The 72,089-nt window shown below is 36.1% G+C and overlaps 2 protein-coding genes and 1 pseudogene across 3 annotated transcripts in view; all 3 read right to left on the reverse strand.

The window, feature by feature from the left end:
* Nucleotides 1-4,761, reverse strand: part of LOC112914226 (cysteine-rich secretory protein 2-like) — a 19,081-nt gene extending 14,320 nt beyond the window's left edge. Inside the window, exons 1-3 of one of the 2 annotated variants that reach the window (XM_025991220.2) lie at nucleotides 4,695-4,761; nucleotides 2,079-2,115; nucleotides 143-213 (exon numbers count right to left, since the gene is read on the reverse strand). In XM_025991220.2, coding sequence (XP_025847005.2) covers nucleotides 143-211 — 69 coding nt within the window. In that variant the 5' untranslated portion in view covers nucleotides 212-213; nucleotides 2,079-2,115; nucleotides 4,695-4,761. Of the gene's footprint in view, nucleotides 1-142; nucleotides 214-2,078; nucleotides 2,116-4,665 lie in introns of both variants that reach the window. The other variant, XM_025991219.2, reaches the window with a different exon arrangement.
* Nucleotides 4,762-19,712: 14,951 nt separating this feature from the next.
* Nucleotides 19,713-45,066, reverse strand: LOC112914227 (cysteine-rich secretory protein 2-like). The gene is made up of 8 exons (XM_025991221.2): nucleotides 45,031-45,066; nucleotides 37,081-37,151; nucleotides 34,275-34,391; nucleotides 32,100-32,187; nucleotides 27,010-27,155; nucleotides 26,496-26,593; nucleotides 24,453-24,541; nucleotides 19,713-20,358 (listed from the first exon to the last, which is right to left on the reverse strand). Exons 1-8 carry the CDS (start codon nucleotides 45,056-45,058, stop codon nucleotides 20,231-20,233), a joined length of 765 nt encoding a protein of 254 aa, XP_025847006.2. The 5' UTR covers nucleotides 45,059-45,066; the 3' UTR covers nucleotides 19,713-20,230.
* On the reverse strand, nucleotides 32,778-34,144 carry LOC112914126 (transcription factor IIIA-like; annotated as a pseudogene).
* Nucleotides 45,067-72,089: the final 27,023 nt, after the last annotated feature.

Below are 72,089 nucleotides of genomic sequence, written 5' to 3' on the forward strand. Positions count from 1 at the left end.
CCACATATGACTGGTGGCTCTAAGCTAGCAATGAGTACTTTATGATATACCAAACACTCTTGCCCCTTCTAGTCTCAAAGGACCTAGCCATCCCATAAACTTTTGTGGATAGCTTTAGAAAGATTTTCCAATTTAACTTTACCTTTCCTTCTGTGGGTAAAGATGGAAGCAGAACAGCAGCCAGAAACACCACGACTGGGAATAAAGCCATTTCTGGGAAATAAGTCAAAGAGAACAATGGTCTGCATTAAAACATGTAGTACACAGCTCCCTGACTATGAGGAAAAACCAATGTAGTGACCTTGGTTAGTTTAAAGGAACTGTAATTCCGAAATTCATAAAAAATGTAGCAAGAGAAGATTGTTATTTGGTGCCAGTAAAACCATAATGGAACAAACTTTGTCACTGATAGGGACAATAAAAAATAAACTGAAACACTTGACTAATGCTCTTGAAGTGTACCTGTATAGGTTAGGGACATGTCATCATATTTCTACCTAGTTCTATTGCTCTTAAATCCATTAAAAATATGGAAAAAACAAACTTCTTCAGGGTTAATTAATGTACCTCATTAATTATTCATTCTGATTTGGGGGGAGAATGTATTTTCAGTGTACACTATTTCTTGGTTTGCTCTGATCTATAAAAAGCAAAATTGCTTGTTCTTTTATTTACACATGATTCTAATCAAGATTCTAAGGTTATGATTACACAAAAATAAATGTATAAGGGAGCTTGGGTTGCTCAGTCGGTTAAATATCCAACTCTTGATTTCAGCTCAGGTCATGATCTCAGGATTGTGGGATCGAACCCCATGTTGGTGACCTGCACTCAGTGTTGTGCCTACTCTTTCTCTCTTACCCTCTACCCTTCTCCTACAGGCTCATGTGCAGGTGTGTTCTGTCTCTCAAATAAATAAATCTAAAAAAATAAATATACAAACATTTTATTAGTGGTTATTTTACTGGCAGAAGGATTAGAAGTTATTTTGATTTTATTACTTCTATCTCAAATTTCCCAGTATAAAAAAAATAAAATTACAAGTAATATGTTGAAAATCTAATCTGTTCAAATTTTCTGAATCCATGATTTGATACAAAATTTGTTTAATATCCTCATTAACTTTATAAGAGACACCCAGCATTGGGTTGTCTGTGTTGTCCTTTCTCAGTGTGTCAAAAAAATTCTTTTCTTGATCCTTTAGATTAAGCAATGAGTCCACTCAATTAAAAAAAAAAACCACTCATCTTCTGGCCATTAGTCATAGAAATTACTCTATAAACTAAAGGAATGATGCATTGGTTTGTATTCTTTGAGACTGGTACTCCCAAATTCCTGAAGAGAAAGAATATTCTAAATAATTTTTCTGTGGTACTTCTTAGGCCTTATTGATTTGTAAACAGTAGACAATTGATACCTGTTCCATATATTCCCTTATTCCTCAATAAAATGCTCAAAAAAGGGAGAAGATTGAACATTTGTTGACCATGTAATGCAAAATTTGCTTTCTAATTTCATCATCATTTCTTGGTGGGTATGACTATATTTTACAGATGAAGAAATTGAGGATTAGAACAATTAATTTACCTATGCCAATGGTAAGTTCTTAAGTAACTTCAGAAATTAGCCTTCAAGTATAACATCAAAATCAATGCACATTGAAAGGAACATAGTTTCACCTGAGAAAAGTAATCTTTTTGTAGTACATTGGAGGCACTCTTTCCTTATTTTAACAATCCCAGAATTAATACATAGCCATTCATGTTCACAGTAAAAATCATCAATGTGGAAGTATGTATAATATATACAATTTGTCATCCTTTTACATGTCTTCTAGTGAAGGTAGTTCTAAAATAATTGTTTCAAAGTTGTAAACCTGAGAATTATTTATATTACTTATTTTAAGATGAACTATATAAAGTGAGTAAAGAGTAAAAACTGATTCTCTTAATAAAGATTTACCCATAAAGTTTTGAAAATCATGGATAAATGTATTAAATATATAATTTGAGAATTGGCAAAACATAAATGACTAGAAAATAAAATATTCACATTAGAATAAATGAGTTATCACTTACTGTTTGTTATCAGAGCAGGATGAAGTGTTTGCTTTATCTAAAGAAAGAAGGAAGGTGGAAAGGAGGTTAGAGCACAATATATGTTACATCTTTTCTGTTTTAGAAAATTCAGGTTGTGCAAGTAAATCTAAGTCAATAAATTTCTGAAACAGAATTTTTCATATTAGTATCTTCAAATTTCATTGCTAGTTGGCTATCATGGTTTTTGACATTATTTAGTTTTCATATAGCTTGTTTTTAAAGTTTTTAAAAAGACAAACCTTACTGAGATATACATATTTGTATATATGTATGTATTTATGTATACATACATATATATGTATGTATTTATGTATCATAAATATATGATATTTACATACCATACAATTCATTCATTTAAAGTGTGCAATTCAATAGTTTTTGCATTCCATTAATTGTTACCTATTGCTTTTGTTCTGAAAGTAGATTATGTTTATTCAATCACTGTCTAAAACATAAGCAAATTTTAGAATACACTATGTAAAGAGTTTGAAACTGATTTCAAGGTGGCGATAGATTTCATCACTCAGCTTCAGTCTTATTCTTCAAATTTATTTTTATATTTAACTTAGTCTCAATTCTACCATTTACTTTTTTCACAATACTGGCAGGATTTTATTTCTTATCCTTTAGAAAAGCATTTCCAAAGACTGATACACATATCACTTTATTTTTTTTAACTTTAACTGTAAATTTAATTTAATTAACACATACTGTATTATTAGTTTCAGAGGTAAAGTCTACTGATTCATCAGTTGTATACAACACCCAGTGCTCATTATATCAAGTGCCCTCCTTAATGTCCATCATCCAATTATCCTTTCCCCCATCTACCTCCTGTCCAGCAGCCCTCAGGTTTTTTTTCCCTAGAGTTCCTCATCTCTTATGGTATGCCTCCCTCTCTGTTTTCATCTTATTTTATTTTTCCTTCCTTTCCTCTATGTTTATCCATCTTGTTTCTTAAATTCCACATATGAGTGAAATCAAATGGTATTTGTCTTTCTCTGGCTGACCTATTTCACTTAGCATAATACCCTCTAGTTCCATTCACATCGTTGCAAATGGTGAGATTTCATTCTTTTGGATGGCTGAGTAATATTCATATATACATAAGTCTAGCATCTCTTCTTTATCCATTAGTCTGTTGATGGACATCTGGGCTCTTTCCACAGTTTGGCTATTGTGGACATTGCTGCTATATACATTGCAGTGCATGTGCCCCTTCGAATCACTATGTTTAGATAAATACCTTTAGATAAATACCTAGTAGTGCAATTGTTGGGTCATAGAGTAGCTCTATTTTTAACTTTTTGAGGAACCTCCATACTGCTCTCCAGAGTGGCTGCACCATTTTGTATTCCTACCAACACTGTAAGAGGGTATCCCTTTCTCCACATCCTCACCAACATCTGTTGTTTCCTGAGTTGTTAATTCTAACCATTCTGACTGATGAGAGGTGGTATTGTAATTAACATGAGTTAATACAGCATGCCTTCCCTCCCTAACCAGTCTTCCTCTCTTCCCAGACACACTAAAATCTGGATATTGCTTTTTTGGCTTAGTATTTTTATAATAACCAGTTAAGACTTGTTAATCATTGTGAAGGTAACCAGGATCCTACCTCACAGCTCAATTCCTGTGGGTCAGCATTCCTTTACTTCTCAGTTACCAACTTTCTATGACTTATTGGTTAAGAGCATAATCTTTGGAAGCCATCAGTTTTAGGAAATCCTGTTTCCATTTTCTCTTTTGTAAAATGTGGATTAGCATATCAATAGCTTTGCTTTGAAAAGTGAATGGCATGATATACATAAAACCCCTAATACAATGCCTGGCATATAATACTCAATAAATGGAGATTATTAATATTTTTATTATGATCCTTTACAATGTGTAGTGGTTTGCTGTTTTCATAAGATCTTTTTATGAATGCATGTTGTTTGATTAAATTGGTAATTTTAGAAGTGTCTATAAGATCTGTTTTTACTTCCAGGTTTCATAGGAAAAAAAATCAGCATAATCTAAGTGGAGATTCAAATATTCAAGGCCCAGTTCTACTGGAAATCCTCTGGATAACTTTAAGAAAATGATCTAACATTTGGGCTGTCATAGTCTCACCAGTTTATTGAATGCATGTTGTTTGATTAAATTGGTAATTTTAGAAGTGTCTATAAGATCTGTTTTTACTTCCAGGTTTCATAGGAAAAAAAATCAGCATAATCTAAGTGGAGATTCAAATATTCAAGGCCCAGTTCTACTGGAAATCCTCTGGATAACTTTAAGAAAATGATCTAACATTTGGGCTGTCATAGTCTCACCAGTTTATTGACAGACATACCTATTAGCCTGATAATTTTGTAGAGCTCAATGAGATTGCAATCATTCATTGGGATTCCACAATTCAATAGACCAAGATGTCATATATTCCTCCCTACCAGTCTCCTTTTTCCCTATCCCCATTCACTCAACCTATACTCACGTTTGTTGCATCAGTGAAAACAATTACAAAACCCACATTCATACGTAGTTGAAAAGTTGGCTTCCATTTTCCCTCCCCCTTGCTACTTACTAATGGAAAAGTACCGTGCCCTTTCTTACAGGTGTTTTAAGACTGAGATGACATAGTTCTAAGGTGTCTGTAGGAAAATCATGGTGTTCAGTTTCATAATCCTAGAACAAAGAAAAAGACAATATTTAAAATAAAGATGGGAAGAATAAATAGGAAGTATCAATAATCTCTGTCCCAAACTTCAAACTTTATTGTGTTCTAGTATTACTCTAATATCTTCCTGTAATTTTTTGATCTCACCATTAAGACCATAATATCTTTCTGAGATCAGATTATGTTTTGATGTCTTGGTGTTTCCTTTAAATAACAAAGAAGTGGGCTTCTTAAAGAAGTTCATTTGACTTTCTTAGAATATCACTGCATATTTTCCAGACTTCCAAATCCTTATACACTTAAATTTTTTTAAAAACTACTTATTTATTTAAAAAGGAGGGTGGGAGACAGACAAAGATTGGGTAGAGGGAGGAGCAGAGGGAGAGAGACAAGCAGACTCCCAGCACTAAGCACAAAGCCCACATTGGCTCCATCCCACAACTCTGAGATCGTGACTGGAGTGAAATCGAGAAACCTCACTTAAGGGTCTGAGCCACCCAGGCACCTCCCCTTAGATTTGCACTCTTTTTTTAAAAAAAAAAAAGATTTTATTTATTTATTCATGAGAGGCACAGAGAGAGACAGAGGCAGAGATACAGGCAGAGGGAAAAGGAGGATCCATGCAGGTAGCCTGACGTGGGACTCGATCCCAGGTCTCCAGGATCAGGCCCTGGGCTGAAGGCGGCACTAGACCGCTGAGCTACCAGGGCTGCCCAGATCTGCACTCTTTAGAAGATAATTTTATAAGTGGTCACCCACATAGTATTTACTACATGGACTTGGGGTCACACTTTTATGTCTTCATGTCTTTTCCTGGAAGCCAGTAGATGACAAATAGTCCAGAAGAGACAACAGCCCTAAGTCTAATTGCTTGCAATACACAGTTTCTAATGACTGTGCATTTAAAACACAAATAAGAAACTAAGGTTCTTAATTTGACCTCATGAAGCCCTGTTTTACAAATGACTTCAGGCTTCTGCTATGAATCAGAGCATTTCTCGTAAATGGAATGACTCTTTTAAGACAGGTAGAGTTTCCGTAGTATAAACATCGAAAGGCACCTTGAAAGTCTTTGGTGGATCGAAGATAAGCAACAAAAGTGAAAGTTGTCTATCTGCACTGCAGCAGCCGATGCGCCCACCGGAGTGCCAGAAGAGGCATGGAGGCCCAGAAGACCTCTCATCTCACAGAACTTTCTCTGTCATGTTTACCCCACCTCCCCAGCCCTGGCCATTTCCTTTCCCAGACTGCTCCAATTCTTACCCTGGCTCCAGAGCCCAGATCTTCCTACAGTGGGGACGCAGCCAGACTGGCTGCTTGCCTGCTGCTTGGACAGAGAGAGTGAAATACCCATCCAAGCAGGTGTGTGTGAGCCACGAGTGACGTCACGGTGCTTTGTGCCTTCAGCGCAGTCATCAGCTGACCGAACTCCCACAACTGCCCCATCTCCCGGTAATGTCGCGCTGACGAAATCCTACATGCTTTCCCTCGAGGAAAGGAAATGCCTGCTCACACGCTTGAATAGTAGGAAGAAGATGGAGAGAGTACTAGGATATGTATATTCTTTTTTTTTTTTTTTTAATTTTTTAACTTATTTATGATAGTCACAGAGAGAGAGAGAGGGAGAGGGAGGCAGAGACACAGGCAGAGGGAGAAGCAGGCTCCATGCACCGGGAGCCCGACGTGGGATTCGATCCGGGGTCTCCTGGATCGCGCCCTGGGCCAAAGGCAGGCGCCAAACCGCTGCGCCACCCAGGGATCCCGAGTACTAGGATATGAAAAGCACAGCAGGTGGTTGAAAAATGAGGCCTTCCTTTTCAGACAGAATTCCTGAATTAACACAGGTCAGATTTTAAAGAGCAGATTGGTCAAGCCCACAGATATTTAAGTCCGCAATGCAAGACCCGTGCAGTGCCAAAAGTGCATTCAGGGTTACATAAAGTTGGCATTTTGCGCGTTTGCTTATAAACACTTGCGTTCTTGCCCCTCTTCCCTTCCAAAAACAGTTTTGTGGGTAAGAAAGTCAATAATAGTAGCAGGAGCAGGCCTAGAATTCTTGACCCCAGGCTGGGGGCTTCAAGTTTAGCGAGTATATTCCGCTAAATATAGCCACTTGAAGCTAAACATCTTCTTGGTTTAAGATGTATTGCCTGTCTTCACAGAGGGCAGATGAGTAATAGATGCAGTTTCTCCTATGCGTAGTTGTTTTCAAGATTTATTTATTTATTTATTTATTTATTTATTTATTTATTTATTTTCAAGATTTAAAGGAATGAATTAACTCATCATGTAAAAGACAGGTTTGGCCAAAAGATGACAGACCAAGGATTAATATCCATCACACATTAGCTCTCTCTACTCCCGACAAAGAGACTTGAAATTTCTCATTCCAACCTTCGAGATTCACCTGCGCACTACTGTAACTGTAAGAAACTACTATGTCTTGTAGTGCTGAGTGTCATTTTCCTCTGGCAATGTTAAAATTCCAAGTGACCAAAGCACAGACATTATTTTAGTTCTCTTTTACTGCTATTTCAGTTCAAGTACCACTAAGTAAAAAAAAAAAAAAAAATGAAATTTTGAAATCCTCCTAGCCTGCTATATTCTTATGGTTGCATTCAATCAAAGTTAATTTCTGTCCGTTTGCCTTTCTCAATGTTTACAAAATCCATCACTGGATCTTTCTCACTGGTATATTCATGTTTTCACAGTATCTTGCTTAGATTATTAATTTAACATTTCAAATACTTATATCCACAAAATTGCTTCTCATTTATTTATAAATAGAATTGCTTAGTACATTTCTTTTATTAGTGCAACATAATTCATTGCTATCCTATAACAGTCTGTAACTTACTATGAATATCCTAGTCTGTATTCAGGGAGACACCATACCTATGATTATTATTTGTTTCCTTAGATGATGTCAGAATGAGAGAAACTTGAGTGTTGTAGTGATAGACATTATGAATACATATATATTTGAGAAATGGACTTTATCTCTTTTAATTATTCCTCCATTTCAAAAGCCTAGCATAATCCAAATTACCTAGGTAATAGTTTGTAAGTATTTGTTGAGAGAATAAATATTGATTTGACCTACATTCTTAGGGAATGTAGAGGAAAACACACATCAACTCTTTCCTCTAAAACTTATAGTACTGTAGGAAAAATACATACATTTGAGCATTATTACCAGATAGTGCAGTTTAGTGCTAAGTAATATAACCAGAAAAAGCTACAATAATTGTGAATTTTGAGTTGATATTATCTAGGTAAAAATTAGATGGTAGAGTGACATTTGAAATCCTTTTGAAAAATGTATATGACTTGATCAGAAAAAAAAGTTTTGAACACTTGTTTAGAAGGGCAGAAACAGACCAATAAATGTATTACAAGGTGTATGTAAGTCAGAATGATAGGCTGTTGAAAATGTTGGGATAACTTTGCATAGAAGTCTAAGGAGATGGTGCACTTGGGTGGCTCAGTGGTTGAGCGCCTGCCTTTGGCTCAGGTCATGATTCTGGGGTCCTGGGATCGAGTCCCACACCAGGCTCCCCACAGGGAGCCTGCTTCTCCCTCTACCTATGTCTCTGCCTCTCTGTGTCTCTCATGTTAAATAAATAAAACCTTAAAAAAAGGAAGTCTAAGGAGATATGTTTTTTGAATAACATGGGAAAGGAATTTCATTGATGTTTAGATAATTAGAAAATTTTGTGATTAAATATTATTTTATAAAAGCTATCAAATGGAATATTACTTAGCCTTAACAAGAAGTACAAAGGGGAAGAAAGAGGCAAACAAGAAATGGACTCTTAACTATGGAGAACAAACTGATGGTTACCAGAGGGGAGGTGGGTGGAGGGATGGGGATGAAGGAGGACACTTACTGTAATGAGCACAGGGTGTTGTATGTAAGTGTTGAATTATTATATCGTACACCCGAAGCTAATATTACACCATATGTTAACTAATTGCAACTTAAATAAAAACTTAAAAAGAAAGCTACCCAATAACACTGTGCAGGGTGATTTGCAGGGTGGAGAAATTGGTGACAAAAAATAAGAATGTGATGACAATTTCCCATATTAGTTTTAGAACAGTAGAAATAGAACAAAAGATCGGGGTGTGGAGATATTAGAAAGCAGTGTTGTTGATGAATTTGGTACGGAGGGCAAATCTAGAAGAGAAGACAGCTTGTCGGTTTTGAATTACTTGAAAGCACATCTCCACTATTGAAAGGTAGTACAGGTCGTTCTAAATATTAATGTACCCTGGAGGGTATTATGCTGAGTGAAATAAGTCAGTCGGAGAAGGACAAACAGTGTATGTTCTCATTCATTTGGGGAATATGAATAATAGTGAAAGGGAATATAAAGGAAGGGAGAAGAAATGTTGGGAAATATCAGGAAGGGAGACAGAACATAAAGACTCCTAACTCGGGGAAACGAACTAGGGGTGGTGGAGGGGGAGGAGGGCGGGTGTTGGAGGGGAATGGGTGACGGGCACTGAGGTGGACACTTGACGGGATGAGCACTGGGGGTTTTTCTGTATGTTGGTAAATTGAACACCAATAAAAATTAATTAAAAAAAAATAAATAAATATTAATGTAAAATCAAAAGTTAGCAGTGTGCTGAGCTCCAAGGAGCAGCACTGAAAATTCCTGAGAGCTGGGGGCTAGTGCCTTGCAAGGATTCTGCAGAGAAATCCACTGTAATTCTTACCCCGTTTCTTTATATGTAGGATGTTCCCTTCCCCCTCCACTCATAAACAAATGGCCTTACTAAACTTGCTCTTAGTTATTATGGCTTTTAAAAATAGATTCCTTTGGCTCTTCTAGAAAAAAATTATTTTGTAAAGACAGTTTCTACCTTTCTTTTCTTTAAAAAAAACTCATTTAATTTTTTTTTTCATCTTGATCAGTGTACTCTTTAATCCCCATCACCTATTTCACCCATTCTCCACACCCACTTTTCCTCAGGTAACCATCAGTTTATTCTATATATTTAAGAGTGCGTTTCTTGGTTTCTCTCTTTTTTTCCCTTTGCTCATGTTTTATTTCTTAAATTCCACATATGAGTGAAATCATATAGTATTTGTCTTTGATTGACCTATTTCGCCTAGCCTTATACTCTTTAACTCTATGTTGTTGCATTTTGTTGGTTTTTTAAAATAAGATTTTATTTATTTATTTGATAGAAAAAGAAAGAGAGCACAAAGCAGGAGGATCAGCAGAGGGAGAGGGAGAAGCGGGTTGCCCGCTGAGCAGGGAGCCTGATGAGGGGCTCAATTCCAGAACTGTGGGATTGTGACGGAGCCAAAGGCAGACACTTAGCCAATTGAGCCACCCAGGCACCCCAATGCTGTTACATTTAGATTTCATTCTTTTTATGGATGAATTATATATATATATAATTATGTATATGTATATATATATATATATTATATATATATATAAAACTTCTTTTTTATCTATTCATCTATCAGTGATCATTTGGGCTGCTTCCATAGTTTGGCTATTATAAATAATGTTGCTATAAACATAGGAATACATACATCCCTTCAAATTAGTGTTTTTGTAGTTTGTGGGTAAATACCCAATAGTGCAATTACTGAATCCTAGAGTAGCTCCATTTTTAACTTTTTGAGGAATATCCATACTGTTTTCCACAGTGGCTGCACCAGTTTGCATTCCCACCAACGGTGCACAAGGATTCCTTTTGCTCCATATTCTTGCCAACAAGTTGTTTCTTGTGTTTTGATTAAAGCCATTCTGACAGGGGTGACATGATATCTCTTTGTAGTTTTGATTTGAATTTGCCTGATGATGAAGGGTGTTGGGCATCTTTCAACGTGTGCATTCACCACCCATATGTCTTCTTGGAAGAAATGTCTGGTAATGTCTTCTGTCCATTTTTAATTGGATTATTTGTTTTTTTGGGGGGGTATTGAGTTGTATTGGTTCTTTATATATTTGGGATACTAACTCTTTATCAGATATGTCATTTACATATATCTTTGTCCATTTAGGACAAAGTTTTGTTGGTTGTTTCCTTTGTTGTATGGAAACTTTTTATTTTGCTGTTGTCCCAATAGTTTATTTTTGCCTTTGTTTCCCTTGCCTCAAGGAGACAGATCTAGAAAAATGTTTCTACAGCCGATGTCAGAGACATTACCTCCTATGCTGTTTTCTAGAATTTTTACAGTTTCAGGTCTCACATTTAGGTCTTTAATCCATTTGGAGTTTTCTTTTGTGTATGGTAAAAGAAAGTGATCCACTTTCATTCCTTTGCATGTGGCCGCAATGTATTTTCCCAACACCATTTGTTAAAGAGACTTTTTGCTATTGTATATTCATTCTTCCTTTGTTGAAGATTAATTGACCATATAATTATGGGTTTATTTCTGGGTTTTCTGTTCTATCCTACTGATCTATATGTCTTTTTTTAAAAGATTTTATTTATTTATTCAGAGAGAGAGAGAGAGAGACACAGGCAGAGACACAGGCAGAGAGAGAAGCAGGCTCCATGCAGGGAACCTGACATGGGACTCGATCCCAGGTCTCCAGGATCACACTCTGGCTGCCGGCGGCGCTAAAGGGCTGTGCCACACGGGCTGCCCTGTATGTCTGTTTTTAAGCCAGTACCATACTGCTTTCATTACTACAGCTTTCTAGTGTAACTTGTAATGAATTGTGATATTTCCAGTTTTGTTTTTCTTTTACAAGCCTTCTTTGGCTATTTGAGATCTTTTGTGGTTCCATACAAATTTTAGGATTCTTTGTTCTAGCTCTGTGAAAAATGCTATTTTAATAAGGATTGCATGAAATCTGTGGATTGCTTAGGGTGGTATAGCCATTTGTTCTTCCAACCCATGAGCATGGAATGTCTTTCTATTTCTTGGTGTTGTCTTGAATTTTTTCACATGTGTTTTATGTTTTCCAGAGTACAGGCCTCTTTGGTTCAGTTTATTCTTAGATATTTTCCTGTTTTGGGTGTAATTATAAATGGAATTGCTTTCTTATTTTCACTTCTTGCTACTTCATTATTAGTGCATAGGAATGCAATATATTTTTTTTAAAGATTTTATTTATCTGTTAATGATTGAGAGAGAGAGAGAGAGAGAGAGAGAGACAGAGACAGAGACAGAGACACAGGCAGAGGGAGAAGCAGGCTCCATGCAGGGACCCCAGCGTGGGACTTCATCTGGGGTCCCCAGGATCAGACCCTGGGCTGAAGGCGGCACTAAACCACGGAGCCACCCAGGCTGCCAGAAACATATTTCTATACACTGATTTTGTATCCTACAACTTTACTGAATTCATGCATCAGTTATAGGATTTTTTTGGTGGAGTCTAGGGTTTTCTACATAGAGTATCATGTCATATGCAAATAGTAAGAGTTTTACTTCTTCCGTACCAATTTGGATGCCTTTTATTCCTTTCTCTTGTCTAACTGCTACGGCTAGGACTTCCAGTACTATGTTGAATAAAAGTGGTGAGAATGGACATCCTTGACTTGTTTCTGATCTAAGGGGGAAAACTCTGTTTTTCGCCACTGAGTATGACGTTGGCTATGGATTTTTCACATAGGGCTTTTTTTATGTTGAGGTATATTCCGTCTAGACCTACTTTGCAGAGACTTTTTTTTTTTTTATCATGAATGGATGTTGTAATTTGTCAAATGATTTTACTGCATCTATTGAAATGATTGTATGGTTCTATCCTTCTCTTATTCATGTGATGATTCATGTTGATTGTTTTGTCTATATTGAACTACCCTTGCATCTTTGGTTTAAATCCTACTTGATCATGGTGTATGATTTTTTACATGTGTTTCTGGATATTGTCTGCTAATATTTTGTTGAGGATTTTTGCATGCATATTCATAAGAGATTTGGCCTGTAGTTTTTTTTTTTTTTTTTTTTTTTTTTTTTGTGGTGGCTATCTAGTTTTGGTATCAGGATGATACTAGTTTCATAGAATAAGTTTGGAGGTTTTATTTCCTCTTTTTATTTTTATTTTTTTCAGAATAGTTTACAAAGAATTGGCATTAGCTTTTCTCTAAATTTTTGGTAGAATTCTCCTGTGAAGCTATCTGGTCCTGAAGTTTTGGGGGAGTTTCTTGATCACTGATTCAATTTCATTGTTGGTTATTGGTCTGTTCAAAATTTCTATTTCTTTCTACTTTAATTTTGGTGAGTTATGTTTCTAGAAACTTAATCATTCCTTATAGGTTGTACAACTTGTTGGCATGTAGGTTTTCATAATATTCTGTTAATTGTTTGTATATCTGTGGTGTTGGTTGTTATTTCTCCTCTTTCATTAGTGGTTTTATTTATTTGAGTCCTCTCTGTGTTTTTGATAATTCAGGCTAGAGATTTATCTATTTTGTACATCTTTTCAAAGAACCACCTCCTGGTTTCATTGATCTGTTCTATTGTTTTTCTCGTTTCTATATTTTTTATTTCTGCTCTTATCTTTATTATTTTATTCCTTCTTTTGGTTTTGGGTTTTTTTGTTCTTCTTGACCTAGCTCCTTTAGGCATAAGTTTAGGTTGTTTCTCTAAAATTTCTCTTGTTTCTTGAGATGTGATGTATTCTGTAAAATGTTCCATCTACACTTAAAAAGAATGTGTATTCTGGTGTTTTAGGATGGAATGTTCTGAATATATTTGTTAAATTCTTCTGGTCCAGTTTGTCATTCAAAGTGACTGTTTCCTGGTTGATTGTTTGGATGATCTGTCTCTTAATGTAAGTGAGGTGTTATAGTCCTCTACTATTATTGTACTACTATCAACTGGTTCTTTATGTTTGTTATTAACGTTTGGGTGCTTCCATATTTGGTGCATAAATATTTACAATTGTTATATCCTCTTGCTGGATTGTCCCCTTTGTTATTGTATAGTGTCTTTGTCTTTTGTTACACTCTTTGTTTAAAAGTCTATTTTGCCAGGGCACCGGGATGGCTCTGTTAGTGAAGCATCTGCCTTCAGCTCAAGTCATGATTCTAGGGTTCTGGGATCCAACCCCACATTGGGCTCCCTACTCAATGGTCAGCCTGCTTCTCCCTCTCCCTTTGGTGCTCTGGCTGTTTGTGCTCTCTCACTCTCTTTCTATGTAAAGTAAATAAAATAATTTTTAGAAAAGTTTACTTTGTTTAATATAAGTATTGCTATTCTGGCTTTCTTTTGACATCCATTTGCATGATAAATGTTTCTCTATCCCCCTATTTTCAATCTGCATGTGTCTTTAGGTCTGAAATCAGTCAGTTGTAGGCAGAATATAGATGGGTCTTGTTTTTTTGTCCACTTTGTCACCCTGTGTCTTTTGGCTGGAGGATTTTGTCCATTTACATTCAAAGTAATTATTGATAGATATGTGTTGATTGTGACTTTGATAGTTGTTTTGTATTTTTTCGTATAGATTTTCTCTGATCCTTTCTTCTCTTCCTCTCTTTCATAGTTTGTTGGCTTTGTTTAGTGATATACTTGGATTTCTTTCTCTTTATTTGTTGCATAACCATTATTGGTTTTTGACTTTTGGTTACCATTAGATTTGTATGTAATATCTTCTAAATATAACAGTCTATATTAACTTGATGGTTGCTTAAGTTTAAACCCATTTTTACTACTCTTCTACCCATGTTTTAAGTATATGGCATCATATATTACACCCTTTTATTTTATGAACTTGACTGATTTTTACTGAAAATCTTATTTTTGCTTCTTTTGTAGTTTTTACTTTACATATTCTCATTTTGGTCTTTATTTTCCACTCAGTCTCCATTAATATTTCTTGTAGAACTGGTTTAGTGGTCACGAACTCCTTTAGCTTTTGCTCATCTGAGAAACTCTTTATCACTTCTATTCTGAATGACAGCCTTCCTGGATAGAATATTATTGGCTGCAGAATTTTTCCTTTCAGCACATGAATATATCACGTCAATCCCTTCTTGCCTGCAAAGTTTTTGCTGAAAATCCCCCGAGAGTCTTATGGGGTTTCCCCTGTATGTAACTGTCTTTTTTTATTCTCTTGCTGTTCTTCTTTTTTTAAGATTGTATTTATTTATTCATGAGAGACATAGGTAGAGAGGTAGACACATAGGCAGAGGGAGAAACATGCTCGCTGTAGGGAGCCGGATGTGGGACTTGATCCCAGAATTCCGGGATCCTGCCCTGAAACGGAGGCAGGCACTCAATTGCTGAGCCACCCAGTCGTCCCTCTCTTGCTGTTTTTAAATTTTTTTCTTTATCATTGCTTTTGCCATTTTAATTACTATGAGTCTTGGTGTGGACCTCCTTGGTTTGAATTTTGGGGAGAATCTCTTTGCCTCCTGGATCTGGATATCTACTCCTTCCCCAGATTAGGAAAGTTTTGAGCTATTATTTCTTCACATAAATTTCCTACCACCTTTTCTTTCTCTTCATCTTCTGAGATCTCTATAATGCATATGTTATCATGCCTGATGGAATCACAGAATTCCCTAAGACTATTCTCAATTTACATAATTTTCTTTCCTTTCTATTACCCATCTGGGTTACTTTCTACACTCTGTTTTTCGGATATCAAATTGATCATCTGCTTCATCTAGCTTACTGTATTTCCATCAAGTATACATTTGATTTCATTTATTGTATTCTTGATCTCTAACTGGTTCTTTTTTATCTCTGTGTTAAGGGTTTCACTGATGTCTTCCACTCTTTTCTCAAGCCTAGTGAGCATTTTTATGATTATTACTTTAAATTCTCTGTCAGGTATATTTATATCTGTTTTGTGTAGATCTCTTGCTGTGATTTGGTTCTGTTCCTTCATTTGGGACTTATTTCTGTATGTTCTCATGTTGTCTAACTCTCTGTATCTGTTTCTTTGTTTTAGGAAAGTCAGCTACTTCTCTTGCTTTTAACGGTAATAGCCTTATAAAGAAGAGATCCTGTAGTTGCATTGCAGTTTCCCTTGTTCCCCAGGGGCTGGTGCTTCAGGGAGCATTCCCTATGTGTGTCTCATGTGTTCTACTGTTGAGTCTTGGCATCTTTTTTCTTCAGTCCAGTTGTCTGCAGAAATCCTCTTTGGCTTTTATGGGCAGTGTTTGGTCCGCAGAAGGGATGGGGTGTGTTTTAACATGGTGCACAGTAGTTTGCTCATAAAAGGAGACCTGCTCCCATTGTAGCGGGAACTGAAGTCAAGCAAAACTGCTAGTCCTATGCTGTATCTGCATTTTTTTAAAAGATTTCATTTTTTTTTCTTTTTTCTTTTTTTTTTTTTTAAATTTTTTTTTTTTAAATTTTTATTTATGATAGTCACAGAGAGAGAGAGAGAGGCAGAGACACAGGCAGAGGGAGAAGCAGGCTCCAAGCACCGGGAGCCCGATGTGGGATTCGATCCCGGGTCTCCAGGATCGCGCTCTGGGCCAAAGGCAGGCGCCAAACCACTGCGCCACCCAGGGATCCCAAGATTTCATTTTTTTATTCACGAGAGACACACACACAGAGAGGCAGAGACATAGGCAGAGTGCAAAGCAGGTCCCTCGCAGGGAGACTGATAGGGGACTCAATCACCAGATGTGGCATCACGCCCTGAGCCAAAGGCAGAAGTTCAACTGCTGAGCCACCCAGGCGTCCTAGATGTGTCTGCATTTTAAGGTTGTATCTGCTGTTTGTTGTGCTGTCTCTTTAAGGTAAAAGACTCAGCTTCCTACCTCTGGGCTCTACTGGAGCCAGAGCCCACTGATTTTTTAAAATGCCACACTTTAAGTGCTGCTGGTTGTAAGAATTCATGAAATTAAGCCCCTTTCACTTTCAAAGGCAAATGTTATGGGGATTTGTACTCCCCATTCAGGACCTCTCCAGTGTAAAATCTGTCTTTTGCGTTTTTCGTGTCACAGGCTCCCTCCCCGCTGTGGATGGCCATGGCCCATTTTATTCTGAAACCAAGTCTTCACACTTCCAACCTTCTTGGATGTGGCTTATTCTCTACCTTTAGTTGTGGAGTTTGTTCTGTCAGTCTTAGGGTCATTTTCTGGGTTATTTATGTTGATGTCAGTGTTATCTAAGTTGTATCTGTGGGTGAGAACGAGCTCAGTCTCCTCCTCCTCTGCTATCTTCCCTCAAGGTTACATGCAGGCAGTCCAATGGGAGCAAGATTAGAATCTAAGTCTCTGAACACCTACCTAGTGCCCTTTTCCACTCTATATGATTTTATTTTCTTCTCCTTTTACTGTCTTGGCAATACACTTAAAATGTAAACAAAGTGGTGGAAACTGATAGTTTAGCTATATTCCTGATAGAGAATTCCAGATTGAAAAATGCTATAACACTATTTTCACCTATAACATAAAGTGAAAGCATTTAGACATTCGCTACTAAGTATAAGATTAACTAGAAGTTTTTGTAAAATATTTCTTATTAAGATGAAGAAATTACCTTCTAGTCCTAGTTTTTTGGAAATTGTTTTCATTAAAGGTGTTGAATTGGGCAGCCTGGGTGGCTCAGCGGTTTAGCCTGCATTCAGCCCAGAAAGTGATCCTGGAGAGCCGGGATGGAGTCCCATGTCAGGCTCCCTGCATGGAGCCTGCTTCTCCCTCTGTCTGTGTCTCTGCCCCTCTCTCTCTGTGTCTCTCATGAATAACTAAATGAAATCTTAAAAAATAAATAAATAAAATTTTTTCCCTAGGTATTTTTAACTTTTATTTTTAATTATTTATTTTTTTTTATTGGAGTTCAATTAAAAAAATAAAATCTTAAAAAAATAAAGGTGTTGAATTTTGTCAAGTGCATTATTTTTACATGTTTAGTGATGACCATAAATCTTTATTTGAATATGGTATATGACATTAACTGATATTTGAATATTGAAACTTTTCATTCCTGCAATAACCTCACTTTGTCAGATGTATGATCTTTTTAAAAAATTTAATTAATTAATTGATTAAATATTGTATTTATTTATTCATGGGAGACACACACAGAGAGGCAGAGACATAGGCAGAGGGAGAAGCAGGCTCCCTATGGGGAAGCCCGATGCGGAATTCGATCCTAGGACCCTGGAATCATGGCCTGAGCCAAAGGCAGATGTTCAAAGATTTTATTTATTTATTCATGAGAGACACAGAGAGAGAGAGGCAGAGATACAGGCAGAGTGAGAAGCAGGCTCCATGTAGGGAGCCCGACGTGGGACTCGATCCCGGGTCTACCAGGATCACGCCCTGGACCAAAGGCGGCGCTAAACCACTGAGCCATCCAGGCTGCCCCGAAGGCAGAAGTTCAACCACTGAACCACCCAGGCATCCCTGTATAATCTTTTTTGTATGTTGCATCTATGTTCATTAGAAATAATAGTCTGCAGTTTTCTTTTCTTGTGATTTCTTTGTCTAGCTTTGGCATAAGGTGATGCTAGCCTGAGTTGGGAAATAGTTCTGTTTTCTGTCATGACATAAACAAAAATTTTCCTAAAATTGTACAACATGCATTATATATATATATATATATATACACACACACACATATATATATATACACATATATATACTACATCTGTAATCTAGTTTTTAACTCAATCTCTCTTCTAGTCAATACTCTCCTTAACTGATTTCTTGCCTGCACTCTTGTTCTCTTACAATTTATATTTTATCGAATCACTGTCTTCTTCAATACATTCTCATGCTTTGCTATTGAACTTATAATGATATCCCAATCCTTTATGTACCCTAGGGCACACCATGTGACTAAGTTTCTGTCTAACTCTTTGGCCTGCTTTCAAAATGATTTTTACCTTGCTCATTCTGCTCCCGTCATCCTATGCTTCTTGCCTTTCCTCAAATATGCCAACTTTATTTCTACTTCAATAACGTTGCACTCATTATTCTGTTTTCTCCATTAAATCATCTTATTCATCCTTCTCTTAACTTCTATTGTGATTCTAATCCATCCTTAGAGAGGAAGTTCCTGATTCTCCTATTAAAATTTTCCCAGTCTATCCTCATTATTCTCTATTCTGTTGCCTATTTTAGTTCATAACATTTACCATTTCCAATATTATCTTAAGTATTTATTTGAAAAACAATTTCCTTCCTATTTCCCCTATGAAAATGTGAAGTCCATGAAGTTTAGAACCTGGTCTCTCTTGTTAATCATTCTATTTCAATGTACCGAATTAAATCCCTGAGACATTTTCAATAAATATTTGTTGAATGCAAGAATAAATTACATTACATTGTGAAGGTTATTATGAAAGAAAATACAAGGATCTGTGAGAGAGAATGGGGGGAGTTCTTCAGATTAAATGCTCAAAGGAATCTCTTGGATAACACTGCATTTACTTTGAAGGAGTTATTCTAGTAAATAATAGAAGAATGACTCTTTCAGACAGAGCTAATAGCTAACAAAAATGCCCTTAGGTAAAGAAAATCTTGAGGAACTTGAGAGAATTTAATAAGATCATTGATCATTATTGGAGCATAGAAATAAAGGGGAATGGAATGAAGTGAGATTAGCAAGGAGAGTATAAATAATATCATTCAACTTCTTGCAGGTCAGTTTAAGAGTAAGAGTAAGACTCCTCAAGGCTCATGCTCAAGTCTATGAGGGGTTTGAAAGTAGACTAATTAGGAAGTCTTTCACCTTAGAGATTAAGAAACGTGCTGCAAAAATAGCATCCAGGAGCTGCATTGATGGAAAGCACAGCTTTCCCTATGACTATTTCTGTCCTTGAAATAATTTGTGAATTTTGACACTTGGATAAGGATGTGAGTCTAGTGTGACAGTTCAATCATTGGTATTATCTGAAAGCTCCATGAAAAAAATAAAATCAAACACTTAGCAATGGAATAGAGGAATTGACGACACTGGGTGGGGAAGTGGTATCTAAAAAAAGATAGCAAGATAATCAAGAGAAAAATTTTCCAAGCATTATAGATTCAAAAAAAGAAAGGTGTTGTTGTTTTTAATGCATCTTTTATTTTGGAATATTTTTAGATTTATGGAAATTTTGCTAATATAGTACAGAGAATTCCCATATACCTTCACCCAGCTTCAATTTCCCCTATTGTCATCATCTTGCATTACCCTAGTACATTTGTCAAGACTAAGAAATGGATTTTACTATCAAAAACAATTCAAACTCTATTCAGACTTCACCATTTTTTCTACTAATGAGCCTTTTGTGTTTGAGGATCTGATCCAGGAGACCACATTTCATTTAGTTCTCATGTTTTCTTAGTCCCTTCTAGTCTGTAAAGCTTTCTCAGAATTTCCTTATTGCACATGACTTTTATATGAGAAACAGATAATTCCAGATTATGCTATTTTTAAATGCTTTGTATGAAAGAGATTTCTGTAAAATAAAAAGTAGACCCAAGAGAAAAATACTCATTCTTTGGAATCAAATTTGTAGCTAACATGCTTACAACATCTGTGATAATGCATAGAAATGACATGGTCCTCCTACACTTAGGCCTCCTTGTCTGTATTGAGCATTTAATAAATTTTGTCTTCACATTTGCAGGCAGCCTTGCAATTATCACTGACAAAATAATGGTTGCAGGTAAGAGTATTCTTCAAATCCTTGCAGTTAGAATACTTATCTTCATACTCACAACTATTAGCTGTAATAAAAACAAAGAAATTAGTCAGTTCATTATCGTTTTCCTCCATAGCAGCAACACAAACAATAAATTCAATGTAAGTGGGGAGAGAACTATTGAGCAAACATGTTGGTATCATTACATTATGATTGATGCAAAGGGACACATTAATCCATTACTTCTAAAATTTGAGCTTTTTGAGATGTTTCTAAAATTAATTGACCTATTTTCGTCCCTCAGAAAAGGAAATAAATTTCAATGAGTCTCTCTACAATTACACTGTCCAAAATTATAGCCTTTAACCATATGGTTGTTTAAATTTAAACTTAAATTAATTAAAATTACATAACATTAAAAAATAAATTTTCAGCTCATTGGTGGTACATTCCAAGTGCTCAGTAACCAATATGGGGGCTATTTTATCAGGACAGAGCAAACCTTGAACATTCCCATCATTGCAAAAAGTTATATTAGACACTGTTGCTCTATGTAGACTTTAGTGTCACTAATCTTTCTTTCAAGAGTAAGAAATCATTATGAGAATATGTGGATGTAAAAACAGGAGAGAATTTCACAATTATTATCAGACATTTCTACTTTGAAGTCCCTCAGTGGACACAAACACAATAACTCTCAAACTAAATTCATTATTCTACCTACAGGCTTGGCATTTCTTTGTAGTTTCTCCCCAACTCCCAACTCAATTCCCCTAATATCAGAGAAATGAAAGTCCTAACTACATAATTCAAACCAGGAACTGGGAATCAACATGAACTCACTGCTCTCTACTTTTTATTATACTCAACAAGTGCAAGTAAAAAACACTGTTTTTTCTACTACGTTCCTATCCCCTAGCGCTCATTACTATTTCTCTTCATTTATTTTGTCCTAATGTAGTAAAAACTCCATTTCCATTTATTTTTTGAACCCATGTTTTCAACAGTCTCTGAGCCAGCTTCCATCTACTTGTTGCTCCATACTACTGCCAGATCTTTATAAAACACAATTCTGATCTCATCATTCTTCTAATTAAAAATATTCCAATTGATTGATTATTACTAACAGGATAAATTCCAAACCCCTTAACAAATAGTATTCAGCAGAGGAGTAAATATTTTCTTCTTTAATTAATGTATAGCTTTGATATCATCAATACACTGAATTAGAGCTATACAATACCTCAGAAAGAATGCTACAGTTCAGTCTAGTGAATGCATTTGAAATGTAAAAATCTCAGTCAACTGTGTCGTTCAAAATTTTAATAACCTATCTCAACTAAACAAAAATACTAACTCTTTGTATTTATATCCATAACAACATTAAACATGAGATATTATATGACACTGAATTTAATCTTTTTGCTAAAATAATTTTGAAACTTCTGTGAGCTAATAATGCTACATACATATTTGATTGACATTTTAAAAGTATGTAAAAATTACTAGCAAACACAAGTGCTAGTGGTTATTAAATTAAACTTGATTATTCTAACTATACTATGGGGAAAATGAAGAATTTAGAACGATGAACTCATTGGTGTATAAAGAATGTTTGGTGTCTGAACTGAAGTGTGTCTGTGGTCTAACACCTTTATATTTTGTACATATTTTCTCTTTATAAAATGTCACTTTGATATAATTGCATTAACTTTGGTAGAAAATATATTTAATTACAATAAATTATTTCCACATAAACAGTTTTAGATATGCCAATATATAACAAGTCCAGCATATCACAAATATACATTGATGGTAGATGTTTCCTTAGGTTACATGTGGTAACAGGATTTTCATTGCAAATAATATATAGATAATGCATAAAAGTTTTGATTAAAAACACTCTCTTGAATACTTTTACTCTTGTCTTTTGTATGAAGGCATTACTTAAGTTAGTTACAATCAGAAGATTTCCTAATTCTTAAAAAGAAAGAGGGGCCTATGGCTCTTATGATACTGAGGTATGTTTCTTCTATTCCTACACTGCAGAAGAGTTTTTAATCAAGAAAAAAATGTATTTTGTCAAATGCTTTTTCTGCATCTATTGAGAAGATCATACAGTTTTTGTCCTTTCTTTTATTAATATGGTGTACCACATTGATTGATTTGCAGATATTGAACCACCCTTACAGCCCACACAGTTGTGATGAATAATCCTTTTAATGTACTATGTAATATACTATCTACTAGCTAGTATCTTGGTGAGAATTTTTGCATCATCTGTTCATCAGACAATACTCTATGTAGAAAACTGAAAAGACTCCACCAAAAAATTGTTAGAATGGATATAGGATTTCAGCAAAGTGGCAGGATATAAAAATGCACGGAAGCCAGATGAATTTCTATATACTAACAATGAGGTAGAAGAAAGAGAAATCAAAGAATTGATCCCAATTTACAATTGGGCCAAAAGCCATAAAATACTTAAGAATAAACTTAAAGAGATTAAAGATCTATACTTTGAAAACTATAGAACATTTATGAAGGAAATTGAAGAAGACACAAGGAAATAGAAAAACATTCCATGTTCATGGATTGGAAGAATAAATATTGTTAAAACGTCTACACTACCCAAAGCAATCTATACTTTCAATAAAATCCCTATCAAATTACCATCAATATTGTTCACAGAGCTGGAACAAATAATCCTAAAATTTGTATGAAACCAGAAAAGATCCCGATAGCTAAAGGAATATTGAAAAATAAAACCACAGCTGGAAGCATCAGAATCCCAGACTTCAAGCTCTATTACAAATCTGTGATCATCAAGACATTATAGGTACAGACACAAAACAGACATATTGATCAATGGAACAGAATAGAGAACCCAGAAATGGACCCTCAACTCTGTGCTCAACTAATCTTCAACAAAGCTGGAAAGAATATCCAAAGAAAAAAAGGCAGTCTCTTCAACAAATAGTGTTGGGAAAATTGGGGAGCCAACATGTGGGAAAATGAAGCTGGACCACTTTCTTATACCAGACACAAACATAAACTCAAAATGGATGAAAGACCTAAATGTGAGACAGAAATCCATCAGTGTCCTAGAAGAGAACATAGACAGCAATTTCTTTGATCTAGGCTGCCACAACTACTTGCTAAATACATCTCCAAAATCAAGAGAAATAAAAGCAAAAAGGAACCATTGGGACTTCATTAAGATAAAAAGCTTTTGCATAGAAAGGAAATAGTCAACAAAACTAACAGGCAACCCACAGAATGGGAAAAGATATTTGCAAATGTCTTATCATATAAAAGGCTAGTATCCAAAATCGATAAAGAACTTATCAAACTCAACACCAAAAAAACCCTCAAAATATTTAGTTAAGAAATGAGCAGAAAATGTGACCTGACATTTATCTTGAAGAAGACATACAAATAGCCAAATGACACATGAAAAGAAATGCCCTAATCACTCAGTATCAGGGAAATACAATCAAAACTGCAATGATATGTCACCTAGTACAGGTCAGAATGGCTAAAATTAACAACTCAAGAAACAACAGATATTGGATGTTGAGTATGTAGAGAAAGAGGAACCCTCCTACATTGTTGGTAAGATGCAACAGTATGGAGATTCCTCAAAAATTTAAAAATAGAGCTAGTTTATGACCCAGTAATTGCACTACTAGGTATTTATCCAAAGGATACAAACATAGTGATTTGATTGATGGGGCACATGCACCACACTGTTTATAGCAGCAATGCCCACAATAGCCAAACTATGGAGAGATCCCAGATGTCCATCAACAAATGGATGGATAAAGATGAACATAGAGGGAAGGAAGGAAAAATAAAATAAGATGAAAACAGAGAAGAAGGCAAACTATAAGAGATGCTGAATTCTAGGAAACAAACTGAGGGTTGCTGGAGGGGAGGTGGATGGGGGAAGGGATAATTGGGTGATGGGCATTAAAGAGGGCACTTGATGTAAAGAGCACTAGTTATTATATGCAAGTGATGAATCACTAAATTCTACCCCTGAAACTAATAATAAAGTATATGTTAATTAAATTGAATTTAAATAAAGAATTAAAAAAATAAAAGGTTCCCATAAGGGACAAAAGAAGTCAGGCCATTTTATCATATATACTAACAAATTAATGACTTAAAACTTACTGCAGAGTCCTTTGTCACAGTGATATTTGCAGCTGGCACAAGATTTTCCTTTTAGGTAAGGGGTATGCATCTTGTTAACAAGATTACCACTGAAATTTGAAATACAGAATGTCAAACAGCAGTTTAGTTTATGCTCCCAGGATAGCATCTATCACCACATATAACTGAATATCAATGTTTTCCATCAAGTCAAATAGCTGAAAAACTAAAGTTCCCAAAATGTACCAGATAACAATGTAAAGAAAATAATTCACATTCACTAACTTCTTTGACCATAATTTCACAACCTGACCAATTGAAATGGAATAAATGGGTCTAAAATTTTCATAGTGTATTTCATTCAATATGAAAACATTCTTTCTCCCCCAGAAGACTTGGTCAAATTGCTGAAGCAGTGTACCCCAAGGTACTGGCTAGTGATAAAACATATCCCTTAGAAAGACAGCACAAGCTCCTGCAACTTAGAAGTTGCAGTATGGAAATGCTTAAAGTTACATATAATTTTATATTTAAGAAATATAACAATTTCTGTAATATGAACTAAGGAAGGTAAAGTCCCTGGATAATTTTGGCTTTAGATGGGGGGGTTGATTTTAATATAGTTTTTGGTGTGTGTTTTTGGGAGATAGGATAGCTTAGGAAGGTTTTTGAATCTCTAGAGGTTTTGTGTGTGGTTTTTAATGTTTACAAAAAAGGAGAAGGTAAGAAAAAATGGTTTTATTAACACTAATCGCTAAGGTGTATTAGTCTGCTAGTAAGTAGCCTACATCTCATTGATGGATATTATTCAAGACAGTCTCAATTGTACGAGGTGGACAAACAACGCACAGCAATGTATCTGAATCTCATTCCCTGCATGGGATATAACAAACCATGTGTGAGCCCCTGGAAAATGTGGAATACATACAAATATATTCTGGAAACTCCCTCACCACTGCTTTTCCTCATTCACTCCAACTTTCACTTCAGATGCCTGGATCCAGATCCTCCTCTCTTACAGTCAACCAGTAAGTTTGGATGCACTATTCTAGGAAATTTCCATTCTTTCTACTAAACCCTAGTAAGTGCCTGCAGGAAAATGACGTTGGAGGTTTTACTTCTCACCCTGGAGATCCATATGCTCAGGTTACCTACAGTCTACCATCATCTGTTATGGTAATAATGTAGGTGGTTTTTTAGATAAGCAGGGCAAGGAATATCTTAACAGGAAGAACCGAAATCACCATCTGCCATCCCCTACTGGCCACTCCACTATCATCCCTTGCTTATTCATCAGGAAGTCACTTCTTAAAGTGTGAAGTTAGTGAGAACTGATGCTATCAAATCTAGGGAAATGTGCACTACCCATGCTCATGGATAGCCATGAGCCCAAGGGAAAGGCGACTGAGAGAAAAGATGTCACTTTGTAACTGAGAGAGCTTCAGATTTTGTACTTGGAATGGAGAACGTAGTTTCTTCCATGATAATTTGAATGTATCTCAACTTAAAAGCATTTCCAAAGATTTATTCCTTCTGGATGGACCTAGAGGGTATTATGCTAAGTGAAATAAGTTGGACAGAGAAAGACAGATACCATAGGATTTTACTTACATGAGGATTCTAAAAAATAAAATAAAAAGTAGAAACAGATAAGTACAAGAACAGACTGATGTTTTCCAGATGGGCAGGGATGGGAAGATGGGCAAAAGAGTTGAAGGGGAGTGGGAGATACAGGCTTCCAGTTATGGAATAAATGAGTCATGGGGATAAAAAAGTACAGCACAGGGACTATAGTCAATGGTATAAAAGCATTGGATGGCGACTGGTGATAGCTACCCTTGTGGTGAGCATAGTGTAAAGTAGAGACTTGTTACTATGTTAAACACCTAAAACTAATGTGACATTGCATATGAACTACACAATGATTTTTAAAAATGAAAAAAGGATTTATTCCTTCCCTTCACTGAATTATGTTTTATATTCTAGTTTGTTTACTATATAAGAATTTTCAAATATTAAATTGCATTTAGTGGTATTGCACTACCCTCTAAGGTATATACTTACGCAGGACAATATTGGCAAACATAGTAGTATTTTAGACTCTCTTGATTGGGACAATAGGCAATTCCACATCCAACATGATAAGAAGAGTACCAAACAACCTACAAATCCAGAAAGGAATATATGAGAATATATTAAATAAGAGGGAAAATATTTAAAAAATAGTGGCAAATGTAAAACCAAAAAAATGTTACTATTATAGTTTATAGCCAGGTACCCTTCAAAAATAATTAGCTCAATTATTGAAACAAATCACAAATTTTAAAATATTGTATTTTAATGTCCACTAACTATTTTATCCATTTCTAAAATTCTGAAAAAGTACAGAACATGCTTCCTTACCAAGTGTTACATCAGCTATGGAAAAGAAAATTGACAGCTCTAGATGAAGTACCAGCCAGGACTATTTTATCTATTCAAGCTCTTACCCAAATTGAACATTGGACTTGGTCATAATTCAGAGATGCTTTCATATTAAAGCATTTGTGATAGAAGTATTTTCATTTGTTTCTCTTACCTGGGTGTAATGTCCAATAACTGCATCAGAACTCTTAGGTCCTACACCATAGACAAAATCATGGTGCTCCTCATACCAGTTTTGGATTGCATCTGACCAGGAAGCAGGGTAACTTGACATAAAGAGATTCTCACCACATTTTGTATCTAAAGAGAATCAGATCATCCTTGAGGAAAGAAATAATGCGTGGAATGGCAAAAAAAATCAACTATATGAACACAAGGATGTTGCCCTTCAAACACAGTGCCTATACTCATAACTGTTAATACATAATAAAAGGGCTCCTGTATTTCTCAGCCCTAAAGCTGAATAGAAGACATACCTGTCTTGGTACACCTGGATGGTTTAGTGGGTTAAGAAGCTGACTCTTGATTTCAGCTCAGGTCATAATCTCAGGGTGCTGATTGAGCCCTGCATTAGGCTGCCCACTCAGCCCAGAGTCGGCTTGAGGATTCTCTCTCTCTCCCTCCCTGTCTGACCCTTCCCCTACTCACACACATTCTCTCTCTAAAATAAATAAATTAATATTTTCAAAAAAGAAAAAGACAGATCTATATAGCATGCTGAGCCTGTCATCAACATCCAAAACTTGGAATAAGTTAAAAGGACCTTATGCTTTAAAAATCCTCTGAGAAAAATCAGAGATACATTCTTTTTTTATTTTTAATTTTCAAAATTTTTTTATTGAAGTTCAATTTGCCAACATGTAGTATAACATCCAGTGCTCATCCCATCAAGTGCCCTCCTCAGTGCCCATCCCCCAGTTACCCCATGTCCCTGCCTGCCTCCCTTGCCACTACCCTTCATTCGTTTCCCAGAGTTAGGAATCTCTCATGTTTTGTCACCCTCTCTAATCTTTCCCACTCATTTTCCTTCCTTTTCCTTATAATCCATTTCACTATTTTTTATATTCCACATGTGAGTGAAACCATATGATGATTGTCCTTCTCCAATTGACTTAATTCACTCAGTATATTACCCTCCATTCTTTTTTATGCTAAATTCTTCACGTATGTAATGTCTCCTGTGCTCTCAGCTTTGTACTGTAAATTTGCAAAAGACACTGACCAACTTTTTCTTCTTTTTCTCTTCCTATTGTCTGCCTTCACCAGAGATTTTGCACATATCGGACCCTTTCTAAGTGTTTATGATTATGATTTTGCGTGCACTTGGAAAAAAGTTCTACAAGCAGTCTCTAAGGGCTCCAATTAAGAGGCAACTGACATCAGGATAGATGGCAGATTTCAAAGCTTTTGGGTCCTCTTAATCACTAAATCAGAATGTCCTAAGGCCAAATCTTATTAGGCAAAGAAGAGCCTTGCAGATGGTGACATCAGCAAGATGGTGGAGTAGGAAGCCCTGGACTCTCCTTCCTCTAACACCCTGATCCAGCAACAATTCCTGAACAATTTGCCCTTGAGGGAAATCCAAAGTTACCCTGGGAGAATATGAACCCAGACTCACTGCCCCTGCAGGGTAGGGAAACTGGGACACCCTCTTGCTAGAATGCCTATGTTCAGCCCAGTGCCTGTCATCTGATCAGGAAGGTGTCTCCTAGCTCCCTGCTTCTCCCAGGGGAAGCAAAGAGTTGGTTCATCTGTCCAGTGTTCCAACCTTCTGTAAGGAAGCTTGCCAGTTGTCTGGCTTCTTGCAACTCTGACAGTCAGGCAGAGGCTAGCCCCCTGGACCAGAATGGAGACGGTGGCATTGGCGGTAAGTACCACATTTCTTCCCCTTGGCTCAACACAGAGCAAGTAATGGAAAAATCATAGTTCTCAGCTTCCTCCTGGGGAAGCAAAGAGTTGATTGATGTGTCCAATGATCCAATTTCTCCAAGGCTGCCTAAAGACCTGACATCTGTCTTGCCAATCTTGGAGCTCTGATGGGCTTTGCACAGGCTCCTTGGGTGAGAGCAGAGATGGTGGTTTGGATTGGTAGATGCCAATGCTCCTCTCCCCAGTTCAGCACAGAGCAATCAGACTAACGCTACTGCTGCCTATTTCTCCCTGGGGCAGGAAAAATAAGGTCTGGGTATCGAGTGCCACAAAATTTCCAGGAGCTTCCCCGAAGACTGGTTTCTGATATGCCTCTCTGAGAATGTCAAAATTTCCTTTTTAATGGCTGAATAATATTGCATTATATATGTGTTCATGTGTGTATACATATCTTTATCCATTATCTATCAATGGACGCTTGAGTTGCTTCCATAACTTGGCTATTATAATTAATGCTGCTATAAACATAGAGGCATATGTATCCCTTTGAATTAGTGTTTTTGTAATTTTTGGGTAAATACCCAGTAGCATAATTACTGGATTGCAAGATAGTTCTATTTTTAAGTTTTGAAGGAACCTCCATACTCTTTTCCACAGTGGTGGCAACAGTTTGCATTCCCATGAACAGTGCATGAGGGTTGTTTTTCTCCACAGCCTCTCCAACATTTGTTTCTTTTATTTTTTATTTTGGTCATCCTGACAGTTGTGTGGTGATATCTTATTGTAGTTTTGATTAGTATTTACCTGAGTGATGAGTGATGTTGAGCATCTTTTCATGTCACTGCTGGCCAACTGTATATCTTCTTTAGATAAATGCTTCAAGTCTTCTGCTCAAAAAATTGGCAGAAGATTTGAACCGGTGTTTTTCCAAAGAAGATATACAGATGACCAACAGCTATGTGAAAACTAATCATCAGAGCAATGTACATCATTACATTTCTAATCTAATCAGAAAAATGTACATCAAAATCATGATGAGATATCACCTTATACCTGTTGCAATGTCTATTACCAAAAAAAAAAAAAAACAAAAGACAACAAGTGATGGTGAGGATGTAGAGAAATTGGAATCATGTACACTGTTGATGAGAATGAAAAAAATAGTATGGCTGTTGTGGAAAACAGTATAGAGGTTCCTTAAAAAATGGAAAGTAGAACTACGAAATGATCCAGCAATACCACTTCTGAGCATTTATCCAAAAGAATTGAAAGGATCTTCAAGGATCTTGAAGAGATATTAGCACCCTCATGTTCATTGCAGCTCTAGTCACAATAGGCAACATTTGGAAACAACTTAAATGCCCATGGACAGATGAATGGACGATAAGATTATATATATATATATATATATATATATATATATATATATATGAATATAATTCATATTATAAAAAAAGAAAAGTTTTGCAACGTGTGATAACAAGTATAAGCCTTGAGGACACGATGCTAAGGGAAATATGCCAGTCACGGAGAGATTACTGCATGAGTCCATTTACATGAAATACTTAAAATAGCCAAATTCACAGAATCAAAGAGTGCAATGTAATGGCTGGGGATGAGGGGAAGGAGAAATAAGGACTTACTAATCAATAAATTTCTGGTAAGCGAGGTGAATCAATTCTAGACATTTGCTGTACCACACTGCACCATAGTCAACAATATTGTATATTTACAATACATTTAAAAATTGGTCAAGAGTGTAGGACTCGTGTTAAGTATTCTTATTACAACAGAATTTTTAAAAAAGCATTGTTGCTACAATAAAATTAATTTAAAAAATAAGAAGAACAAAATGCCTTGCAGCCCAGAAATATTTGCTATCTTTTAAGCTCTCAATATTTACATTTTGGTAGTTTGAAATATAATGTCTACATATTGCTTAAAGGGAGTATAAAATATTCTTGGATATTTTCTTTAATATGGAAAGAAGGAAACTAAGAATCTAACATAATTTGATCTCAAGACTATTTGTTTTAATCTTCTCCTCCTGAATGCTGTATGGCTCTTCATAATTTCATTATAATGTTAACATCAACAATATAAATAGCAATAGTTAGTTCTACTGAAATTACAGGTAATAATTCACTACTGTCAAAGTGAGTATGCCTATCATATCTGATAAAGTAAATAAATATCTTATGTAAAGTTTATGCATAGAAGTTTTCTCTCATAGGTTTTTATAATTCTTGAGAATTTTGCAGCTTTTTGCATGTAATATATTATTCTATGCATTATAGGTACACAGACTATACAAACTACTTGACTATTATCAAAAAGTAAAAACTGAATGAACATACACAAAATACGCATCATGATTTTAAAAGTTTAAGTATTTTTAGAGCAAAATTCAGGAACAATTCACATGATTCAGTATATATGTGAATACAAAATAAGGAGATATCCAAACATCAAACAGCTACACAGTACTGCAAAAAGGACAGTGGATTAGAAATCAATAAACCTATCTATCTCTAACTGACATTTCACTTAGCATAATATCCTCTAGTCCCATCTATGTTATTGCAATCATATGTGGAATTTAAGAAACAAAACAGATAAAAATAGGAGAAGGACAAGAAAAATAAGAGGAAAACAGAGAGGGAGGCAAGAGATTGCATAAGAGACTCTTAACTATAGGAAACAAACTGACGGTTGCTGGAAAGAAGGTAGTGGGGGATGGGGTAACTCGGTGATGGGCATTAAGGAGGGCACTTGATGTAGTGAGCACTTAGTATAGTATGCAACTGATGAATCACCGAATACTGCCTCTGAAACTAATAATACAGTATATGTTAATCAAATTGAATTTAAATAAAAGAATAAAAAATAGAAATCAGTCAATCAATCAATCAATAGAAAATTACAGTATATGTTAATCAAATTGAATTTAAATAAAAGAATAAAAAATAGAAATCAATCAATCAATAGAAATAGAAATCAATCAACCAATAGCTTGGTTAACTTTACAGTATATGATGCAACTTTGGGATGTGCTCCTAGGATATTTCTCCTATGTCCCTAATCTTTGAAGCTGGAGAAATGATGATAAATGACCTGTTGACTCATGAGCTGGTTGAGAGGAACGAATGAAGTATTGCTTTAGAAATTATTTGTATAATGTAAACAATCAACAAGGACAAAATGATACTTATAATTGTCTCTCCTCCTACAGAGAGTTTGATTTTTTTAAAAGAGCAATATAAGCAACATTTATTCACTTCTTACAACATACCACAATGTTCCACAATTCTATTTGATCTTTCCAATATTATTTTACTTGTTCATTTATTAACAAATATTTACTCATTTACATACTGGTTTCTCGGTCCTTTGCTGGGCTATGTTCTAAGGTGCACTTGTTTGCCCACTTTTGGGCATTTGCTGCTGCTTCTTTGTTCCATTCCTAAATGTCACAAGAAAAAAAATACACTTGAAGATTCAACTCCAATGAAACGTATGTTTTATAATCTTACTGGTAATTTAATATACACCACTTTAAAACTTCCCTGGATATATTAATTATCATTGGTATGATAAGATCTTTTTGTTAGTTGTGTGTGTTTATCTGCTCCAGTGCCAATTTCCACATGAGAAGTCCATAAATGATGTGTCTATTGAGAGAAATATCTAATACAATATCTGACAATTTATAATAACACAGGAGCCACACCTGTGGATTTTTAGTAAATAGTGCTAGACTAAATATTTATCAATATGTGAACTCTTTAAATTATACTTCAATAGTAATAAACTGACCTAGATCGTTCCCAATTCCACTTGCAATCCATTTCATTCAAATGGGAAATATCTAGCTTTTATGGATCGTGTCTTGGAAAAGTGGACTATTACTTACCCTACATGGCTCTGATTTTGAGGGAGAGGGACCTCCTTTTTTATTTTATTTAATTAATTAATTAATTTATTTATTTATTTTGATTTTATTTTTCAGATGTGCATCAGTTGAGTTTAATAAAGAAAAATGTGGTTCTGAGAGGAAATAGCTCACTCGTGTGTAGTCGTTTAAACAAAGCAATGTGAGGTTTAGTTGAGGGTAAGGATTGCAACTGTTGAGAGCACCTTGTCTTCGGTACAGTTCAGGGTCTCTCCGTTCTTAGGCACAGATAAGCCTTGTTCTTGTTTCTTTTTAGGAGGGATATAGCTACTGAGACGAGAGGCCAAACTGTTTTTCACGAGATCGTTTTACTTTGAGCTTCATTTTCTTCTGGTCAGGGTCATGCACAACAGCCTGTCTAGTGAGACTTTGTTTCATTGCAAACGTTTTGCCACAGCCTTCCTGTTCACAGGTGAATGGGCGCCTCTCCTCGTGGAAAGAGAGGATGTTGTGGCTCTGGAGATTGAACACGGTCGTGGAGGTTCTGCTACAGCCTTCTCTTGGACACAAGAGAAGGGACACGTCCCTTTCTGGGGCGTGGGTTTTCATGTGCTGCTTAAGGTGATCCATGCGCTTAAGTGTCTTCTGGCCATACTTCACATTTTATGTCCTTTATGGGTTTCTCTCACATGTTTTAGGAGCTCTGTCCATGTTTTGGCCACAAAGGGACATTTGTCTTTTTGACACATATAGCCCTGGTGGACCTTCCCGTGTCGCTTCCGCCTGCTGGGTGAGGTGAGGTGTTTCCCACAGCCTTCATGGGCACACCTGGACAGCGGCTTGCTGGTGTGCTGGCACTGATGGATTCTCAGCTGCTGGGGTTTCTTTTTTTTTTTTTTTCCTCTTTCTTTCTTTCTTTCTTTCTTTCTTTCTTTCTTTCTTCTTTCTTTTTGCTGCTGGTGTTTCTTGAAGGCCTCCTTACAACCTTCAAAAGTGCATACATATTGTTTTGTTGATTTTCCCTTACAACCTTCAAAAGTGCATACATATTGTTTTTGTTGATTTTCGTATTTGCGTTCAAAATGTTTGTTCAAGTTTGATTTTGTGTTGAATTTCTGATCGCAGCCACTAGCTGTACGAACAAATGGCTTTTCCCCAGTGTGAATCAGAACGTGGCGGCTCAGATGGTAGTCCCTGACAAAGGCTTTGCCACAGCCTTCATGGTCACAAACAAATGGTCTATTACTGGTTTGTCTTCTTTAGGGGTCTATTTGGCCGTGTGCTTTCTCCGTGCCTCCTAAACGTAGCCGCACCTCGGAATCACGTGGCGAAATTGTACAAACTCCAAGCCCAGAGCCGGGACCTCCTTTATTTTAGACGAGGGTAGATTGTGAACAAAATTGCAATGGCTTCAGATTTGGTGTCCGAAGATTTGGCTTCTAATTTTGCCTTCCCAACTTAAGAGCCCTGTAACCTTGACAAATTATTTAACCATTATAAGGAAAATTAGTTTCTGCTCTGCCCACATTACACAGCTCAAATGAAATAGTAAAACAAAAACAAAACTTGTAAGCAAGGTTCTTCAGAGATGCCAGTTACCAGCTCCCTGCTCTAATCACTGCTGATTCACACCACTAGCCTTTATCACTGCCTCTTACCATCTTTAGCATGTTGCTGGCAGGTGGAGAGACTGATTTCCTTAGTTCATTGTGTTTATTTACAATCTCCTTTTGGACTTGCGTTTGAGTGGTTAACAAAGCAGTAAAGGATGGATCCTAAAGGGAAATAACATTAAAGTTACCCTTCTAACATTTGTTAAAATTGCATTTAAGAATGAATAAGTGAATTCAAGAGAGCAAAGATCATTTTGAAAAGCATTCAGTTCAAGTCAATATTAATTGTTAAGCATTGCCAATGAACCTGAGCCAAAGCTATGACAAATACGAAAGAAGTAATTTGAAGCTTTGAGAATGAGGATGAAATTCATGGCATGACAAATTAAAATCTCCTCTGAGGCCACAGATACCAATTTCTAGTTTCAAGAGAACTCTAATTGTGCTTTTTCTAGCCATATGAGTGATATTATTTTATAATCATAATAGTACGCAATAGAAACATTAAAACATATTCATTCACTTTTGAACAGGCTGCAGCAGGTGGAATGAGAGTGGGCCTCAAGATTCATCTTAGGTTTTAAGGAAACCTTGACCTGATATGGTCTGTATTTAGAGAAATAATGTAGTTAAAATGTAGTTAGGGAAGGAATGTTCAGGTTCAAAGTGCATTCAATGCTCCAGTAAAATTATTCTTCCTATTATGGTAGATATTGTAATCTATTTTATCATGTTCTAATTTCATGGAGTCACTCAGAAGATAATTTTGCAATATTAAAAAATTTCCAAGGCCATTTAGAGGGAACAAAGTCACCCAATTAATGGGCCATTGCTGAGTCTGTTTCTTTTTAGTAACAGAATAAAGTATTAAATCAGCTGCTGAAATTTTTGGTATATTTTATCATTCTCTGTGTGTGTGTGCGGGGCCGGGGTGTCTAGCATGGAGATAGAGAACAGTATGTAATTGTTCCCACAAGGTCTAAGATATTTGATGACTTAAAATTACAAATTGCTGTTATGTTGTATGAGCAAGAGTTTCAAGTCTAACTCTGAACAGATAGGGCCCTTTGGTGATTTTCCCTGATACATTGGAGTAAGTTATTCTGTTTTTCCTCCAATACTGAATTTCCTCAAAGCTCTCCAAATAGTGCAAACTTAGGTTTAACCACGTTTGTTGTTGTCACTATTTATTTTTGTGCCTATTTCTCCCCCTTGCTTGTATGTTCCTAAGGACAGGGACCAATAGTGAATTTCATTGTATTCATAGGTCTAGCACATTCCCAGCTACTAACTCCTAAGCTAGAAAGAATGTGCCTGTGAAATATTAGCCGTGGCCCACCTCTGCTTTATAAGAAAGCATAAAATAACATCCTTGGATGTTTCCTATTGACTTTCAAAAACCTGCTTAATAGAATTTCATTTCCAAACACTTCAAAAGTTTGGTCCCTGAGAAAAAAGTCATTATTTCCTCCTTCTTACACTATCTTGCTTTGTGGATACAAATCCTACTGAAGATATGTCTGTTGTTTTTAAATGAGTTTCCAGAAAGCTTTTATTAGGTTACAGGGAATATGAAGAGTGTTGAGCATAAAATGGATCTAACAAGGTATCTATCTACCCTTAAAGAATTTATTTCAATTCTTTCTTCCTCTCCCTTTGCCCTTTCCTGCACGTGCCCTGTCGCTCTCTCTAAAATTATTAAATGAAGTCTTGGTACTCCCTCTGTCTCTTGCCCTCTCTCAAATAAATAAAATATTTTAAATAAATCTTTAGAAAAGAGATTCGGAAGGTAGCAAACTTTTTGAATGAAGACCTAGGTGATGAAAAAATTATCTTCAGATTGAAAATTAATTATGGTAACATAATGACTATATTTCTGAATGCCACATGAGTTTTGAACTAGTGTCTGAACCCTGGCTGAGGAGTGCTAGTTATCTTGTTTTCTCAGTTAAAGAAGAATGTAGAAACAGACTGCATTGACCAAACTTCACATTCAGAGTTTTTCTGATCAGAAGATAGACACCTTATATAGGCATCTACCCACCAAACTTTTAAGGGAATAATTGATTCTGTTCTTCAGATAATTAAAGTGAAACAGCATATTAGAAATAATTAGAACATTTTATCCTTTATATAATAATTGTAAAACATGAAAAATCCAAATATTTAAGATCTTTACTAAAGTTTCTTTTTTTAATTTAAAAAATAGGTATAATTATTCTTACATAATGACTATGAAAATAAATGTGATGATGTATGTGAAGCATTTGAGATAATATAAATTTGAGATTATATAAATAAATTGTTAATTTTCTGTGAGGATTATATTGATTTAAATAAAAGGAAATCACAAAAGATCTTTAGACAGGAAGAGTTTCATTAGCTTTTAAACCTGTAAAGCATTGCTGTCAAAAGAAATATAATTATAGCATCAAATGTAATTTTAATTTCTGGGTGGCCACTTCAAAAAAAGAAAGAAACAGATTAAATTGATATTTATAATATACTTAATTATCTGACAGATTCAAAATATGTTTTCATCATGCAGTCAATACTAAAATTATTAATGAAATATTTTACCTTCCTTCTTTACCAACTCTTGAATTCTGCTATGTATTTATGCAGATCTCAGTTCCAACCATCTATATTTCCAGTATTCAACACCCTCATGTGGCCAGAGGCTACAATATTGGTCACCATGCCTTAGACTTGTTTTAAGTACTTCAGCAACCAAAGAGTACTTTGTGATGTACCTGTGTCTTCCTTTTCACTTTTGAAAATTGATCTAATATCTTTCTATTCCCCAGGGTTGCTCCACATGTTCTAAAAACATTTTCAGCTTCGACCATACCTGTCCATTTGCAGGAAAGAATGGAAGCAACACAAGAGCCAGGAACAGCAACTCCAAGAATAAGGCCATTGCTGGGAAAACAAAATAAAGGGAACAAAGACCTGCATTGGATTGTTTAGTGTATGAACTTCTGAGGAATACAGAGAGAAAAACCAAGACATAACAATGTAATGATCTCAGTTATTCCAAATTTATTATATAACAAAAGGTTTGTTACATGATGCCAGTAGAATGATAATGGATTTACCCAGAAGCAACCTTCCAATGGAGATCCACAGAACAAAAGGAAGTACTTGATTGAAGCCTTTGAAATACACCTATAAATGTTAAGTATATACTACCCAATTTTACCCTAGTTCTACACTCTTGTCTATGTAGCTAGTTTCTTGTTCTGGAAATGGCTTCTCCACATTGCCCATTCAGGAGAAGTAATAGCTCCCAAATGCTAATAATACTTTGGCATTACTGTATTAGTTCTTACTGGTTTCCCTAAACCCTTCTTAATCCTTTTAAATATACTGTCATTAAGATCTTTTCAAATTATTAGTTATCATTTGTCATTTCTTTCCTGCTATGAGTCTGTCTCATATAAGATACTTGTCATTCTTAGAACTCTAGATAAATCCATTGGGAAATTAGTACTTTTCTTTAATACTTTCAACTACTCTTTCGACTATACCTATGCAGCCAATGTCCTCATTCATTTCCATTCAAACCTTTTCTTTTATTACAATGCCTCAAATCCCTCTTAAAAAGGCAATATTCTCCTTCTGGATCTAAAAACAGGAGGTGGATTTCTCACTTTCAAGATTGGATTAACCCACCCAAACCATATTAATACTCTTAATAAATTCTCATCATTGCCTCACTAATTTAACTCCTTGAAATCCTGAGGAAATATAAACTGGAAAAGATTTAGACATACATTTTTATTACATTAATATTTATAAGGGGAAATCATTATAATTTATTATATACTCAATCATAGGGAGATAAAATGTCCAGATAAATTAGAATATATCCTCTTGTTAGAGTGTATTAGACATAACAATTATGTCTCCAATGTGTTATAACAAAAAATGCTTATGCTTCAAAGTTAACAAAATAGTATATGGGAAATCCTTAGCTTCCATTATGGATGAATGTTTGTGCCCTCCCAAAATTCATATGTTGGAGCCCTAGTTGCCAGTGTGGCTGTATTTGTATTTGGGTTTCTAAGGAAGTAATTAAGATTAAATGAGGTTATAAGAATGAACCCTTTTCCAATAGGATTAGTATACATATAAGGAGAGACACCAGAGAGTCCTCTCTCTCTCTCTCTCTCTTTCCCTCTCTCATCTCCATACAGGTAAGAAGATGCCATGTGAGAATACAGTGCAAGCCAAAAAGAGAAGTCTCACCAGAAACTGACTATCCTGTACCTTGGTCTCAGACTTTGAACCCTCAGAACTGTGAGAAAAATAAATTTCTGTTGTTCTCACCACCCAGTCTGTGGTATTTTGTTACGGTAGCCCAAGCAGTGCCACACACATTCCAATAGTTGATATTTGAAGGTTAGGTTATTTTTTAGAAAAATTTTTTAAAAGATTTTATTTATTTATTCATGAGAGACACAGAGGTAGAGAGAGAAGCAGAGACACAGGCAGAGGGAGAAGCAGGCTCATGCAGGGAGCCTGATGTGGAACTCGATCCCGGGTATCTATGATCACGCCCTGGGCTGAAAGCGGCACTAAACCACTGAGCCACCCAGGCTGCCCTGAAGGTTAGGTTATTTTTTAATGAGTCTGAAGGTTCATAAAATGTAGTAATCTGAAATCTTCTAGAGCTACCTATAGATGACAAAAACTATGTCATATATTTGCGGTCATTTTTAAGATAAGGTAACAGAAGAAATTTTATTGCATTGTGATATTGACAACCTTGATGTGTAGGGAGATCTGAGATACTATGTTATTGTTCTCCTGGAGGACAGTAACAGAAAAAGGACCTCATCCCCTTCTCCCACAAAGTTAACCATCAGACAAAAAGACAGGGAAAGAACAAACGAGATTAAATGGAAATGCAAGAGATGAGTTTATCTTCATCTGGTGAGACATCCTTTTCTGCATTTTCTATAATGACGCTGTATTACTGTAATTACAGTACTTAGAAAAAAGAAAAAGCCTTTTTTTTGCAGAAAGATTATTAAGTCTTGGGAAAGTGCCTCTGACTTTGTCAAACCTATTATTTGCCTTTTGCAACCTGGTGTAGCTAATAGTTTAAACATTATGTTGATCACATATAAGAAGAACAGATGCACAGAGGTATTAAATTGACTTCCTGATGGTATCATTTCTAGGTAGTGTATGGCTGGGCCAGAACCCAAGATTTCTCTTAACATCAATATCCATTTCCCACTAAACTGTATTATTCTTCTTGGGGCATGGACTTCCAGGTAAGAATGAAAGCATCTAATGAATTTTCTGCCTTGACAAAAAAAGGCATGCATTACTATAAATCTTTTTGTGACTGTTAAACAGCTGGTGGATTACTAAGCACATTTTAGAAAATTAGGAAAAAAATGAACACAATGTGAACAATAAAGTCAATCTTTTTCTGTTGTTCCTCAAATATAAAATAAAACTTATCAAACTTAGAAAGCTCAAATATTTTATGGTTTTGAAAATACTGATATGATACCCTGTGTATATGTAAGTTTGGTGAAATAATGGAGAACTTTTTTGGCATTTTAATGAGATATTTTTGTCCATTTAGTAAATAGAATAGGAAGGGAAATAATTGGGATGAAAATCACAAAATTGGAAACATTTCCTATAAGGGTTCTACAAAAGATACAAATTATGCAGATGTTTCTACAATATTTTGGAAATTTAAACTTGTTTAGAGCATTATAATATTACTTATAACACTAATAAGAGCTTTTGTTTATACTGTAATGTTTAGGTAGAACAGCAGAAGAGATGGGATAATAAAATGAAAAATTGAAGACAAAAGAAAAAATATGGAAAGAAAAATTAACTTAATTCTGTATAAAGCAAACATATAAAGTTAGGGTCCACAAAAGCTATTTTTGTTTCTTAGAGATGCCTGGCCCTGTACTGGGCAAATCTGAACACTGATAATTGACACCTGGTACTGTGAGAACAGGAAGAGTGCACTATAGGTGTTAAGAAGCCTGGGTGTTGTCCTTAATTCTGTTTTCCGCAGCTCATCTTTAACTAGCTATATGAAACTGAAAATCTTTATCAGGTTACACTAGTGACATAGGATCACTTCATACAGTTCTTGTGAATGAGGTAAGTGTTGTTAGAGCAATTTGAAAACAGAAAAAAAAACATACATTAAGACATCCTGTCTTAGCATTAACATTACTATTTGTATTGTCAAGTGGGATGCCTGTGGCCTTAGCAGGGAGTGTTCCCCACAGAAATCCCTCAGCTTGCAGGCACTTCAGTTGATTGGCTGAAGCCTCCCATAAGACTACATTACAGCTTCACTTCTACCTTGGAGTAATTTTGCTTCTCTCCCCTTCCTTCCTACAGAATTGATACCAAATGTTTTCTTTAACTTCTGTGTCTCAGATTTTGTGACCTGAAGAACCCAACCTGGTACAGAATTCATTAGGGTAATCTTTTCTCCCATAACTCTAGTCAGGATGGGCTTCTCATTAATAACCTCATTATTCTTTGATCATATGCCCCTTATGCCTCTGCTGATGTTAGTCCTTAACCTGGATTTTAGATACATCACTTAAGAATATGAACCTTTCTAAGTCCATCTCCCCAAAGAAACTCAGAGGCTTGTCTCTGGGTAGGAACATTCAAAGCCCACCGAATAAAATCTGGTTTTATTCAAATTTTCTGATTCATGTTCATGGTTTTATTTCCCTTAATTTCTTTGCATTTGACTTTTTTCTGTAACTGCATTGCATGTAAAGATGGCTCACTCTGTATTTGCTCAGTGACAGAAAGACAGGAGCTTACAGAGTCTCCAGGGGACTCTCTGATACACTAGTGTCCTTGGGCATGCACATCCTTCTGTTGTGGCCTCAAGTGGGCCTCCTAGAAAATGTAAGAGCAAAAGAGAAAAAAACGATCCTCCCTTTTTTGCAAGTCAGCAGCAATCAATTTCCCTTAATAGATAGACATCCATCAGGTTTTACATACTTTACCCATGATAGTATGCTAGATATTTTTGAGAATGGTCAAGTTAGTGAGACAGGATTCCTGCCCGCCCTCAATCTTAGCATTTCGTTAGGGGAGCCCATCATTCTAGTGCCCACAGTGTGAACTGGCTGTACTTTCCCATGTGTGCAAAATGTAAACTTTTATTTTCTTTTGCCTTGGCATATTCTTGGACTTTGTAGAAGGACAGGGAAGAATCTGGCATAAAACAGGGCTCTGGAAGTTAAGTATTTCAGATACAGTAACCCTAAATAGCAGGTGCAGATAGGATATATTTTATTTGCACTTCCATTTGGTAGAGTCACACAGAAAACATCAGGAAGAATTAGGAAAGTAACTGCCTCTTCCTGTCACTTACTTGCATGTAGATAATTTCTAAACGTGTGTCGTTATACATCTCCTCTGCGATTTCCTTAGGAACAAACCTTAGATTCCTTCTAAATCATTTCCCTTAAGAGAGTTATTTTGCCACATGCTGTCACCAAGTCTCTCCTTTGATAAGATTTTCTCCTCTGTCATTCATAACTTTCCCTTTTTCCAGAGATCAGTAATTTCTCATAAGTATGACTAGAGAAAAGTCAAAGGGATTTCAAAGATTTACGATTCTAAGTGTTGATAATTTACTACTGATTATAGATAGCAGGGCAGATTGTGCCTTTCTGAAGCATAAATTTATATATATACAATTAAGTTATAGCATCTTGTTGCTTCTTTACATTTATTTTAGGACCACCACTAAGTTTGAAACACTCACTTAAAAAGATAAATGAGTTGTTTTTTCTAAAGATAGGATACCACTTCTTATTAATTAATGAAAAACATATATTTACAAAAATTATACAGGCATACCTTGCCTGAAAAGTCCATTCTATGGAAGCAAGGATTTTCAAATTCTAAACTAAGGAGAATTTATTTAGATCCTAAGAGGGGAATTCATAAAAGTGTCCATTTAAAAAGGTAAGCTTGTAGGCTTCTGTTCCAGTCATGCTGTCAAAATAGGCAGGTTTTTTATTATCACCTTGATATGAACTCTGGAAAAATGATAGAAGCGAAAAGATAGTGAGAAAATCTGAGCAGAATTAATTCTCTTAGAACCTCTAGTATGTAGGCATGTGTGTGGGTGTGCAATGGTATGTGTTAATATAATAAAGATATCAATCCTAATTAAATTAATGTGAAAATTATAACTCTAATAAAAATTCTGATTGGCCCATGAATAACTGAATATACCTTTTATAAGAATGATTAATTTGGTTATATTTTCATATTAGTTAATAAAATAGACTTCAAACTTGTGTTGACAAAAATTTGGATGTTATATTAGGAATGAAAAAATGGGTCAATGAAAGTGAATAGAAAATTTAAGAGACAGACCAAACAAGGTAGCAAAAAAGAGCATTATAGGAAGAGCAGATTGTTTAGCATTTGATTTGGGGGAAATTCCTTTGCTATATGGAGAAAATAAACACCAGATCCTTCTTAAGCATTACCCATAAAGATGAATAGAGATTAAATTTATAAATATATGAAATGCTTTACGGGCAAGTTTTCAGAACCATATCCCTGTGCCTCTAAGTGAGCTATATAATGAGGCTATCCTATGGTGATTTTGTGTTTCGTGTAAAGGACTGTGTCGCTCTTTATGGGTTCATTAAAACTCCCAACATTCTAAAGAGTACATATTATTCAATACCCCAGTTTACAGATTTCCAGTCTCAGGATCAGATATTTAATAATAAAATGCCATATGTTTGCATGCAGAAGAGAACCTGCGGATAAGCCCAGACAGTTTGGCCTCAAAGCCCTAACTCCTGAAAGAAGGGGATGGAAATGTTTCAAACAATTAGACCAGAAAAAAATACCATTAAAAGAATCAACACAGGGGCTTTTGGGTGGCTCAGTCAATTAAATGTTCTACTTTTAAAATTGGCTGGGGTCATGATCTCAGGGTGGTGGATCCAGCCCCAAATTGGGCTCTGTACTCAGCTCAGAGTCTGCTTTAGAGTCTGTCCCTCGGGATCCCTGGGTGGCGTAGCGGTTTGGCGCCTGCCTTTGGCCCAGGACATGATCCTGGAGACTCGGAATCGAATCCCACATTGGGCTCCCGGTGCATGGAGCCTGCTTCTCCCTCTGCCTGTGTCTCTGCCTCTCTCTCTCTCTGTGTGACTATCATAAATAAATAAAAATTTTAAAAAATAGAGTCTGTCCCTCTCCTTCTTCCCCTCCTCCTGTTCTCCCTCCCTCCAAATAGACACATAGGTAGATAGATGATAGATAGATAGATAAAATCTATCTAAAATAAAATCTAAAAATAAAAAATAAAAGCATCAACACAAATGTGTATCATGTGTGTGTTATGGGTATGGACACGTCTACATACCAATCAGCACAGAAAAGTATTTGATACAATCTTTTCAAACTTTTGACGTCATATTTAATCTTCCTCCTGGTCAGTTTCTTTCATCTCATCCATTGGTCTGTACTATAGAAAGCAGCCCATTACTCTGAACAAAGTTTGCCAAACTTCTAGACTTCTCATCTAGGGAATCTGTAAAGATACCTAAATAATAGGAGCCACCTTGACAGTTCTCAAAAGCAAGGTTTTTTGTTTTTGTTTTTTTTTCCCATTTCCACGTATGATTTACTGCCCTTACTTGAATTTATTAAAAGAAATTACTGGAATTATTAACAGTATCTTATTTAGACATTACTTTAGAGGTCTGACACTCTTCCTCCTAATTTACCTCTTTCTCTTACAAATCTGAACTCAGTTCAGGGGCACCAGCTGACCTTACCACTCAACATTATGGAGTGGTTCCTGGATTTGCAAATCTTCATTGGTTTAATTTCCCTTGATGCTCCTCCTAGAGGGTGAGTCATATAGGCAGATGTAGGTTTTGGTTTAACTGGCAAAAGACAAAAATCCAGATCTTCTCTGGCAACAGTGTAAATCCTCCCTAAGCTCCCTGGATAGCAACTAGCTGTAGAGGAGAACACTAACAAAATATTTTGAAAGTAAAATCTTCCCTCTGCAGGGTAAATAACTCCTTACATATTGTCATTAGGTATCATTTCTTATTTGCCAAAAAAAAGTTCTTTTTGGCAATTGTTTCCTTATATAAAATACAGCAGATATTATATTCAAATCTTTATGTAAATGTAAGCTTAAAAAATGTAGCTGCTTGTGTAAATTAACTTATGATCAGAAAACTTCTGAGTCTTTTGCTTCCTTTTTGATTTGAGTGAATTTCATGAGGGAAATTGTATGTTATTCTGATAATTGCTAATGAAGTTTTTTTACCTCTAGGTCAGTGCTATAGTTTTGTTTCAATAGATTTAAAATTATTAGAAATAGCTTCTGATCCTTATTTAATAATGCCTGTGTCAACACATATCCACAAATGTGAATATTAGTAAAATTATTAATATGGAATACATGACACATATGCTTAGTTTTTCATTTTTCTATTAAAGGAAATTCTAGTGTAATTGTTTCCAAAATCATAGATATGGGAATGATATTACTTATTTTAGAATGAAAAGTAAAATTTAATTTGAATATTAAATTTGCTGTGTTTGGAATAGTAGAGCTATATGTTACTTCCTTAGTTTAAAAAGAGTACGAAAGTTAAGCTCATTACTCTCAATAAAAGTTATTAACAACATTTTGAAAATCATACTCTTTTACAACATACCGTTTACTACTGAAAAACATAAATATATTTGCATAATAAATAGTTCGTCTTAAAACAAACACATTACTTACTGTTGATTCTCAGAGACAGGTGAAGCATCTGCTTTATCTGTGGGAAGGACGGTGGAGAGAAAGAAGGTTAGAGCAATATATGTACATTACACTTATTTCCTGTTTTTGGCCAGTATGGTTGTGCAAGTAAATCTAAGTCAACAGGTCTGAAACAGGATTTGTCACGCCAATAGTCTCGTTGCTTGTTGTATAACTGCAGTTTTGGCAATATCTTGTGATTCTCCACATGGCTTTAAAAAAATTTTTTTTTTTTGGATGACTTTTCTTCAGCTCAAGTGATTTCCTTAGATGTCACCTTTGCTGTGCATTTATTCTCAAGTGCCCCTTTGGCATCTAGAATTGAATTCTCTATAGACCTTGGGTAGAGGGTATTTAATATTTCCTATGTCAAGAATAAGCAGATTGCAGACCTTGTGCAGAGCTTTTTCTCCTATGGAGTTTAGGAAAGCTGTTTCCTCATTTAAAGCAAATGCCTTTCTCCTGGATATTTCCTAGGATGCAGGATGAGTCCACAAGTTGACACATTTACTTACTGGGAGCTCTGATGTGTCCGGTACTGTGGGAAACCACATATAAACTAAATGTAGATACTTGTACTTATGTGTGCATTTCTGCAAGTAAAACTAATTTTGGTTCAATGTGAGGGCTGTGGGGATCATTCTTTAGTGTATTATAGCAGGACTCAATTTGTACAGGATGTCTGAAATTAATGTTGAATTTACTGTAATTGTTTTTAGATTTTAAATTTGTTTATGTTGGAACTTGGTCCATTCTCTAATGGAAAGAATGACCTAGAAACCTTGATCTAAGGAATGCTGGCAGAGGTGGAGGGTGCATCTCACTCACCCTGTGTGACAGTGCACCTCACACCCTCCATCTCACACCCTCACCCTGTGTGAGATGCACCCTCCACCCTCCACTCTTTACTGCGTTCTAAAGCAAATCATACCTACATTGGTCTCCCTTCAGGTTTGGTCCTGCAACATGAAGCTGTGTACCTGCAACTGACTTTTCACATCTAGTTTGTAGTTTTCTGATTTGAAAAATTGTAAGGTAGAGAGATTGTATCTCTTTTGTGTGAAAATATTTAGGCCTTTAGAATGGATAATGCGGGATGTCTGGGTGGCTCAGTGGTTGAATGTCTGCCTTCAACTCAGGGCATGAACCTGGAGTCCTGGGATTGAGTCCCACATTGGACTCCCCTATGTCTCTGCCTCTCTCTGTGTGTCTCTCATAAATAAATAAATAAATAAATAAATAAATAAATACATACATACATACATACATACATAAATAAATCTTTAAAAACGTATTTCTAAAAAATAAAATGGATAATGCAATGCACTTGGATTCTAACTGGATAAACTTGCTGCTTCTAAACAATGAATTTTAAGTATGTGTGTTACATATAGACGCGATGTGGGTGTTCCCACTTCTTTGCATATCCTTAGGAGAATTTGACCCCAAACTCAATTTTAAAACCTCATTCTTGATTTCCTGATTTTCCGGTTCTGGATTTCTTCTTAGCAAATAATATTGAGTCCTGACAAAGTGTGTGATGATGTGAGGGGCCTACCAGAAGGAATATCAGCCAGCGTGTTTTGAGCAATGGCTCAGTTCCTGTATTCTAGTTCAGACGATCAATGGTAAGGCAAGGCTTCTGGACCAGATGTGTACATCAGTGTTCCTCAGTGCCTGGACCACATCTGCCCAGTGGTGCAGCACCATTCAGCAATATGGCTTTTGAAAAAATCCTCCTTTTTCTGCTGTATTCCTGACAGGGAGCTGGTAGCTTCAGTATTATGGTCAGTTAACGGGACCAAAGGACAAGTTTGCTGTTTGGGCCTAAAGTTTGTTCATTCTCAAGACTCACAGAGTAATTTGAGATAAACCATCACCATGGATGTTTGCTACACCTTGTTGCTTGTTATATAACCTCTGTACTATAAGTAAGTTGTATGTTTTAGGTTTGGGTAAAACGAGGTCGAGAGTTACTGGAATGTTAAAAACAAGGGATTGATTCAAGGTGACACATGGTTGAAGCATGTCACTGACCGTGTTTCCTTCTCTTCCAGGGTTGGCATGTCATGACCTGTGCCTTGAGAATCTATCATCTACATTTTTCCATAGGTTTCTTTTCTCCATAATTTGTCCTTCTTTAATGAAAGATTCAAGTAGAGTAAAAACTGTCTGTCTGCTTGGCTCTGGGGAGAGTTGTGTTTTTGTATACTTTGCAGGATTGCCCCCTTTTCTATAGAAAAATTTGAAATCTGGGGCACCTGGGTAGCACAGTGGTTGAGCGTCATGCCTGGTTGAGCATCCTAGGGTCCTGGGATGGAGTCCCTCATCGGGCTCCCTGTGGGAGCCTGCTTCTCCTTCTGCCTATGTCTCTGCCTCTTTCTGTGTGTCTCTCATGAGTAAACAAATAAAATCTTAAAAAAGGAGAAACATCTGAAATCTAAACTTTTGAAGCTGTTCTCCTTGTGTTTTAGAAGGTACCTAGAACTTGGGCAAGAGTAATAAATTCGTGTGTGCAGTGATTCATCATAACCTGTTAACAACCACATGAGGTCAGTGTTTCTGTTACTTCATTTTACAGATGAGCAACAAAGGCACACAGAGTTATGGGACTCATCCAAGATCACGTGGCAGAGTGCATGGGACTAGGGGTGGCATTCTTTCCTAACAGCCATCTATCTGAGTTCTGTCTGCACTTATCAATTAAGTCCCCTTCCCACAGAAACCAGACATTTCAAGAGGCAACTCAATGCGATTAAGCCAGGCCACTGGCATCCTGAGTGTTGGCAGCAGGGCCCTTTGGAGGGTGGCACTCTCTACTTTCCCAGGATGATGGATTGAAAAATGCTTTGCTCACGCTGCTCCTGGCCACACCTGGCCCAGGTCCACACGTGATCAATAAGCCTGGGAGGGGAAAGAGGAAGCTCACAAACAAATGAAGAGTCAATTATTTCTGCCAGCACATCTGTGCTACTGTTAAGCCCAGAGTCGTCCCTTTCCCATGGAATCCTCCTCATGATGGGAAAGATGCACTTGCTGTGTAGATGTTTTCTCAAGGCTGTTCAAATTATGCGTGTGGCTTTAAAACATAGAATTGTTATTCCTGATATAGCTATTGATTATTCCTGTAAGAGTAAAGGTGAGCTTGTGAACTACAGAGATCTAAAAGATTTGACAGTAATCTGTTGGACTTTATTACTTTGGAGAATATTTTAGTCTTTTATCCTTGTAAATGGAAGAATATAGTACCTTAATAACATAATGAAAAAAGACCCCATAACTGACTAGTATTTTTAAGTTCCAAGTCCTTATGATATTAACTTTTATTTTCTGGTTGTATAAAATTCAGTATATAACAGTCATCTACATTACATACTAAATTATCATCATTTGGTTCGGTTAATCTATGGAGGAATCTATTTAATTGTTCTGGGCTTTTTTCCATATCTCAAAAATGAAGAGAGTTGGACTAATAAAATTTCTGTTATTTTCTACTTTCAAACTGTAATGATTCCAAATACTGAGGAGTATTTATACTAATTTTATAAATGAGGGAGTATAAATTAATAAATCATATAACACATACCTAGCACTGGTAGACCTTTCTGGGTGCTCATGTTAACATGTAGATGGCACAATGTGGTGAGGAATTCAGTAATTTCTATTCATTTTCATGTGTGTGCTAGCTTTATGAGTTTCATGGTAAAGTACTAGAACTGACGAGTGCCTGCTCAGCAGATGTATAATTTAATTACAGTTTATTAATAAGTTAAGTAATTAGATATTACTCTAACTGCTACCTAGATAGAGGGGTATCTATCCACTGGGTGGCTCAGTGGTTGAGCATCTGCCTTTGGCTCAGGTCATGATTCCGGGGTCCTGGGATCAAGTCCCACGTCAGGCTCCCTACAGGGAGCCTGCTCCTCCCTCTGCTTGTCTCTGCCTCTCTCTGTGTCTGTCATGAATAAATAAATAAAATCTTAAAAACAAAAGAACTCGAGATAGATTGTACCATAAAAAACAATTAAAAAAAACTCTGCTAACCATTAGGCTGCCATGTGTCCAGTTAGTTCCTAAAATATATTTTATTTTACATAAATGTGAAGTGAGGTGAGAGCTCTCAGTAAGCTAAAGCAGCCACTTGGATAAAATCACCTTGGAAACATCTGTGCAGCCATTTTTTATGAGAGAATGTGTTTCCTGGGCAAGACCAGATCCAGAAGCACTCAGAGCCCATTCTCCTCTGTATTTAATTCATGGTGTAAATATTGTTAAGAGCTTGGGATTTGTGATCTGATGGACAGGAATTACATTTCTATACCAATGTGTACTGAGAAGTTATTTTTCACATCCCAAAATGGAAATAGTATTATTATTTTATTTAATTGTGAGAAAATGTGATACTGTATGTAAGTTGCCTGCCATGTAGTAAGAATTTCTAGTGTTAGTTCCCTCCCATTATGTGCTTTTTTCTTTCTGTGTTTGGAGAAACTTGTCCCTAACTCTTGGGACATGGACAAAGCCATGGAATTGTACTTGAAGTTTCTGAGAGATGGTTTGATTTACGAAGGTATAGGTAGTTATGTGGGAAATTACCATAAGAATTGGATAGAAAATGGCATAAGAATGGAAAATATAGGGACATCTGGGTGGCTTAGTTGCTTAAATGGCTGCCTTTGGCTCAGGTCATGATCCCAGGATCTTGGATTAGCCTGGCATCAGGCTCCCTGCTCCACGGGGACCCTGCTTCTCCCTGTCTCTGCCTCCTTTTCTCTCTCTCTCTCTCTCTCTCTCATGAATAAATAAATACAATCTTTTAAAAAAAGGGAAAATATTTTTGGTTCATAATACTTAATAGATTTCCTCTAACTTTATATTCATTGTAATGATTATATGATCATAGGTGCACCATGATAAGGCTTATTGCTTATTAAATATTAGCACCCCTATTATTAAGTTAAACAAATGTTTTTTTAAATGTGGCTATCTTGGTCACAAAATACCGTACACATACTGGATTTACAGTTTGACCTCAATCTTCCAAAATGGTTGTTTGCAACCACCTCTTTTTCTTCACCTGCCATAATTAGTTTGTCTTTTTCTGTACTAATATCCACCATTGTCATTGTTGGTCCTTTATGATCCATCCCTCCCAACTTTATAAGTGAGATCCTTTCATTTTATTCTTATTTGCATATCAAACTTTATGTTAAAAGAGCAAGTCACTTGCTCCTGTGTCTATATTTTAAATCCATTCCAAAAATTTTAATGGAACTTTTGATTGAGCATCTCAGTGATCATTGCTATTAAACACTACATCCTGCTTAGAGAATGTTACATTTCTTATTCCTTAAAATTAATCGACTGTTCTTGGGTTTTAACTAGTATACTTTAACCAGATTGTCTATAACATAAAATAAATAAAGCACAGGGGCTCCTAGGTGACTCAGTGGGTTAAACGTCTGCCTTAGGCTCAGGTCATGATCCTGGAGTCCCAGGATTGAGCCCTGCCTGTCACCTGTCCAGCTCCCTGCTCAGCAGGGAGCCTACTTCTCCCTCTGTGCCCCTCCCCCCATGTGCACAGGCATGCACTCTCTGTCTCAAATAAATAATATTTTTAAAATAAATACCCAGATAAATAAATAAAGCACAGCTTCCCTCCTTCCTGACCAGCCCTCCTCTCATCTTAGACATAGTAACTACTGTATGCTGCCTTGTTGTCACTTCTGTGCTGACCACTCAAAAGGAACTAGTTACTGCAAAAGGTGAACAAGATCTCTGCCTGAAAGTTGACCTCTCCTGGCCCAACTTTCTATGACTTTCACTTCCCAGTTACCAACTACCCATAGCTTACTGGCTAATAGCATAATTTGGAAACCATCAACTTTAGGAAATACTTTCCAAGCCTTAGTTTGTCTCTTCTGTAAAATGTAGACTTTTGTAGGCTAGGTTTGCTTTGATAATTAAAAAGTTTATTGTACATAAAACTTTTAAGATGATACGTGGCATACTGATACTTTAAAATGAACATTATTATTATCTTCTCCCAAGCCTGCTGTTTGCTGAACACATAAAATATTTCCATTAAATGCATTTTGTTTGATTGTATGGTTAATTCAAGGGTATTTATAAGATCAATTTCTTCTTGTAGATGTCATAGGAAAGAATCATCAGTATCATTTAATCAGAAGTTCAAGTATTTAAGGCCCAATTATGTTGGGGAACATCAGGATGACATTAGGAAAACAAATGATCATCTCTGTGTCCTTGCTAAGAAATTGAGAGCCACCAACCCTCAAGTTTAAAGTTGAAGTTCATTTTAAAATTAGCATTATCTCATCAATAAAGACACATTGCAAATAATCATCATAGTGGCTCTTTCCTTTGTCTTAGGAGATGTTGAGGAAGATAAATAAACTCAATACCAGGGAAGGTTTTGCTAGTATATAGGAAGATAGTGAGAAGAGAAAGGAAAATAGTTTGTTCATCCTCTACCCTTTTCACTAACATCTATGGGCTCCCCTTTGCTGACTGCATACCTCTCTTCATAAAAATTCAGAGGTCATAGCAATCAAACAACTTACAAAGACTTTCATGATTATACATTCCTAGTTCCATGATAAACTCTTTGTATCTTGAGGTTTCAGAAGTGCTCAGAAAAGCCAAGTGGGCCTCTGTACATTAACCTATTGATGCTTGACATCCCTTATGTTTGAAATTCCCTTAAGAGAGAGCACAACTGTCCATCATCCTATTGAGGGCAGACTAGTGGAGCATGGATGGCAAAGATGCATTGAGGGGTGATCAGGTCACTATTTTTGGATTTAAAACCATGCTTCTTTTTTGTATTTAAATTTTGACTAGTTAAGTCACTTACTTAGGAATAGTATTCCCAATTTCACAGGTTATCACACTAAGAAAAAAGATATGTCAGAGTAGATATTTCATAAAATTATAATTTCAAATCAGAAAAGCTAGGTGCCACTGGGCAGTGTTATACAATAAGAAACTATTCCATCAGAGTAAAAATTACAGATAATTAATTTGTCCCTAAAAGGAGAAAGGCAAACCCTACAGAGAGTAATCTTATGTCTGCAAGGTGATTCTTTTTATATATATTTAAATGCATGCAATCCTAACATGGCAGCGTTTGCTTTTTCAGCTACCTCTGCCTGAAAGGCCCCACATTATTTTCATCTTATCTTTCTTAGATGCAGTTAAATCCAAGTCATTCTATGTGGAATGCTAGGTTAGGATAGAGAACATTAGACTTCATTTAGTAATAGTTCTCAGGGGCCTCTGGGACATTACTGAAAACTCCAAGACTGTCTCAGTGCCATAAGAACTTCCTCCATGATTTCAGTCAAGGAGTCCATGTTCTGCTTTTTCCCTGTCTGGGTCCTTTGGCTCTGATGTGTGTCACTTCATCATGTTTCCTGAAGAAGAGTAGTCATGTTCAGAATGGGTGTAATATGGGTGACCTGACATCTTGTGTTCTGTCCAATGATCCCAGGCCCTTTAGTAAGCACAGGTGGTGGTGTAAAATAATGAACAATCATAACCATGTGGATTTCTAGGACAATTACATGAAAATAATTTCAAAATCATTTCCCACAGGGAGTTTGTTTTCTGGCCAGTTTCTCCAAGTCAACTGAAAAAAAAAATGTGCATGTGGAATTGTCTGCAATTCACATGTTGTCTCTTTAACTCCTAGAATTTCTCCTACTCCATCTTGTTATTCTTTCTGTTGGTCTCACTATCTTCCCAAGCTTCAAGAAGAGAATGATTAGAATGTCCTTGAGATTTTCTACGTGGCATGATACAATTGGTCAGGTTATAGTCATTTCCCCAGGGACACTCCTTATTCAATCCTAGGTTATTGTGCTCAATATGCACACTTATACTTAGGCAATAAAAGCAACGTATAATTTAGTGAGCACCTATTGTATGTATAATTTATTCTGTCTTCTGTGAGGTGAAAGAGAAGAGATAGTAGATGATTCATTTGGACATATTCATATAGTATTCCTAATGATATAATCAAAACTAACAAAGGCATTTGAGTTTTTTAAAGCTTATGAATTTTTGTATTGTTTTATGTTTTGCTTTGCTTGATTTCATCCTTAATATACAGAATCAGAATCTCTGAAAGTGGAGCTCAGATTTCAGCATTTTTGATAGGCTTCCTAGTGACTCATATTTTGGGAACTCTTTTAAAAGCCATACATATGAGCAGGGCACCTGGGTGCCTCAGTTGCTTAAGCCTCTGCCTTAGGCTCAGGTCATGATGCCAGGATCCTGTGATGGAGCCTCATCAGCTCCTTGCTCAGGGAGCCTGCTGAGCAGGGAGCCTGCTTCTCTCTCTGCCCCTCCTTCCAGCTCTGCTTCTCCCTCGCTATCTGTGTCTCTCTTAAATAAATAAACAAGATCTTTTTAAAAAGCCATACATATGGGGAGTCACTTAAAAAGTTTTCTAAAGCTGGTTAGAATGACCATCTAGTTCGTGATACTTTGAAGGTGACAGGGGACACTATTAAAGTCATTGTTAAGGTTAACCTATGTTTATCAGGGACTTCCTAGACCAAGAAGCATTACTGTTCTAGTAACAGTTGAGTACAAAGGCACATGTTTTGAATATAAAATCCAGGCCAGACTGAAAATTTTGAAGTGTATCCTAGACTGTTGGCTCCATATTATCCCAGTTCATATTCAATTAGAATAGATTATCCCTCCAAGTTATTGCTACTCCCAGCTCATCTACTATATTCCAGCATCTCTGTCCTAGATTAAGCCTTCATCATTTAGCTTCTAGATCATGGTAGTGGCCTTGTAATGGCTCTTGCTCTCCATGTTTGTCTTTCTTCCATTCTTTCTTCCCATCTGATGCCACAGTAATGATGCATAAATTGTCATTTTGTTATCATGCTTGAAATTTGTTGATGTTTCTATATGATTTAAACTATAATAATAAACAGAATAAGCAGTAAAATACATGCCATAATAATATGGATATGAACAAGAAATAACATAGGCATAAAAAGAACTCTTGTTTAGCCATTGTAAAACAGTACTTAAACATACCAGTTGGTGAATTGCCACTGCTGTCACCCTTTTAAGTGCTCCTTGCCCTACTGCAGAACTTCCTTAGCCTCTGCCTTCAGAGCCCACATGGACATTCACACAATCTGGTGATAGACAAGGTTAGGCCTGGCATAGAAATGCCCTCTTGGACCTAGCTCTCCTCTTATGCCTTCAGAGAGCTCTAATAGGTCAGTGCCTGTGTGGTACACTTAAAATAACTTCCTTTTCATGGTATACAATTCTTCATGATTTGGCCTCTTCATACTTCATGTGCGTGGCCCAGCTTCTCCCACTCTGCTTCACTGCTCTGAAAAACTACATCTTCTCCCAACTACTTGGGCACCTGCTTTCTGGATCACTCTCCTTACTTTCTTTCCTTCCAAATTCTTACTTATTGTTTGTATCCCAGCTTAATTGTTTTTTTTTTTCCTTAGGTCCTATAGGCATATTTGAATATGTTTCTTAAGCTCACATCTTATTTTGTACATATTTTTAAATGTGGCTTTATATACATGTTCATTTCCCTTCTAAACAGTAATATTCTTGATCCTTGGATTTTCAAATATATTTATACCCAATTCTTAGCACTTTTCCTGTACATAGTATATGTCAAAATATATTGACATATAACAAATAAAGAATTAATAAATAAAGAATGCTTATTGGAAAGAATACATAAATTTTAAAAGTTGTTTAAAATTAGTGAGGTCGACATGAATGTGATGCATTTTGAGCTGAACTTTGCAGGAGTAAGGGATATGCTGGATCGGAGATAAGAGTGATTCACATTCCCAAAAAAGCCAACAACAAAAACAATGCACAGGAAGAGAAATGAGGACTTCGATGAGTGGAGAATGGCAACACTGGGTTAGTAAGCAAATGACAGAGAAAGAAGAGAATTATCCCGATACATTGTACGTCAGTTTGAGATGTTTAGAGCCACACTCCTGGAACCAGTAAATCCAAAGCTTTATCTTCTCACAATAGACTTGGGTTTGTAACAATTGGAAGTTTGTTCTTCCCTGCGGCTTGGTTCCAGCTCCATACAAAGTCATCATCTGTGTCCCAGAAGGAAGTAAATCCGTGTTAAGCATTAACTAATCTTTCTTTGCATGTACTTTCCCTGAGCTTATTATGTTCACTCAAAGGTCAACTGATGGTGCTTAGGCCTGCTGGTTCATTGTTCCTTAAGCAAATGGTTCTTTGTCAAATGTTAATCCCCCTAAATTAAGGCTCAAGGAATAAAGAAATCCATTTAGTAATTTATGTGGATTTGCTACACCTGGCACAGTTCCTTGCTTTTTGTCATGTGACCTTTTAATGGTAGTTTTAATAATTCACTGGTGTTTCAAGATCATCTATGACTAAATAGAATCCAATTCTTACGACTGTCAAACCATAGTTCTTGCCTCTCATTCAGGAAAACATCTTATCTGCCTTTAATATGAAGCTTACAGAGTAATTGCAGTTGTCTGTGTTATTATTTCTACCTTTCTAAGGTTAATAGTTGTCTCTAGAATACTCAGAGTGATAGCAATCCAGTCTTGATCCGGTTAAATAAATTCTAGTTTAAGATTTTATGATTTCTTCCAAGTTATACAAAATTGTAACGACTTATGTTTATTTCATTTTAATCTTAAGCAAAAGTTTTTAGGACAGTGGGATCCTCGAGTGAGAATAGAAAACATTATAATTACAGGCTTATTCATATGAAGAATTAATGCTAATCCCTTTGCATGGTGTTAGATTATGTTATTTACTCAAGTGATACTGTCCTTGGCAAATTTCCTTCGTACCTGGGGTAAAGATACTTCTCTTCCGTATGCTGGACAAATTTTTAGGTATAATTACCACATGCTATTCTCCAGTTTTCTAAATTTCGCTCTGTCTTGAGTTACATAAAATCTCAAGAACACATAGTAATAAATAGGAGAAGTTGAAAGTTAAACTATACTCTTATCACCAAATTTAATGCTTTGTCTTCTGTGATTATGTTGGAGTCCCCTGACTTAAATTGTGAGATTTCTAGGTGAGATATTAGCATTAGGTGAACGGCAATCATCACAAGTTGCACACTTTCATGGATATTCAAATATCTTTCCTGCTGCAGAACACCTGCTGTTCAGCGCCCTCTGACTGTAGCCTCTTCTCAGTTCAATCACCAACTGGTAACTATATGTGTTAGTTTTCTTTCTACAACTGGGGTTAATTATGTATATATTTCATGGGGGTAATTGTGAGAATTAAGCTAGTCTATACCCGTAAAGCTTTTTCAGAACATTGCTTAAGACATGAAAACTTCTATTATGATTATTGTCACCATTGTTATGAATATAATTCTATATGTTTAATAAAGACTCTTTCCTTTTGAGAAAACACTGAAGGTACAAAATATGTGACTGTTTTATCTGAGATTAATTTTTCAGGACTTCCATCATTAATTGCATGAAAAGAGAATTCTTTATTTTTAATCTTCAGACCTTTGGTTAAATGTGGCTTAATCCTTGGCACTTTTCTTCTGAGGTTCCAGCTAGCACAGGAAGTGCTAGAATGGATGTAACTGGATTTGTTTTGCAACAATAAATTGCAAAAGAATAAGGACTCACTGTGAAATATTAGAACTTAAGTAAAGTCAAATATTTCAATGATTGAAAGGACACTAAAAAAAAGGATGTTAATTATCGAATGATTTCTAACCCAAGCCCTTAGCATTAGTAAACACACAGTCTTTCATGTCCCTTTGCAGTAAACACAGAGACAAGAAATTTTCTGCGCTTGGAACTATTCATACAGTGTGGGTTTTGTAGCTCTTCATAATTTGTTTTACTAGCATTTTGTTAGCTTTTCTCTCTTCACATTGCTCCAAAGCAGATCTTGCTCATGGATTTCACTTATATGTAATTGCATTTTGTTTTTTTGTTTTGTTTTGTTTTTTAATTTTTTTTTATTTTTTTTATGATAGTCACAGAGAGAGAAAGAGAGGCAGAGACACAGGCGGAGGGAGAAGCAGGCTCCATGCACCGGGAGCCTGATGTGGGATTCGATCCCGGGTCTCCAGGATCGCGCCCTGGGCCAAAGGCAGGCGCCAAACCGCTGCGCCACCCAGGGATCCCCTGTAATTGCATTTTGAATATTGAGGTCCCCAACCAGGAGAATAGAGTCTACTGGCAGTTGCCAGTGCTGTACTTAATAGAGAGGACTCTTGGCCCATTTCCAGGACTTGGCTATATTTGCAAGGGAATTGTGCAGATTCCTGGTATGGAAGGAAGAGCAGTGGTTATGTTCTCAGTGACTTTATACTCAGAAACTTCTCTCTCATACTCTGACTTCCCTGAAATCAGAAGCAAAAATAAGAAGCAAAGCCTTCCTACAGAAATTTCAGTAATGCATAGTCTGATACAATGGTTCTCAACTCTATTGAATGCAATGCTTCCATTTTGTTTGTTTGGGTTTTGTACATTACATCTCCATTACTTATTTATTTTTTAACTAAAAGTTTATACTTTATTCCCAATGCTTCCTTTTTATAACAAAATCTTTTTTAACATCTCCTTTACTATTCTAAAAGAAATTCAGGGAATAACATATCCAGGGTTTCCTTAGAGTATGTGAAGCCCTGAGAAAATACTTTTTGTGGGATCCCTTTCTATGACCATTTGTCTCACCTAAAATCAGCATGTAAACACCATTCTATTAGCTCAACATCATTTGATCCTGTATAAAAAATACTACACTGACCTGTGAGAGCTATCTATTCACCAGACAGCCCATCTGTAAGTAAAGTCTTGCCACAGAGCTTGAGGTATCCTCTGGGTTCAATTGTGTTGCTTTAGTGGGTACTTAGACCCCATATATAGTGCTGAAGGTTGGAGAGCAGCCCACAGGGGATAACAAGTCCTGGGGCCCACACTTCTATGAGACTTGGGTATTTTTGAGGATGTTACTCCAAAGCACAGGAGCCCTTTTGAGATCCAATTAAATACATCCATGGGGCAGGAACCCAAACACACTTCCATGAGACTTGGGTATTTTTGAGGATGTTACTTCAAAGCACAAGAGCCTTTTTGAGATCCAATTAAATACATCCATGGGGCAGGAACCCAAACATTTGTCTAGGCACAATTTTTTAAGAGCTTGTCATTCATAATTCCCATGTATAATGTAATAGGTAAACAAAATCATTCATAATAAATTATACCTATTTCAAGACAAAAATGTTGATGCATGACTATGCCAGAAGACTTAATGAAATTGTCAGATGATCTCAGCCTCTTTTGATGAATATATCTGTAGTTAAAAGAACAAGAATGTCATGAGCTATTTTGTACAAGAAGCATAAGAAATGAAAGAACAGATGTATAGATGGACATCAGAAAAAATAAAGTTAGGATAGTTAATGAAGAATCTGATATATCATTATATGATCAAAGAAAGAGGTGAATAACCTTAATGAATTTGAGATTATATGGAAAGAGAAAGACTGGCAAACTGAAGAAGTAAAAAAGACTTTCTTATAAGTAAACTCAGCATTATTTATAAACACATTACTAAAATAACTCTGTGCTATGATGTGAGCTTCGGGGGACTACTGAGCTTTGCAGTGAAAACCTTTATTTCAGTTGAGCCATATAAATAAAAATTATCAGTTATTGAGGTTGCTGCCTGTGTTCTTCTCTAGGATTTTGATGGATTCCTGTCTCACATTTAGGTCTTTCATCCATTTTGAGTCTATTTTTGTGTATGGTGTGAGGAAATGGTCAGTTTCATTCTTCTGGATGTGGCTGTCCAATTTTTCCAACATTATTTTGTTAAAGAGACTGTCTGTTTTCCATGGGATATTCTTCTGCTTTGTCAAAGGTCAGTTGACCATAGAGTTGAGGATCCATTTCTGCATTCTCTACTCTGTTCCATTGATCAATTTGTCTGTTTTGGGGCCAGTACCATACTGCCTTGATGATTATACCTTTGTAATATAGCTTGAAGTCTGGAATTATGATGCCACCAGCCTGGGTCTTCTTTTTAAATATTCCTTCAGCTATTTAGGTTATTTTCTGGTTCTATACAGGTTTTAGGATTATTTGTTCCTGTTCTGTGAAAACAAGTTGGTGATATTTTGATAGTGATTACATTGAATATATAAATTGCTCTAGCATAGACATTTTAACACAGGCAGCAACCTCTGTGACCTTGGCCATAGCAACTTCTTGCTAGACATAGACTCTTCTTGCTAAAGAGTCTCCAGTACCAACTCTAGACATGTCTCCAAAGGCAAGGGAAACAAAGGCAAAAATGAAATATTGGGGTTTCATCAAGATAAAAAGCTTTTGCACAGCAAAGGAAATAGGAAAACCAAAAGATAACTGACAGAATGGGAGAAGATATTTGCAAATGTCTAATCAGGTATAGGGCTAGTAGCCAAAATCTATAAAGAACTTAGCAAACTCAACACCCTAGGAACAAATAATCCAATCAAGAAATGGGCAGAACAGATATTTCTCCACAGAAGACATACAAATGGCCAACAGACACATGAAAAAATGTTCAACATCACCCAGCACCAGGGAAACACAAATCAAAACCACAATGAGAAACCACCCCATACCAGTCAGAATGGCTAAAATTATCAAATCAGGAAATGACAGATGTTGGTGAGGATATGGAAAAAGAGCGACCCTCTTACATGGTTGGTGGGAATGCAACCCGGTGCAGCCACTGTGGAAAACAGTATGGGTTCTCAAAAAGTTGAAAATATAGCTACCCTATGACCCAGCAATTGCACTACCGGGTATTTATTCCAAAGATACGAATGTAGTGATCCCAAGGGGCACCTGCACCCCAATGTTTATAGCAACCAAACTATGGAAAGAGCCCAGATGTCCACTGACAGATGAATGGATCAAGAATAGGTGGTATGTATATACAGTAGAATACTATTCAACCATTAGAAAAATGGAATCTTGCCATTTGTAACAATGTGGATGGAACTAGAGGGTATTATGCTAAGTGAACTAAGTCAGTTGAAGAAAATTATCATATGATCTCACTCATATGTGGAATTTAAGAAATAAAACAGAAGAACAGAGAGAAAGGGAGGAAAAACAAAACAAGATGATATCAGAAAGGAAGACAAACTACAAGAGACTTTTAACCTAGGAAACAAACAGGGTTGCTAGAGGAGAGGAGGGTGGGGAGACGGGGTATCTGGGTGACAGGCCTTAAAGACAATACATGATGTAATGAGCGCTGGGTATTACATAAGACTGATGAATCATTGAACTCTACCTCTGAAACTAATAATACACTCTATGTTAATTAATTAAATTTAAATAATAAGAAAAAATGATCACTTATTATTAAAGCTAATAGCAAAATATCAGTAAACTATATATATATATATGCATATATATCTAAGAACATGGCTTCTTTATTATGTTTTTTTAATTGAAGTGTAATTGACACACAGTGTTACATTTCAAGAAGTTTCAAGAATATAGATTCTTAATTTTTTTCTCTCGTGATTTCTCTGAGGTGCTTTCTGAATCATGGTTTCAGTCTGTCTGAATTAAAAAAAATTCCATGAGGGGCTCCTGGGGGGCTCAGATGGTTGAGCATCTCTTGATTTCAGGTTACATCATGGTCTCAACGTTCTGAGACCGAGCCAAAGGGCAGGCTTCATGCTGAATGGGGAGTCTGCCTCAGGATTCTTTCTCACCCTCTGTCCCTCCCCCCTCAAATAAATATATATATATTTAAATTAGATAAATAAATACATTAAAAAAAGATCCTATGGGATGGTGCTCCCCAGTGGTTAGAGAACAGACTATAAAGAGTCTCCAGTACCAACTCTAGACAAGATGCTCATTCTTCCTCTACTTAACATTTTCTTTCTCTACTTAACATTTTTTAATTTGTAAAATGGGATAATTTACCTTGTAGTATAGTTCTGAGGATTAAATGATTTACCATTGGCAAAGTGCTTAGTCCAGGGGTTAGAGCAAGTTCTCAGTAAATTGAATCTATTACTAACCCATGTGAAAAGGAAAGGCAGTTATAATTTGTCACTTAATTAGTTGATTCATTTAATAAAAACTTGTTGAGCTCCTACAGTGGGTCAGATAAGGTTTTATGTGTTGCAGATGCCCAAATGCATAAGATGTAGTCTCCTCTTCAAATAATTATTTGGAATACATACAAAGCCAGATAAAAAGAGAATTATGTACTGCAAGATATTACTTAAGCAGCTCTTTACTAAACCATAGTAGTCCTCACTCTTCCCTTGGCTACAGCTTAATGGAAGTTGTACTATATACATTCAAGGTATCATGTAAAAGACAAAGTCAAAAGAAAACAAAAGACTGTATGTCAAAACTTCAGTAGTGATATATTGGTCTGTTTCATCACTAGAGAACAGAATGTTAAGTTCTCAGACATCGTAGAAATCTCCTTTCATATATAGGAAGTAAGAGTCAAATTGCAAAAGGAATGTATAGTCAAAGAGCCAAAGTTCTGGTGTTCTTGTTTTTTGGTTTTGTTTTGTTTTTCTTTCAGTTTAGACTTCTGTGTTATTTGTCTTATTGGCTCTGTGGGCCATTTTTCCCTTCTGGCAGGGTCTTAGATAAAAACTGTAGCCAATAATCTCAAGTATACCAATCACGGTTTCAGAGACATGTAACTTGGGAACTAGAAATTATCTCAGATTATATACAGATAATATATCATTTTTCAAATAAAAAGTCCAGAGAATTGAAATGATTTGCCACAGTTAAAAGCTAGATAGTGACATGGTTATTGATAGAACAATTCCTATTTCTTTTTACAGTGATCTTTGTTCTATACCAGTGGTTCTCACATTTTTACTGCACGAGAAATATTGAAGAATTTGTTAAAACAGATTGCTGGATCCCACCTCCAGGGCTTGTGATGCAGTAGGTCTTGTAGATGCACCAGTAATGTGCATTTCTAACAAGTTTCTGGATGTTGCTGTCTCTGGCTGTGAGGCACACATTGAGAACTTTGTTCTAACAGCATGCATCTGAGGCCTTGAGTCTGTTTGATATAAGTATTTTTAACCCCAAGCTTCTGAGAACTTACTACTGTGCATTTCTCACTATAAATCTATATTGTCTTTTTCCTCCTCATGACACATACCATCTTTCTGTAGTGTACCTAAAGGCTTTGTTTGCTAATGGCTTGCTCTGAGAACTGAAGATTTCCTGAGAAGCTCATTTTTTATTTAATTATAGATTGATTAATGTATGCATGCTTCTTAAAATACAGAGTGCTTCTTAAAATTTAGAATACATTTTTTAAAGCATTTTTTAAAATTTTTATTTATTTATGATAGTCACACAGAGAGAGAGAGAGAGGCAGAGACATCGGCAGAGGGAGAAGCAGGCTCCATGCACCGGGAGCCCGACGTGGGATTCGATCCCGGGTCTCCAGGATCAAGCCCTGAGCCAAAGGCAGGCGCTAAACCGCTGCGCCACCCAGGGATCCCTAGAATACATTTTTAAAAAATCACACCACCCTCATTTTCTTTATTGATCAAAATTATTCTCCATTATTATTCATACTTTCTTCCCCATAACTATCCAACTGGTCAATGGAGTCTGTAGTTAATTCTGGTCACAATTTCCAAAGTCCTGATCAGTCCTATTATCTCCAGCTTCCTTTCCTATCCTCTTTTACTACCTGAATTCAGGTGGCCAGACCAGAAATATTCAATTAACCTGCAAGGATTATACTTTTTTCTTTTCTCTTGTTACAAACTGATAAAAGTCATCCTTCTAAAGACTTCAGTATTTAAATAATTTCAGGGCTTTGAGAATATAATAAGAAAAAAAATAATGCTTTTGGTAAATGTAACTGCCTTACTTTAATTTTTATGTCATGAGGTAATTTTTACTTTTCTAAAAATGCAATTTTGTAATCCACAGCTATAAATAACACATTTAACTTAGCCAGTTACTTTCCTCTGGTATGTTTTCAGAGGACAAAAAACCCTTAACATTTGGACAAAATTTAACTAGCATTTATGGGCAGAAGTATTCTGAATCAACTACCATTTCTGCTCACTTCTGGACTGACATGTAAAAAACATGAAAAATGAAGAATTACCATAAGACAGCATAGTAACCTATCTTGGGGACTTTGAAGGGCATCATGTTCTCATTAATCTCTTTGTTCTTCTTTTTCGGGTAAAGATAACAAAGAACCACCTGAACACAGTTTTTTAAAAAAAATTGTTTATTTTTGCATGGGCACACATACACGCATGAGAGAGCAGGAGTAGGGGGAGGGGTAGAGGGAGCAGCAGATCTCCCTCTAAGCAGGGAGCTTCAGCAGGACTCCATCCCAAGACCCTGGGATCATAACCTGAATTGAAGGCAGGCACTTAACCAACTGAGCCACATGGGTGCCCCTACATGAACACATTTTAGAGCTAGAGCAGAGCCATTATGAAAGTTAAAACTGATCTCCCCCCCACCCTCAGCAGCATTTAAACACACTCGTATTCATACTTCAGTAGAAGTATGCCATACTTCAGTAGAGATTTATTTTGAAACAAGGTTTTTTTTTTTGGCAGGGTGGGAGGTTGCATCTTCTGAAGCATTTTATGAGGTTTAAATCATCAATCAGTCTTCAAGACGACTTCTGTATGATTCTGAAGAGTTAGAGGAATCTGAGGGCATCCAAGGAAAGAAAGTGAAGATTCAGCTTATTGGTCTCAACTCTGGGCTCAGAGATGTCTTCAGCATGCCTGTCTACCTAATTTGGGGGAGGGGGCGGAAGTTCAGTGCAAAATGAAAATGGTAGGCCCCATGTCCAAAAGGATGAAGAATTACAAGATGGTAGAGCATTAAAGCAATCATGGGGCTCTTCTGAGAAGGGGGTTCTGTGTGGCTGACTGCAGAGGTCACATGTCTGTGTCACCGAGTCTCCTTTCAGGTTTCCTTCAGGGTTGCAGAGCTCAGTTTATCTGCATAGGAAAAGACTGGTGATTCAGAACAGAAACTGTGTGAAAGCAAAGGATTTTTATATGGAGCCTGTGTTTACACTTTTTGGCAAATCAAGAATGTTGAGTGATGTATATGGTATATGTGGTAAAAATGAGAAGCACCACAGCAATAGAAGTTTTTCTCTATTAGAAAATTCACATAAATGCTTGGAGAATATTAAAATAAAATTTAATAAGGTCTTTTGGAAACCATTTTACCCACATAATTCCATAAAGGGGGTCACGCCTCATCAGCACATTATTTGGTAACTCAAATAATACACTTTATCCATGTTATGTAGTACTTATCCTAATGCAATAAAAGCATTTGCTTATTTTTTTTCTCTTACTCATAGGTCTGTGAACTCTTGGAAGAATTGACTATCTTGTTATAACATCAAGAACTAGTACTCAGTTTGGTACAGAGTGTTTGCTCAAGAAATATTTGAAGAATGAATACTTGAATGAGTGAGCGAGTAAATGAACCCACCCTCAGAACAAGGTTATTATTTATAGGACACATTTAATATGCATAAATAGTTTTAATCTTTGGGACGAAAACTGTCTTTCTTTTGTTATTATACACATATAATATACATATCCTATATTCCTCCAAAAGATTGTGTGGGAAAGTGTGGGGCGGGAGGGGGGTGGTGTGTGTGGGGGAGTGTGTGCCCTTGTAACCATAAAACATCTTTCTCCATGGGTGTTTCAGCTTCAACTGACCAATCACATAACAGTTATATGTTTGGAGGGGGAAAGAAAAGTCTATACAAATGTAGCCCATTACCTGTATGGGTATGAAAGCAGAAAAGTGGAGAAGGCAAGGATATCTCATTGACAAACACCTTTGCCAGTTTCTTTGTATTCGTGATTTTTTGTGCTGTTAAATGCAGTATTAATAAAAAAAAAAAAAAAAGAGCCCATGGGGCTAGTGAAAGAAGAAAGAAGGGGGCTTGCATAAGGGGAGCAGTTGCTCCAAAAGTAGAGAAGACAAAAAAAAATACTGTAAGATAAGCAACCAACACAGACAGGCCTCAGCTAAAAGTATAGTGTGTGAGTGTTTAAAAAAAAAGCTGTATGATATACTTGAGCAAATCAATGAACCTCTTTGCGATTGTTTTCTCATCTGTATAATGCAGATAATTCCTACCTTAAAGGGTTATTGTTAAAGATTAAATGATATAAAATGTGTCAAAGTATAAAGTAAAAGGCTTGGAACTTTGTAGGGGCTCAGTAAACGTTTGTTGTATCTGAAACTTCTTTGGGTCAGGACCAGAGTACATCAAAGGTAAGGGTCAGTCCTAAAAAAAAAAAAAAAAAAAAAATGTCATCCATATGATGACATCAGTGATGTCTACTCCTAATAGACAATGCTTTTGTTTATGTCCCTTGAATTCAAACTTGGCTCTTTCTTTCATGATAGGCTACATCCATACTGTGACTCTGCTTCTCATTCCCTCTGAGTCACCTCTGGTACTGTCTAAGCACTCCTGAAGCTGCGTGTGGCCCCACGGCCTGACACAACTCATCAGAACTTTGTGTGTGGTTGAAGGAAACAGTGGAAATTAAAATAAAAAAATCATTTGCAAATTGTATTCGTGTAGTGATTGCAAATTATGCTACAGCCTTTGGGAAATCTGTAATGTAAGAGACCAAGGAAAGTATTTAGATTGCTATTCTAACTGGCTTTGCAAACATAACTGGTTTTTATGCAACTGATTTTGCAGGCAATGCTCAAATCCACTGTTTCTGTTTGCTTGTCTGTGCCTCAATCTGCTTTCATAGAAACCCAGGAAAACACTTGAAAGCTGTTGTCACAAATTCAAACTGCTTCAGAAAAACTGGTGAAAATCCATCACTGATGTTTGCCAGTACTCTATGAACCCTGGGATAGATTTTGTTATTCTAAGACAAAATAATGAATTGGTTTATCAAAACTAAAACCAACCAACCAATAAACAGACAAAAAAAAAAAAACAACAACCAAGAAGCAAAACAAGAAATGAAAACAAACTCAGTGGTTTCAATTCCTACTGAAAAAAAAATGGCCTATGGTTCTAGTAAAGGAAGACTCAAAATGAACATTTGGACATATAGTGATGTATTTCCATATGAGAAAGCTCATCTCTTCTATGCCATCAGAGAAAATATCTGGGAAAATCATGGGATTCCAATTCAAATTTAAGGTGCAAGTTCAGCCTGGCATCGTAGAAATAAGAAGTTTCTACAGCTGCGTTATGTATTGGACAGAGGGGTTAGCTGTCTCCTTAGTGAAAGAATCCCATCTATGAAATTTACAGTGGATGGGTTTTATATAAAGAATAGATAGTTTTAGCAGAGTTCACACCTATTTTTCCATTTCCCTAATTGTAATGGATTCAATATCTACAAAAATATGTTGAGATGTAATGGATTCCATAATATAATATCTACAAAAATATGTTGAGAAATTGAAAATATGTTTGAATCTGCAAACAAAAATAAAAACAGAACAAAATTTTCAGTTTCCTGTCCAGCATGGAGGGAACTTACAAGTTGTCAATCTGTGATAACACAAGTAAAAAGCTGAAAAAACTGGAAAATAAACTCTTTTTAGATCTGTCAGAGATGTTAAGCCACAGGACAAACTGCTATCTCTAAAACTAGGCAGAGAAGACAGACAGATAAATACAGATAATCTCACAGTTTACCAGAGTGGAAATCCACTCAAAAGAACCCCACAGAAACCAGTACCACAATAGCAAAACTGGGACTGAACCTGAATTCCAGAGGCTCAGTGTAGACAAGCATGAAAGATGAAGACTCCAGGGAACCCAGTGGCTAGGGGCTCCCACACGCACTTTTGTGTTTTAACTACAGAAGCTCTATCAAGTTCTCATAGTAAAGATCAGAGAAAAATCCCCTCAGACTTCTGGCTGGAGGTAGGAGGAAAGTAGCTATTTCAAAATAGGTCTGATGTTCTGATCTACTTGATAAAGCCTGTCTTCAAGAGAAATAATTTTACCAGAACCTAACTTACTGGGGATTTATCAGAATTTAACTGACTTGAAGGAAGGGAAAAATTCAACTTAGCTTGTTCTAGCCTTCCACATAAGTAAGTTTTATACTATCTCCTGCCTCCTGTGGCCATCCTGTACCACCATCGGGGTTGAAAACAAAACAACTCAGAGCCATATACTCACTAAAAGACTAACACTCAATTATAGGACTATAGAATAATTCCCACACCTTACCAGGATATTACTGAAGGCCTATTCATCACAGTTCCTTTTACTTAGTACATGTCTTTTTCCACCAAAAATTTTGCACACAGATGTTTATAGCAGTTTTGTTCATAATTGTCCAAACTGAGACACAACCAAGATGTTCTTCAGTAGGTGAATGGTTAAACAAATTGTAATACATCCAAACAATGGATTATTTAAAGCTAAAGAGAAAGGAGATAGTAAGCCATCAAAAGATATGGAGGAAACTTAAATGCATATCATTAAGAGAAAGAAGCCAATATATCAAGTTGCTACCTATCTGACCTTCTGGAAAAGAGAAAACTATGGAGACAGTAAAAAAAAAAAAAAAAAATTCAATGTTTGCCAGAACTTAGAGGGCAGGAAGGGTTAAATAGAGCACAGAGAATTTTTAGGTCTGTGAAACTATTCAATATGGTATATTATAATGATGGATACATATGATAACACATTTGTCAAAACTCTTAGAACATACACCACCAAGAATAATAAACCCTAATGTAATAAAACTTTGGAAATAAGAATGAGTAGGTTCATTGGTGATAAGTTCATTGGAGGTTTATTGATTATAACAAATGTACCAATTGGTTGCTGGATATTGACAAGTGGGGGAGTTTGTGTGTGTGTGGAGACAGGGGTACATGGAAACTCTGTATTTCTTGTTCCATTTTGTTATGAACCTAAAACTGCTCTAATATATATATATATAATAATTTATAATATATATATATTTTAACATCCACTCCAAAAAAAAAAAAAAACACCAAATGACTCTGACCAAGAAGATAAATATTTTCTCACCAATATTAGACAAGAAAGGATGGGGACACCTAGGTGGCTCAGCGGTTTAGTGCCTGCCTTCAGCCCAGGGTATGATCCTGGGATTGAGTCCCACATCCGGCTCCCTGCAAGGAGCCTGCTTCTCCCTCTGCCTGTGTCTCTGCCTCTCTGTTTCTCTCTCTGTGTGTGTGTCTCTTATGAATAGACAAATGAATAATCTTTATAAAAAAAAGACTTAGAAAAGAAAGGATGACAAATTTAAAAACAAGTTAACATATCTACAACTCAGCTGGATCTTAAAAAGATTATTAGTGTAAAACTTGGAAAATAAATGATTCAGACTTCTGGTAAAGACGGAATAGCAGCAGTAGATAAACTGTCCTGTCTGAACAGCTAAAAACAGGTAGAATCTGTGAAACAACACGAAGGAAGAACAAAGAAGATGACCCCACAGTTGCCCTATTTATTGTCTGGAGAAAGTTTCCAAACTACAAGGTAGGGAAAGGAATCTTGGGATCTACAAAGTAAGGAGATAACAGCTAAACTATCTTCTTTTGTATATAAACTCATATGCTTTTCTGATTAGTTATTCCCCAATTATTTCACTCTTTTTTGTTTTTTTAATCAGGCGTTCCCATCTTTCTTGGTTTATTATCAACACATTGAGTTAGGAAACATAAGCTTTGCTAAAATCACTAGCAGACTCCTAATAACTAATTAAAATATGAAATTACCTAAAAGCAAAGTTAATGGAATGATAAAGCCATGAAATCTAGCACATTTTTAAAAAAATAATTTCTTCACAGCTTTATTAACTAATGTTGCTTGAAATCAGATATTTATATACAAGTTTTCTTTAAATAAAAAACTTGCAGAAAATAAGTGAATAGTAATCTCCAAGTATATGAATTAAATAAGTCAAGTTGCAACCTTGGAGGAAACAAGTAAGTCTCACACTTTGAGTTTGAACCCAAAACCCAAGGCAATCCCACTATCTTATGGTAACACCTTCATTTTAAATTTCTTTTCTAAATTGGTTTACCAAGTAGAAAAGTAAGTATTTTTAGTGTATATAATTTTAGTATATATAATTACAAAATGTGACTATAAAAATGGGTTATATAGGTAATGGGGGCTAAGGAATGCACTTGCTCTGATAAGCACCAGGTGCTGCATGGAAATGTTGAGTCACTATATTCTATACCTAAAACTATGTTAACTATCTGGAATTTGAATAAAAAAATAAAAAATTAAAATAAGTTAAAAAAATAAAAAAATAAAATTTCAATTACATTTATTCTACATATGTATATTATATATATTATATATGTGTGTATATAATATATAATATATATAATATACATATATTACATGTATATAATACATGTATTATGTGTATATATATAATATACATATATATTATGTGTATATATATAATATACATTTATAGAATAAATGTGAAAGTTTCACATATATATAAATATATATACACACACACACACACACACACACACATTTTTTTTTTTTTTTGAGAGAAAGAGAAAGAAAGTGTGAGCAGTGAGTAAGGGCAGAGGGAGAGGGAGAGAGAGAGAAATCCAAGCAGGCTCTACATTTAGTGAAGTCCAATGTGGAGCTTGATCTCAGAATCCTAAGATCATGAAGATCATGATTTAAGCTGAAATCAAGAGTCAGACTTAACTACCTGAGCCACCTGGGCACCTCCAAAATGTTTTTTGTAAATATATGTATATTTTGTGCATGTGTGTATGTGATTTGTAAGTATGTGTGTGTGTGTATGTGTATACACATTTCATACTTTCTAGGTTTGCAGTGAATTCAGTTTTTCTCCCCAATCTTCTAATTCAAGGCACTGATTCTTTTCCCTACAGTTTCTTTTATTTATTTATTTATTTATTTATTTATTTATTTATTTATTTATTTATTTATGTATTTATGTATTTATTTATTTATTTATCTGCTCTAACACCATTTGATATTTTGTACTGGCAGTACTTAAATTTCTCACCTCTGGGTATTTTTGTTTTTGTTTTCCCCTCTTTTCAGCTTATTTTCAATCTCATTGTCTTCTTAAGTCATTTTAACTTCATAATTTTTTTCTCCATGAAATGTTCTTGTTCTCTAAACGTTCTTCTTTGTCTTAGGCTAAATCCTATACAAAAGCATAATAAGTGGGAAATACCAGAAAGGGAGACAGAACATGGAAGACTCCTAACTCTGGGAAATGAACTAGGGGTGGTGGAAGGGGAGGTGGGTGGGGGGTGGGGGTGACTGGGTGGCGGGCACTGAGGTGGGCATTTGACCGGATGAGCACTGGGTGTTATTCTGTATCTTGGCAAATTGAACACCAATAAAAAATAAATTTATTAATTTAAAAAAAAAAAAACATGATCTCCAAGATATTCTAGTGTCTTGTAAAGTTTTTAACAGGTCTTTCTGTTTGATATTGTCTTAAATTCATCTTTTATTTACTTTCTAGTAATAGTTTAACTGAGCCCATTTTCACCCAAAGAATGCATTGCCTTTGTCCCTGTGAGCTAGATAGGATCGCATTGCAAAGTTCAAAGGAACTTCTAGTTCTTTTTCTCAAAGACATGATGCTTGCTCTGGATTTCTTTTTCTCTATCTAGTTGGCTGGAAAATGTCAACAATTGATCTTCCTGCTGGTAGAGATGAAAGCCAGGGGCCAGTGCTAACAGAGACATCTGGCTAGCTTGAGTCCTTGGAAAAGCTCAAGAAATGTCTACTTACTCATAATGACTCTAGAATGTCACATCAGAAAGAAAGAAATTTCTATGTTGACATTTTGGGCTAGATCGTGCTTTGTTGTGAAGGTTGTGCTGTGTGGTGTAGGTTGTTTAGTAGCATGCTTAGCCATAGCTACAAGATGCCTATACTACCTCTTCTCATCGCAGTTGTGACTAACAAAAATATTTCCATTTTTTGGCAAATGTCCTCTATAAGAAGAAATAGTCTCTGGTGAAAACCACTAGTCTAAAGACTAACTAATGTAGAAATTACTACCTGTAAATAGGTTGATGCCTTTAAAAAATTCTTAAAACATGGCATTCGCTTAGGTGTTGGGTGGAAGGAAGTGAGTGAAGCGGCATGAAGACTGGAAGGTGCTGATCATTTTTCTGCAGTGGCATTTGGTAAAAACGACTGCCTATGGGATTGTGGTAGGTAGAACACATTCCTATAGAGCCTAAAGCTACAGAGAAAGTGTTTAGAAAGAGGCAGAATGGGCAGCCCGGGTGGCTCAGCGGTTTAGCGCCGCCTGCAGCCCAGGGCGTGATCCTGGAGACCCAGGATCCAGTCCCACGTCAGGCTCCCTGTATGGAGCCTGCTTCTCCTCCTGCCTGTGTCTCTGCCTCTCTCTATGTGTGTCTCTCATGAATAAATAAATAAAATCTTTAAGAAAAAAAAACCAAAGAGGCAGAATATCAGTTGTCACAAGCTGTTTTATGCAAAATGCTACAACAAAATAATGTGCATATCCAGGAACAATCTCCCTTGTTGCCTGAAACATCAATTGGCTAATACACCAGGCAAGTGAGCTCTCTCATGGTTGGAAAAGCTAACTGTCCTAGTCCCACAAACCACAAGAGAAAGACTATCACAGTTTTACTCAAAGGGCTCCTATTTGGACTTCTCAGCCAAAAATATGAGGCGTCATGGGCAAATATCAGGTTATAGGTGTTGCCTTCCCACTCCTGCCTGCTTTTTTAGAGGCCCACAGGTCTTAAAATGAAGAAAAAGAAGTGAGCCCAGAGGAGGAAGAAACAAAATTAGAAGACATTTTTGGGTGAGCTTCTTTCACACAGAGATCTGGATTTTTCACAAAGTTGAAAAGTCAGTAGCCTGGCCTTTAAAGGTTTTCAACTGTGTAATATATGAAGAAATCCTTGATTTCTCAT

Source organism: Vulpes vulpes, chromosome 1 (assembly GCF_048418805.1).
Source record: "Vulpes vulpes isolate BD-2025 chromosome 1, VulVul3, whole genome shotgun sequence".
NCBI classification, from domain to species: Eukaryota; Metazoa; Chordata; class Mammalia; order Carnivora; family Canidae; genus Vulpes; species Vulpes vulpes.

Excerpts from the sequence above, each read along its gene's own strand:
- LOC112914227 (XM_025991221.2), bottom strand. The coding sequence starts at position 45,058 with ATGCTTCACCTGTCTCTGAGAATCAACA. Across the intron at positions 32,188-34,274 it reads CCAGCAACATGCTAAAGATG|GAATGGAACAAAGAAGCAGC; the intron begins GTAAGAGGCAGT and ends TGTGACATTTAG. Across the intron at positions 20,359-24,452 it reads CTGTGACAAAGGACTCTGCA|CTAATAGTTGTGAGTATGAA; the intron begins GTAAGTTTTAAG and ends TTTTTATTACAG.